Source organism: Arvicanthis niloticus, unplaced genomic scaffold (assembly GCF_011762505.2).
Source record: "Arvicanthis niloticus isolate mArvNil1 unplaced genomic scaffold, mArvNil1.pat.X pat_scaffold_429_arrow_ctg1, whole genome shotgun sequence".
Lineage (NCBI taxonomy): Eukaryota > Metazoa > Chordata > Mammalia > Rodentia > Muridae > Arvicanthis > Arvicanthis niloticus.
This window is the reverse complement of record NW_023046069.1, coordinates 760-72,848: the sequence shown is the minus strand read 5'-3', so window position 1 is coordinate 72,848 and position 72,089 is coordinate 760. Positions and strand designations below refer to the sequence as shown.

Below are 72,089 nucleotides of genomic sequence, written 5' to 3'. Positions count from 1 at the left end.
TAATTCATAACCTGTTGCAAGAAGTTGGCCTTTCATCTTTCCTGACCCAGAGGCTCCTGGGCACAATCTGTCTCCTAGGCACAGCTCTGCTTCTGCATACCTACTATGCACCAGGCACTGTGCATCAGCATCAGTGTCAGCTCAACCTCTCCAAGGCTTCTAAAACAGGAACTCCTCCAGAAGCCCTGACAGGTGGGTGGCTAACCAATAACTGAATGACTTCAATGACAGGGAGATCACTACCTGAATAGCAGTCCATTTTGTGTGTTGGACAGCTCCATTGTTCCAAAGGTTCTTCCTGTTTAGGAATGTGCCTCTTCCATGGTTGCCATGGGTACTAGCCCTCCTCCTCTTCTAGGAACCTCCATGGCAGACACCTCAGCCTATAATCAAGGATGTCGGCTACCTTCTTAATTGTCGGGGGATGGTACTCAGCCATCCCCCTGAAGTAAAGGAGACCTCAACTGACCCTGTCTCTAAGGGGATAACCCAGCTGTCAATACTCTGTGTGTGCAAATGTTCCATCCCCTGTACATGTGTGCTCCCGCCTGTCAGTCTCTCACTCTCATTTGTCACCTCTCTGTCACTCACATCATAAAATGGAGCCCAGGTGCAAGAGAATCGGCTGCGCTCAGGAGACAGGAAAGCATGTTGAGTAAGACTGACAGAAAGACAGGAAGTTGGGCAGGCTTTGCAGAGATGCAGGCAGCAGGCAGCTAACAAGCCTTATAGTCTTTCCCCAGGACAGACGCACAGACAGTTGTGAGAGATAGACAGACCCAGACAGTGAACAAACAGGTGACAGACAATCCTGTCACCTCTGCTCAAGAAGATAGCCTGGTAAAGACCTAGGCAACCCTCCTGGCTGCTGAACCCTGCATAACCAAGGGATTTCCAAGGAACGGCTGAGTATCAGGGACTGAAGGCATCCAGTCACTCTCAGCATGCCTCACTCCCCTTAGATGCTCGATGTGATCACAAGGTAGCTCTCCAGCTGTAGCCCTGTGAACTACCCACTACAAGCCAAGAAAGGACCAGAAAGGGAGTTTACACAGGCTTTCACAGATCCTTCCTTCAAGGGCTCGGACATGAGGAGACATCATTCGCTATCATCAGCCTATTTGTGAGAAAGGAATGGCAGAAAAGGGAACTGACTTATCCAAGACTCTGGAGCTTTATAAGAGGCAGAGATGTGATCTGAATCCTGATCCAGAGTTGACGTTCTTCTCTCCATCCCCAGCACTGTTTCCAGAGGACACCCAGACCTCATTTGGCTTCGTGAACTCAAATTCCCTGTGTTTCCTCAGGAGAATGAGATAGTCATGAGAAGACTACATGATTTATGTCCTTAAGGAAGTTCCCACAGGAGGAGGCAGTGAATCGGTCCAGAAATAGCAGATGATGTCAGTCAGGGCATTCCGCCCTCCCCCGGGCCCTTGGCACCATCCTCACAGGACCATCATCAGAATTGAGGTACCAACAATCACAGAGATTAGACGTGCCCTTTCCTGGCTTGGCCTGCTCAGACGTCATCCCTGAGGTTCAGGGAACACCTGTCTGTTTGAACAGCTCCCTCATCGCCATGTGCAGAGCCTCCCTTGCCAAGCCTGGGAATAGAGCCTTAGGAGGCAATGCTGTATTCCAGACACGTCGGGACCCTGTCCATCATCATCCTGGGCCCTGTGCTTCCTTAAGTGATCTGCTCTTGGTCTCCTGGCACATCACATCGCTCTTCCAAAACTGCTTCTTGTCTTCCCAGTGCCTAGTCTCCTTTTTCGTTTGGTTAATTACAGCCCCGCTTCTGGCACGTACTGAGTGCTGCACACTGGCGCCCTCAGGCCCATTGCCTGACCTTGATCTGGATTCTCTCTCCACGTAGGCTGCTTTATGTCTAGAAGAAAGGCAGCAGTAAGTGGAAGCCAGCTCCTTCAGGCTCATATAAGAAGGGATTCTGAACACCTCTGTCTCCATGTTCAGGGGTTTTCACTGAGTAGGCTATATGGAAAATAACACACACAAAAAAATGAACAAACATTACAAAGCAGGGCCTTAGGCCTTGTGAAGAGTTGGTTATTAGACATTTATCAGCACAACTCTGGATAAAGGGTTTGTATAACTGAGTTGGGCCATAGGACTCAGCACTTCAGTGTGACGGCAGGCAGGCTTTCTATCTCCCAGCCTATGAGGGACATGCAGACACAATGGCCTGCCCCCATGCTGCAGAGACAGAAACTAACGAAGGTTAGTGGGTCAAAAACAGGCCAAGGATTGGGCTTTGAGGCCAGGGACACTCCATGTGCTGAAAAAGACTTTTCACCCTTGCCGAGCTGCCTCCAGAGCAAATGGTAAAAGACTCAGAAATGGGAAAAATCAAGCTGGGGTGATGGCTCTATCAGTAAACACTTGTCATGCAAGCAGGAGGAACTGAGTTCAGATCCCCAGAACCCACATAAAAGGCAGGCACACAGGGGAGGAGGAGAGATGGTTCTAGAAGCTTGATGGCAGGACAAGCTGGTCAAATTGTCAAGCTCAGGGAGACACCAGATGATATCCATCTCACGTGCATACACATGCGCAAACGTGTACACCACAGAGAGAGAGAGAGAGAGAGAGAGAGAGAGAGAGAGAGACAGACAGACAGACAGAGAGACAGACAGAAACACAGAGAGACAGAGACAGAGAGAGACACAGAGAGACAGACAGACAGACAGACAGAGTCAGACAGAAACACAGAGAGACACAGAGAGACAGACAGACAGAGACAGACAGAAACACAGAGAGACAGAGATAGAGAGACACAGAGAGACAGACAGACAGACAGACAGAGACAGAGAGAGACAGAGATTAGAGCACTTGCCTAGAACCAGCCAGGATGTGCTAGGAAGGAATCCTCTTCCTCCATCCTCCAACAGTAGCAGGGTTTCTATGCCTATCCTCAGGGTTGTCTTTTGTAGGGACACTAGGAAGGCTCTTCTCTGCCCCTCCCTGTCAAAGTTGTTAGTATGTCCTGAGAGACAAAGGCAAAAAAAGAAAAAAGGGGGAGGGGGGAGGCTGTGACCCAAGTGGCACTGGGATGCTCTGAAGAGCTGCACACAGTTCTGCCCACAGTGATGTCCCAAATGCAGGGCCCAGCCCCTCCTGGGGAGTGGCAGCAGATGACCCACGGAGTGGATTAAGGAAGATAGACACCCAGACCTCCAGTTATGGTAAGATATGTCTGCATGACTTGTCAATGCATCTTGAGAGCACAGGACTGTTTAGGAACAATTTCTTTCAAAGACAAGCAGGCCACATGCATCCACACACTGACACCTCTTTGGGCAGTTGTGACTACCCCTCACTCCAATATGACTATGGGATACATCAGGCACATTCACAGATAGGCCCACATGTGTGTCTGGGCCAAACAGAAGCACTTAGAAAAAATAAACAGTTATTCAGGAGCGTGATGTACCGTGCACACTCATGGAGAAGCTTATGCTCGGGCCTTAGCTCCACTTAGCGCTCAGACTGAGGTTGCCATTCCCTCGCTCGTGCACCTCTGCCTCCAGACTCACCTCTGGTGCCAATCTCTACATAACAGCCACACTGTTTCCCAGGATTTCATTCTGATCTTTTCCCCTACCTCTCCTGTGGGGAAAGATCTTCAATAGCATCTCCTGCCTCCTTCGTTAAGAGCCCAGCCTAGCATGCAAACTTTGAAATGTGGTCCTTCTGCCTCCGCATCCACACTGTGCTGCCTGCCTCCTGTATCTCCAACAGGCAGACCCTCTGTAATACTCTGAAGGCCACAGCTTCAGGGGAGTGCTCAGATGCCCCAAGTAGGGATAGTATATCCTTGCCGTGTCTGTCCCCTCTGGAAGCTGTTGGCCATGTGCCTTTTTTTCCGAGGAGGGTTGTGGTCATGCTTCACCTTGCCTGCTGCATGGTGAGCTTCCCACAGCTCACTTCCAATGTATCACAGGCTCAGGCTCACAGGAGGACCTTGGGAAGAGCATCCAGATAGACTAGACCATTGTGCCTTTTCATAACCGCCCCACCCCCAGCCCCAGCTGGCCTTTCCACTTCCTTCCTATATGGATCTCCTTGCTTGCTGGACAAGGGTCTCTAGACACAGCTCCTCCATCCTGCCCCACCTCCCACCCCACCCCCACTGGAGCCAGGAGGATTTGAGAAGGCCTTTCCCACCCCATGGCCCGAGCACAACCTTCAGGATATGATTCTCCTGGTGGAGCATCCAGCTCTCCTGCGTTCGAGTATGTACTGGTCATCTGATACTTTGGTAGGACACTCAGTCACACCTGCTTCTAAAGCCAGAACACACACAGCTATGTTCAACAACCTTTGGCTCCACCCAGCATCAGGCTCCTCTCTCACGCTGAGGCTGCTCTTGGAATACCTTCAGGAATGGGGAGACCATTCCTTGACAGACTGGGTATCCCGTGTCAGGAAGAGCTCCACACCCTCGTAAGTCATCAGTTGATTCAGCTCAGCCCCCTGAGGCTACATCAGTCTCCTCTAGAAGAGACCTCCACCTATTTGAAAAAAGGGATGAGCTCTGTTGATTCACGTAACAATTTTCCCTCGTAGAATGGATTCAGTTCACCTCCCCTTTAAGCATTTGTCCAGTTGCCACACAGCATTTAGAATCAGCCCTCCTGCTTTCTGGCCTTGTCTTCTGCACCTTCACAGAGCCCTTCTTAAGGTCCTCAGCCCTATCTGACCCCAGCCTCTGTCCTCGTCTTTTTCTTGTCCCTGCTATGTACTACCTAAGGGCTCCTACACCCACCAATACCAAGAGGTGTTTTTTATGGGGTGACAGATTTAGGAGCCTGGCTGCTCACTGTGTGCCACTCGCAAGCATTCTGAGAAGGGGGATATAACCTCTCTCTGGCCAAGGGAAGTGAGGATTAAATAAAGTGTCCAAGAGAAGGCCTGCCCCCGATGTTCACAGAACTCACCCCACCTGAGTCCCTCCCAGGAAGACTGGAGTTGTGCTGGAAACCCCAGGCATGCCAGCTCTCACCATATCCAAATAACACGAATTTATCCAGCATCTGCATAACCCTCTATCAAGGGCTCTGCTAAAAGCAAGATTCATAAAGTCTAATGTGTTCCCTTCATCTGCTAATTTAATAATTCCGCTAAAAAATGAGCTCGTTTGGCCCACAATTTGCTTCCCAGAGGCCTAACGTCTCCTATTGCTCACGACTTCATTAGCTCTCAGGCACACACACATTCGCTGCCCTCCCCTTGTTTTGGGGAAAGCAGAGCTGGGGGTGATTGAGTATATGCTCCCTGCTCTGATGCCCTTCCCCCCACTCCATGGCAACTCTCATTTGGAAGATCTGGGCAGGCGCACTCTCTCCTCCCTTTTCTGAGAAGATAGGAGTATGCCCATTGCAGTACGGCCTCAAGTTCCAGAAGGACCAGTATGTTCAAGCTCCAGGTTCAGATGGGTGTGAAGATAGCTCCCACATGAGCTGTGTTCTCCGGCAAGTGAACACGATGAGGCACAGAAGTGAGTTCTGGGGACTAGAGATGCAGTACGTATGCTCCAGCCTTAACCAGCTGCCTTCTCGGGGTACCCAGGGTTGTGGAATTTCCGAGAACACAAACAATGTTCTCTCAGTTCTGAATACTGGGAAGTCTGTCAAGGTGCTGGTGGATTCTAAGTCTGGTTCTCTCTACTCCAACACTAAACCTCCGAATGTATCTTACCTGTGCTTACACAGTGGAAGGAACAACTGGGGAAAAAGGCTTCTCTATTATCCCCCAGCTCTTTGATAAGGTTACTAATCCCATTCATAGTAGCCCCGTCCTCATGACCTAATTAGCTCCTAATAGTCCCAACTCTGATGCATAATCTGCACATGTATACGTAGCATGCAAGTGTGCATGCATTCACATTCACATGTGTGGAACCCATGTGCATTAGGACATGTGTGCATGTGAGTGCCTGTGTGTGTGCCTGTGCGTGTGTGTGTATGTGTGTGTGTGTGTGTGTGCACTTTTGCATGCACACATGGATGGCAGATGCTGACATGGATTGGCTTCCTCAGTAGTTCCCTGCTTTATCTTACTGAGGCAGGGTCTCTTCCTGAATCTGGAGCTGGTGTTGATTTGGTTAGTATGACTGGCCAGCTTGCCCTAGGAATTTCCTGTCTCCTCCACTGTACCGGTTAGCTTTTACTGTCAATTTAGTACAACCCAAAGTCTTCTGGGAATAAAGGAACTGCAACTGGACAATCACCTCCATCAAATTGGCCTGTGGGCGTGTGGGGGGGGGTTGTCTTGACTGTTAATCGATGTAGGAGGTATTGTGGGCAATACCATCCCTAGGCAAATGGGTCTGGGTTATACACGGAAGCTAGCTGAACAAGCCAAAGAGAGAAAGCCAGCAAGCAGCATTCCTTCAAGATTCCTTTTTTAAGTGTCTATCCTGACTTCCTTCATTGTAGAAGTGTAAGGCACAGAAACCCTGTCCTCCTCTAAGTTTTGCTAACATTGCTTATTATAACAAACAAGAGAGCAAACTAGGACCATTAAACAAGTGCTAGGACTACAGGCAGCCCACCGCTGCAGCACGGCTTTCATGTGTGTTAGCAGACCTCTAAACTCAGTCTTTCCATTGACATAGCAGACACTTCATCCACTGAGCCTTCTTCCCAGGCCCTGGAACTCTTAATGCTGCCACACTGGGCTTGAGTGCCAACAGATGAATTTGGGTGGAGCCTTTCTCCCGAGCTATAACATACAACATGGTCAGGAATTTAAGCATTGCATTCCTGCACGTTTTGGTGTTTAGGAGAGGTGACAATTAGTCCCGTCTCCTAAAGCAGCAGCCACCTCTGAGCCAGGCTCCAACACTATCTCTGGTCTTAGCCTCACTAGCCTTGGGTAACAGTGTCTGGTGTCCCCTGGGAGACCGATGAATGGGCTTCAAGAAGTCAATGATTGGCATGAATTTGAATGTGTGATGTCTTGTGTATGCACATATGTTGTTATCAAATCCTCAGAGGGGTCTCCAGACTAGAAAAGATTCAAAGCCAATGCTGTGGAGCGGTGGTTAAGTACACTTTGCTGTGAGGAGCCAGAAATGGCTGTGTGGGAGCATGGTTTCCAAATTACTCAACTCTATGGCCATTGTGTTTCAATAAAACTTTATTTAAATGAGGCAAACCTTGGCTAATCCAGTGAAGTGGCTGGGAATTCTTGTTTTCAATAGGGAAACACTAGAAGTCTTTCAGGTTCTTCCCAGCTTGCTCATTCACTCATTCACCTGATTATTACAGAAATGGATACCAAGACACTAAGTCCAACTGACAGAAAGAGAGCTAAGATGAACTGCAGCCTTCAAAAGATCCCGGGCCCCGTGGGAGAGACAAGAACAGGACACTGCCATTAGGTGTGATGAAGATTGTGAGAGAAGTTTCCACAGAGAGGCACAGGATAAAGGAGACCATGAAAGGACAGGAGAGGAGTCTGAAAGGATGGATAATCAATTGCAGAGTAGGAGATGCTACAGCCAAAGTCACAAGAAAGAGGGTGGGGCACCCAAGGGAGAGGAAACAAAGGATCCAGGCACATGCCTCATTTGGATAAACGTGGAGAAAGTGGTCAGAACCAGCCAATGGGGAGCAGCAGAAGAGCATAGAAAGGAAGATAGAGAGGAAACCAGAACGATCACAGGTCATTCTGAGGTCAATAGGTCCAGGAAAGGATTGGCCCTTCAACAAACAACTGCAGCCCTCTGTGAAGCTGTGTCCTGTGCAAATGTGCATGAGCCATCTCTCCCTGGTAGTGTTACTCTTGGTATTGACTCAGATTTTAATGCCTCAAGTCCCTTGATATTCCTGTCTTAAGGCCAATCTCACAAAGCCCAAATCATCTATCTGGTAATAAGGATTCCCACCCACTCCCAAAAAGTATACCCACATGAACATCCTCCCACCCACTGAATTAGGGATTGCAGAACAAGGTCAGTGTGATATCACTAGGCAGCTGCTAAAGTGCAATCAGAAAGTAGCACTTAAAATTTCAGGGGAGTTGTTGGTTCTCTTTGTGGATGAGTGCCATTTACAGAAGCTCCTAAACTTGGAGGAGCAAGAACACAGGTAGATGCAGGAGCCAGAAGCCACATGGATTGTCCTAGCCTGTGGCCACGTGTGCGCAGCCATTACTCTGAACCAGCAACCACCTAAGTGCAGCTTCAGATCACACTGCCTCCTCTCTCCTCCACCGGCCAATTTCCAGTGTGGGTCTAGGGTGCTAGAGCTTCATGCTGTTCCATGCTTTGGTGCCTCTCATCTATGTTCTGGCTCTACCAGAGAAGGGCTGGACCCCTTGTGCTCAGGAAAGCCTGGTATACAGTTGGCACCCTACTTATAGAGTGCCATGAGATCCGGCTGCTAGTTTTGAAAAGGAGCAGAAGCTTCAGGCTTGGTGCTCTGGAATACGAGTGAGTGAGGATCTGATGTGTCAGCCAGCCCCTACTGTCTCCGTTCCCTGAGGCTATGTCTTCATCTGCTCTCTCTTCAAGTATGTCCATCTCATTGTCTTTGAGTCACGTGGTACAATTGTACTTCCTGGTCCTCTTGCTTTTAGGGGTACTACATGACTAGCTCCAGCCAGTGACTTATGAGCCAAAGTAGACTTGTGGCTAATGGAGGCCAATGGGGTGTGAGCGAAATGTCACTTTATGGCTGGTAGTGAGAGAGCTGTGAAGTTCTCCCCTGCCTAACACATCATTGGGCAGTGCTGGAGACAGAGACTGCTTCATCCTTCCACATGCGTGAGTGACAACACTGCCCCAGCAATCTACCAAGAGATGGGCTGTGAAATGAGAAATAGCCCTGCTTGCTCCATCCAGTCTTTGAGACTGAGAGCCGGGGCTTATCTGTCACCACGGCATAACACTGCCTTATCCTAACTTGTCACTTTCCTCTGATGGCTTTTCTTCCTTTCATGGCTTCCAATACACTATTTTCTCTCTAAGCAACTTAATGCTCTCTTCTTCATGGCAGTCTCCATGTCTTGAACACACATTCTTTATGCATCAGCAGGAAACAGAAAACAACAACAAAGAGACATGCCCCCCATGAATACACAGTCTGGTATATGCTGTGCTGATCTGGTGGTCTCTGCACAGGACCCCCCCCCCAGCTCTATTTCAGTTCTCCTAATGCTCCCTCTACAGGCTTGTTCTTGAAGATGAAGATTTACAAGCTACAGCTCCTCTCCACAGGCCCCTAGCTATGTTCTAGTTTTGTTTCTGTTATGGTGACACAATATCCTGACAATGTTCAACACAGAAGAGAAAAAGGTTTATCTGTCTTACAATTATAAGTTAAAATGTATCATTCTGGGGGAAACCAAGGTGGAAACTCAAGCGGCTTATTGTATCACACCCACAGGTAAGAGCAGAGAGAAATGGAATACCTGTGCTACCTGCTTGCTGGCTTGCTTGCTTTTGGAAGCTAGCTTTCTCCTCTTATATGGTTTAGGAATCCCTGCCTAGGGAATGGTTCCACCCACATTGACCTGGGTCTTTCTATATCAATTAACAATGAGGATAATACCTCACAAATATGCCTATAGCAAACTCCCTCTAGTAATACTCTCTAGTAATACTCTCACTAATACTCTCTTCCTAGGTGATCTAGATCATCTAGGTTGTGGGAAATTACAGTTAAATTAACCACCACATACTACTACGCTTCCAGCAGCCCCTGGGCCTCCTTTAGAGAATGATATTTTACTATGAGTGGTCCAAGGCTGAGGTCCACACCCAAATGAGCCCTGGAACTCTACTGCAATGCCCATCAATAGATCACTGAGTACCTCAACAGCTCTGGAAGTTATTGGTAAAATAAACTAAAACAAAGAGAATCATGACAGCATGCCCAGAGACACACAAAACATCAGAGTTACAGGGTCAGAATAAGAACATGATTCTTGTCCCTTCTGAAGACAGATGAGATTTGGTGAATCTTCAGCACCTTAAGAGAGTTGTAAAGGATGCTGCAAGAAGCCACAGGACAAAAAAACCATAAAGACAAGAGCAGCAAGCAGAGAAGAATGTGGGAAAGAGGGACAATCATGCTCAAGGCATGGAACAGAGTTTCCATCCCTTATGAGAGTGAATGGAGGGAATGGTGCACCTGAGGCATTCACCGCTCTACCTAGGGAATCTCTGGTCCTCTGATCCACCCTTCTCCTCCTCCCCTGAAACAACCTTTCCAGGCCCCAAACAGTCTTAGAGCATCACCTGCAGGCCTCTGTGCCATGAGGTACATCCTCATCACCTCTCTTCAAAGATCTGTGGAAAAGAGACCTGTGGTAAGTTTCCCATTCCTGGAGAGTATACCTTAGACACTTAACTAATAGAAGGATTCTTCTTCCTCGTGGCTTTGAAGTTTGGGTTCATGATTAATTGGCCCATTGTGTTTCCACCTCTGAGAAGGGCAGCAAATCCTGGCAAGAGCACATGGCTTGCCTTATGGCCAGACAAACAAAAGAGAGGATGAGGCTAAAGTTCCATAATCCCACTTAAGGACACACTCACAATGACCTAAACATTTTCCACTAGGCTTCCCAGCTAGAGCCAATCCTTTAACACACTGGCTTTAGGAGACACTTATAATCCATAAAACAGTGCGTCCTGGATGCATTTAGATGCAGGGATAGAAGAGTGGAGGGGAGCCAAGAGGGCCATGTCTGGTACTCCAGCCTTTATAGCAAGTGTTACCCTTGTGATGGCCACACCCTGTCTTGGGTACCTCCTCCACCTGCTTCCTGGCTACATATTTCTCCCACTTGGTGCACCAAGTTAAAGTTATGTGACAAGGTGACCCTGACCCTCAGTTCAGAAGTAGGTGCAGAGACTGGAGACTAAGCAATTAACACACAGTCGGGAGTAAAGGTGCCCAGGGAAATTTTCTGCAGCCATGAGCCTGGCAGACAGGCAAGCACAGCAGGCAAAAGGTAGTGAGGGGGGTAGCATCCTGCATTCACTGCCGGCTTCCTCTTCTTTGGCAAAACGCCACTGAGGAGGGGGCAGCGAAGCAAAGGAAGGAGAGCTGCATGGGTCTGGGCGGGGAGGGGACCCGCTCAGGCATGGGGACAGACACACACTTAGGACAGGAACCAGCACTGACCACTCAGAGTGCACAGCAGCTGCCACATCACCATCCTTGGCTGTGTACTCCCCAGACAGGCAGTAAGACAAACTTAAGCATGGTCATGCATGCAGCAGCACACAACAGTGTATGCAACTATGTACATATGTGCATGCGCACATGTCCACTCCCATATCTTCCCAAGAGGAACTGCAGCCTGAAACCAAGCTTTCGGGGAAAGCTTCCATTTCTCTTCCTCCCCTCTGCAGAATATTGCTCTGAGCCTCACATAGAGATAGTGTGTGTGTGTGTGTGTGTGTGTGTGTGTGTGTGTGTACATTTGCATATGTACAGTGTGTGTGGAGGGCAGAGAACAACCTTGGTTGTTGTTCTTCAGGTGTTATCAACATTTCTTTTGAGGCAGGGTCTCTTTCTGACCCGGAACTTGTCAAGTGTGCCAGGCTGTGAACCCTAAGGATTCACCTGTCTTAGCCTCACCAGCACTGACTGGAATTGCAGATATGCACTATCACTTCTGTTAATTCTCTGCTTATTTGTTCATTCATTCATTCATTCATTCATATTTCTGTTGGGGTTTGGGTTTTTTATTTTAAAAAATATTCTTTGAGACTATCATAAATGCACTTAATGTATTTGGTCATATTTACTCTCCTCCACCTAACCCCCCTCCTGGCCCCACCCTTACCAGCCTCATGTGTTTGTTTTTTTTTTTTTTTTTTTAAATAACCCACTATGTCTAATATGTGCTGCCCATATACTCATGGGTGTGAGGCCATCAAATAAAGTAGGGTTGATTTACCAGAGGCCATATCCTTAAAGAAAACTGATTCGCCCTCCCCTAAAAGCCATCAGTTGCCTACAGATCCTCAGACAGGGGCAGGGCTCATTAACCACTCTGTGATCTGAACGGTGATTGGTTTCATCTTGTGCACGTCTTGTGCAGGCAACCATGGCCTTTGTGAACTCATGAGTACAGCAGTCCTCCCATGTCCATATTTCATGCCTGTGTCCCCTAACTTCTAGCTTTCAAAATCTTTCCACCCTTTCTTCTGCAATGGTCTCCGAGCCTTGGGAGAAGAGGAGTAATAGAGATGCCCCATTTGTAACTAAACACTCCACAAGCAATTTGGCCAGTTTAGTGTCTGCATTAACTATGGCCCACTGCATGAAGAAACTGCTCAGGTGAGGTTTGAGAACCATGCTTATCTGTGGGTACAGAGATATAAATTTAGAGGTGCTTGACTTATTACATGAGTTCTGGGATTACTCAGGCTCACATGTCTGAACAGCAATCACATTACTAACTGAGTCATCTTCTAGCCCACTCTGAAGTCACTGACTGGTCATGAGGTTAAGTGTCCAGAGACACTCTGCAGCTCTTGGATTGAGAGACTTTGGGCAGCCATAATGACTCTGAGCCATTTGTCTCATCTGCCTAAGGTGGCATCCGTAAGAGAGTAAGAAGAGGCCATTGGCAGGACTTCAACGATGAAAACACTTTGTAGATTACAGGCTATACATACTTTAACAGAAACTACAGGCCTAGATCTGCTGGACCCCACTACAGGATAACAGACACCATACATGGTAGAAAACTGCCCAGCATCTGATGTTTGCTCTCAGCCAGCATGTGAGCACGTGGTCCAGCCCACTCACACACACAACCATACTAACAACACCAATACCAACACACACACACAAACATACACATATACTAATGCCTACATACATGTATACAGACCCATACAAACACACATACGAACACACATACTAACACATACTAACACACACACATACACACATGCACACAGATCCATACCAGCACACACACACTAAAACACACATCTACATATTAATACACGTATTATGTACATACCATGCTAAGACACACACATAATACTAACATGCACACACGTATGCACATGTACATACATGTATACTAACACACACTTACATACATGTACACAGACCCACATCAACACACACATACCCATAGTAACACACATCTGTACACACACACACACACACACACACACACACACACACACAAATTGACAACCTGGGCAAGCTCTGAAAATCCCCAGACCTAGGCCCAACTCCTGAGATTCACAGTCAGTGGATCTGGAGTGGAGCTCAGAAGTCTGTGGCTTTCAAAAACCCCTCAGGCAATTCTAATGTGCTGCCAGAGCTGAGACCCACCCATCCAGTGGAGAAATTAGATATATACACCAAAAGACTAAATGGGGCACTTCACAATGGGTACACACGCAATGATAACAGCTAACACTGAATTACTCGATCTGTGTGTATGTGTCCACGTGCATGTGTGAGTGTGTGTGCCCACATGCATGCGCTCACACTCACGTGTACGTGCACACCCAGTGCTTTGCTAACCCCCACATTAGCATATCTGTTGTTCCCCAAAGCCCAGTAAGTCAGGGTCTATGATGCCTGTTTTTCAGATGAACAAACAATATTCCAGAGACCAAGTAACTTGCTCAAGGAAAGACTAAGGTGGCATTTTTGCTGAATTTGAGAAGAAAATTGAATTTTTCTCTGGAGAGGAAAGAATGGGAGGATGAAATGTTGGTTAGAATCTATGACCTAGGAATCTTTTAAAATCATGGAGGAGTAGGTGAGGGGAGCAGACAGCAGCTCTGCTGCCTGGGACACTGGCATCCCCAAGGGGGCTGGTAGGAGCTGAGGTCAGAGGCCTGCAGCATCTGAATGATGGAAAGAGAACATTTTGGGACAAAGAAAAGGTAGAAGTACTTTACACAGCAGGTAGCAATTATGTGCCCCTTGTTATTATCCCCAGAGGTGGCCAGATGGAAATAGAATGTCAAGATGGAGTCTGAGGACGCTGACCCAGGAGTCTGGAGGGAGGAAGTGGAGACCTCATCCCTAACTTTTTTTGAGACCTGTGGAGTAAAGATCAGTCATCACCTGACATACTCAGACTCTACAAAGTGTGGCAGGAAAGGCTTTTAATGGGGCTCAGAGGCCGAATTCCCAGCATGGTTCTCAGTCAGCCTGGGCTCCATCACTGGAGAAGGAAGGACAGGGATAGCTGCATCCAAGCCGTGTTTCCAGCCAAGTGTACATCAGCCAGTATCTCAGAGGTTGTCCTGGAGGGGTAAGTATGGGAGTCCCCAGCTCCATGGCCTCCAACTCAGCAGCTCTGCTCTCCCTGCCTTACACACGGGCTGTCAGGGAAACTTCCTTTGACCCAGAGGCTCAGACAGCTCTGCTTCTAACTCCCACAACTGACCAAATGACAGGGAACCCCATAGGGCTCTACCCATAAGGACATCAGGCATAGGAGGTGAGGGCTGCACCGGGAGCTGAGACCAGGATATGGTCTGAGGAGGAGGCTGTGGAAGCCACAGACCTGCAGCTGTCAGAATTCTTCACTGCCAACTGCACCTCAGGCAGGGCATTACTGACGAGGGGAGCTTAAAATGCCAAGAGGCATTTCTTCCATTGAGGAAGCAAACTCCTCACCCAACACACAGCAGCAGAGGAGTGCGCTTCCCACAGCCCTCCTTCAGGGGAGAAGAGGAGCTTCCTGGGAGCTTCTCTACTCTACTCCCTAATCTGAAGAAACTGAGGATGAACGCCTGCGATGCTTCCAGGTATGCTCGCTCTTCAGTGACTTCTTTAATGTTCCCAATGACTGAAGGAAATAAATTACTATTTTGTCGCTATTTTTCAGACAACTCCTTGAAGGACAAAAAGGGAAACTCAAGTATAGTCACATTTGTTAGTCAGAAGCTATGCACCTAAGTGGTCTGCCTCCAACTCCATCTTCTAGACCCCCCCAAGCTATAGCAATACAGGCATACAGGCTTTCTCTCTCTCTCTCTCTCTCTCTCTCTCTCTCTCTCTCTCTCTCTCTCTCACACACACACACACACACACACACATACACACACACCAAGTTTTAAAGAATCTCTCACATCAAGTTTTAGAGGAGAACTTTAACAAATATACTAAAAGATAAAAAAGGTATTGCATTCATAAAATAGAAACAGGGTGTTACAAAAAGAGAAAGTTAGAGCACAATCAAGTCTCTAGAATTGGAAGCAAAATATGCACTAAAATCCATAACAAATATAAAATACTGTCAGAAGACATCTGAAAAGTAGATCAAGATGATGAATGCAGAAAAATAGGGAAACAAAACAAAAATGGCTTAAATGATTTGGTAGAAGCGGGGCCTGGTAGAATGGTGGTAGAAGCACACACCTGTCCTGTCAGCACTTGAGAGGCTGAAGCAGGATGGCTGTGAGTTCAAGGCTAACCTGTTCTGTATAGTGAGTTCTGGGCTACATGGCAAGAGCTTCTATAGAAAAGAAGTTGCAAGCAATTATCTCAGTTATTGACTCTGTATTTCACTATCCTAACATTTTGCCATGTGACCTTGCAGCTCCTCCCATTTTCTGCCTTCAGATGTGTTTTGGATCAAGAGAAGGCAGAGGGTATACTGTGACTGAGGAGTACAGCTCATGCATGACCAGGCTTCTTCATTTGCTGTCCTGCCATCTCTGCAGCCAAGCACTGATCCAAGAGATCATCAATCACATTTTAAGTTATCATGTTTTAGATTGGTTTGTTATGCAACATAATTGCAAGTGTGGTTAACCCTTGCAAGTCTGGGAACTGGTCCTCATTTACCAGGGAAAACAGAAGAAAGGGGATTAAAGAAGAGGAGGAGCAGGAGGAGAAGGAGGAACAGGGGAAGCAGGAGCAGAGGGAACAGGGAGAGCAGGGAGAGATGGAGGAGCAGAAAGAGCAGAGGGAGCAGGGGGATGAGGGGTAGCTGGAGGAACAGAAGTAGGAGGAGCAGGGGGAGCAGGGGGAGCAGGAGGAGAACAAAGAACAGGAGCAGGAGGAGCAGTGGGAGTAGGAGGAGCTGAAGGAGCTGGAGGAGCTGGAGGAGGAGCAGGAGAAGGAACAGGAGGAACAGGAGGGCAGGGAGAGAAATAAGAGGAGCAGGAGGAGCAGGGGGAGTGGGTGGAGATGCCACCATGTAAATTTCCGAGCACTAAAAGAAAAGAGCTTCAAGTTAAAGAGCCCATGAAAATCTCAGAATAAGAAATATACCCAATAGCTCCAGTCTCGGATGTACTGATAAACACGTGGGCAGATAGAAGATCCCGAAAACATCCAGAAAGTGGCAGGGGACAGGTTTCAGGAAAAAGAACGTGGATATAAGACTTTTAAGTGAAGTGGGGTCTCTTAACTTGGGAGGAGTTATTTTCATATAAAATTCCATACTCAGGCCCCCACACATGCACATACAAATTTGAAATAAATAAATAACTCTTTTTTTAAAAGTGTTGTTCTGAGAGCAGGGGTGGAAATAAGAAGAGTGGGGGAAGAGTATACTTTTTCTTTGTATCACAGTATGTATGTATGTATGTATGTATGTATGATGGGTAGATGGCTGGGTGATGGATGGATGGATGGATGGATGGGTGGATGGATGGGGATGGATGGATGAATGAGTGGATGGATGGGTGATAGATGGATGGATGAATGGATGGATGGATGGACTGACGGATGGATGGATGGATGGATGATGGATAGAGATGGATGGATGGATGGGAGATAGATGGATGTAGTTATTTCTCATTCATATTACATGATAAGATGGCTCTCCTGACTTTTATATTTACCCTATATGTAACCCATAGACTGTCTAGTCCCCTACAGGAGCAGAAAGGAGGATAGCAGGGAAAGTTGTTAGTAGCTTTAACCTAGAAAGACCAGTGAAATCACATTTCCCACCTGACATGAAAAGGAAGTCAAGAGCTGTAGGAGAAGAAGGGATAGTTAATGTGCACTGCATGTGTTTATCATTCTACAGAAAGGGATCTAGAAGAAAGAAAAATCCTAGTTAATTTCTGGCTTGTATGTGAGACAAGTTTCTACATTTATTGTGATGCTCTTTTGTCGGGAGCCATAATGGGACAAGCTAATAATGAGCAGATGATCATCCTGAAATGCTTGCCTCGGATTATTATATAATCTGCGATGAGTGTGCCCCATTAGCAAGGCTGTGGTGGACGTGATTTTAGGAAAGATTCCTGCTATTAATATGCTTTTCCCATTATTATTATTATTAAACATATGCAACTATCACTAAGCAATAGCACTCCCCTTTGTAGCAGATCTCTGCAGATCCACGAAGATGTACTGTCTTGTAGTGATACTATATAGACAAATAGATGACTTCTTAAGTCTTAATGATGATCCTATAAGAATTCCTAAAATTATATCAGTGAGTGTTAAGCTCTTCTATAACAGGACTGCTATTAAGTCCCTCAGGCATAGTCGAAACTGCAATGAGAACTCTGCCAGTCTCCTGAGTGTTAACAGTTAACTGCCCCAAGAGAGATAGTAACTAGACCTTCTCCTGCTTAGAGCACATTCCAAGAGGTCATATAACAATTAGCCTAGGTTACTAGAGGGAATCCACAATTTATTATAGGTACCAGGACAGAAGAGAAAATATTGTCTGGGTTTATCTATACAAAACTTCACTAATTTCTTAAGTTATAGTTTCAAACTTTCTGCGAACCTGTGAAGCTAGACAGGTGATGAATGTCTAATTAGATAATTACTAATTAGATGAATATCCTAATGGATATTCATGTAAACATTCTGTGCTGTAAACTTCTATTTCAATTTATGGCTTGAAATTTGGTGTGAACTTGTGATGAACCTTGTAACACATGACCATGTACTCTGAAAGATGTATAAGTTCTGAGGACAAAGAGATGAGAGTTAGTTAGAATAGGCAGTTAGAATGGTGAGTTAGAATAGTTAGAATGGTCAGTTAGAATAGCGAGTTAGTTAGAGTGAGTGAGTGAGTGTGTGAGTGAGTCAGTTAGTTAGCTAGGAGCCCTTTGTCTTTTCCTTTTCTTCTACCCCTGCCTAGAATTTTTCTCCCTTAGAATTTTACTTTGTTAGAATCTCTTCTTCTTCCCCACTCAGGACCTTTCCACATTTCCCCTCAGATAGCTTTCATAGGATACTTTTTACACTTAATAAACTCTATAGCAACTTTTCTAAGGTGTCTTTTCTTCTTGCAAGTTAGAGCCCAGCAGTTCCTGCTGAGATAGAGCAAAGGCCAAGTTGCCTAATCCTCTGCTGTTAGGCTACAGGTGTTAATCACCCTAGCCTGCAGTCCCATTATCCTCAGAAGAAGTTTTTAGGATAGCACAAGGCTATTTACTTAACACCTTACTGGTCTTAGGGCCAGGATGCTGACTGCAGGTCAGCAACAGTAGCATAGGGGCTGCCTCGAGAAGAACCAGATGGTGGGAGAAGGAGAAGCAAGAAGAACCAGCTGCGTTTTTCTCTCCCCCTCTAACCCCCAAGCCAGGGGTGAAGGGGTTGGCCCCTGGCACTCTTTATTTGACTAAAACCAACATAACATGTCTGTAAAATGACTATGGTCAGAAAGAGAGGGGGTAACATCAAAATCTTCACCTGCCACATCACAAAGTAGACAAATAACATCTAAAAATTGATAAATCAATAGCCAGTTCTGTATGCATATTAGTCAGAAATGGGAAAGCAAATGGGGAGAAAAACAGGCATCTGAAGTGTGCAGTCCTGGGCTGAGGAGATGGCCCTGTGGGTGAAGTGCTTGCCACACAGAGTGAGGACCTAAGTTTGGATTCCCAGAACTCACATCAAGTCAAACACAGCCAATGTTCCTATGACAAGGCAGGAAGCAGGGCAGGAGAACCCCTAGAAGTTTGCAGCTCAGCTAGCCCGGTGTTCACAGGCGCAAATGACAAGAAATTTGGCTCAAACAAAGTAGAAAGGCAAGGTGTCCTCTGACCGCCATACACACATGCACTCAAAAACATCACACAGACATATTCACACACAAAGACACAGACATACACACACATATCGCACACACAAACATGCACAGACACACACAGAAACATACACATATATACCACACACACACACACACACACACACACACACTTTCAAAGTGTTGTCCTGGGACTGGATAAATGTCAGTTTCCAACACCCGCATAGCAGTTCACAACTGTCTCCAGTTCCAAAGAAAGCAACGTATTCTGACCTCCACAGGCTCCTGCCTGCATGCATATATAAAGTGTATGCGTGTGTGTGTGTGTGTGTGTGTGTGTGTGTGTGTGTGTGTGTGTGCGCGCGCGCGCATACATATATAAAAATGTTTTAAACAGATTTTACAAAAAGCTTTTTAAAGTGTTGCCCTGAGAACAAAAGCAAAACTATGAAAGATAGAGAAATAGTGTGGGGTTTTTTTCTTCTTGTCATAAGATCTATGGAATTTAATCTTTTTCATTTTGCATATATCTTATTTGGACACTTTTTAAGACAAACAAATGTAATGATTTAAAAGGCGCCATCTACATCTGCTTATTGTTAAGAGATGTTCTGCTGTGATCTTCTAAAGGCTTTGAATTATTCCAAGATTCTAAGGAAAAAGGTGTGAGCCGTGACTGAGGTTTATCTGCATACAGACCCTGGGTGAGTGAAGTCTAAATAAGTTTTCCACATGGCTCTAAGCAAAGGGGTCCTTGTGAAATCTTATGCTCCAAGCAGCAGCCTGGGCATTCAGAATGGGCAAAGCCTCTCAGGTCCCCAGTGACTCTACCCCTGAGTCTCCGATTTCTCTAGGGGCTCTGAGAAAGAACATGGCCAGTTCTGCCCCCACAGTTCCCTGGCAGGTGCTGTGGGCATCATTCCTAATGAGAAGTGACAAGCACAATTGCTGGGGGGACATCCAGCTTAGAGCACAAGCTGCCCAGTGTGGCTGGAGGGTTTCTCAAGCTGTCAAGGGGGCCCCTGGACACTCACATGCCACAGGCAATCTGCTCTTCAACTTTAGCTTTGCATTAGCATGGATGAAGGCCAACCTGGGGCCTGCGCAAAGGGGGAGTCCAAGGGAAAGGAAAGAAGGAGCCAGCAGTCAGAGAGAGCCCTTCACTGAGCCTGGACACAGACGTCTGTCTGGCACCCTCCACTGGGCCCTCCCTCACATGCAAGAGAGGAAGTTAAAACACCTAGATGCAAAGGATCTCACCCATGTAAGAGAGTCCATATTGGTTTCAAAGGTTTTCAAGGCCAAAGACAAAATCAAGACAGCCCTCCAGCCCATGGCTCCATCCCAAAAGTCCTATAGCTTTAAATCTGGAACATTCTTTTGAGTCTCTATCTGTAATGTTCTTCCTCCATCTCTTCAGGTAAGTGTTCTTGCTTCCCTTTGCCTCTGATTCTAGTTCCGCTGCCTTTTCTCAGTTGCTGAAATTGGAACATTTCTGAACAACAGAGACACCGATGTTGCTGCCTGATGACGAGACAAGTGAACTGAAAGAGATCTTGCATATACCTAAGAGTCCCTCGGCCACATCACTGGCCCCCTTTTGGCTTATCGTCTGTATGCTGTCTGTGGCAGGACAACAAGGCATTCATTGATGGCTTGTCCCTTAGCTGCTGGACAACTTCCCATCATGTGCCAGTATCTGAGTTCAGGGGTGAGGATAAAGGATGGGTCAGCAGAGCCTGAATGTCTTCAGAGGCTATGACTCAGTAGAATGGGAGACCTGGGTCCAAATAGAATGATGTTATTAGATGCTGGTGAGGCCTACACCAGTTTCTCTCTGTGTCTTGAAGCTCAGGTTTCCCTGTATTCAAAAGAAGGCATTGAGCCAGCTGTAATACTCCTGTGATGTATGTGCACCTGCTCCAGCATGTGAGTGCATATGCATATATGATGTCGGCTATCTCCCTCAACCAACCGTTCTCCACCTTTACAGGTCTCTCACCGAACCTGGAGCTCTGGAATACCAAGCTTTTCCCCCAAACCCACTTCCACAGCTTCTGAGATGAGGATATACCAAAAGAACAGCAGCCATACCTGAACCCACACAAGACCCTGAGCAATTTTTAGGCACTGTTCAGTCCCATAGATGGGAGTCCTTCAAGGACACAAGTTCAACAGACCCTCTTCAGCCATGTGGCTCACTGAGATCCTCTGCCCTGGGGAAATCCTTCCAGAAGTATGCTTAGAAGACAGCAGGATATGCACTCCTTGTGGAGCACCCAGCACTGGATGGATGATATAATCATAAATACACAAACTGCAATGAGATAAAATTATCATTATATGAAGTTAAATTATTAATTAGCACCTCCAAAAAAAGACTAGCACCACCTGGTCCTGGATCTTGGAAGCTGTGTTTCTGACAGCAACAGAAAGATCCAAATAACTTATCAGTGCTGTAAAGCTAGGTGTGGTTCTCTGTGACCATGGATCCCAACAGCCTAAGCACAGGGCTCCAACCAGGCAGCCTGCTCTACCTACCTTTGAACAATAGTAGTCTTCTTAGTTGTTTAGAATTGTGTGATTTCTACTTGGAAGACATGAATAAATGTCTACTCGACCAAGATATAGGATAAACAGGAAAATAATGATTTCATCAAAGTCCACATTGGGCAGCCAATGAGTCTCTTGGGGTTATTTACAGGAGCATGGGCAAACCACAGATTAAGTACATTTGGGGGAAAGAAAATTTTTCTAAGATGTACATTTGAAACCCAGGGGGATCCCACCCTTTGGAATAGGTAAGTGGGAACTTTAGGCAGATATACTTATCCAGATGGCATCTATTTGGTCCGTGAAAGGTAGATCTGAGTGGGTTTCCTGTAGCTTATAAGTTTACAAAAAAGATAACAGCATGAGTTAATAACATAAGCAGTCTTTAAGATGAACCTTTGTTGGATTGTATAGTGGCATGTTTTATTAGAGGTAGGCGAGTTTATAGGAACTCAGATCTTAGGACAGTGGCATAGCAAGAAGAGGAAATAAGAAGCATTTAATTGATGGCAACTGAGTTTAGTTAATGAGGTAACAGATAATATCTGTGAAAGCTTAGCTGTCAATGTAGTCAGAAGTCTGAAAGAGCAAACAATAATCTACCAGTTATATATTATTTTTAAAAATGACAGAGTCCACTAGCCAACAGTTCCCATGGTCTCCATAGTCTCTTGGGCGAAGTCAGTTTGGCTTCCAAGCACAGAAGATGCAGGGCTTTTTCTCTGTGGAATGGATACGCGTGACATGAGAAATGACTTACCTTAGTTTAGCCAAGTCATTTGACTCACAGCATCCAGTTTAGCCCACTGCATTTGTTAGTGACCATATCATCGCATGTAATCCAGGCTGTATCTTCTAGGTGTCCAAGTCTTCTGAAACCATCTTGGGTCAACTGTGACAGGCTTTGGGAGTTCTGTCGGCCATAAACTTAAATATAGTATTATCAGACTTTTGACAAGATTGAGAGCCATAAGGTTTGGTTGTAACTGAATAGAATTTAATAGCAGTAGTAAAAATCTATTAAGACAGGATAGGAAAGAGTTTTAAGTAGCTTTGGCGGGTTCTGTAGGTAGAGAAAAGCACATTTTAGTATTAGCAGGAAAACATTTGGCTAGGAACAGAATAAGAAAGCTGGCAATAGTGGCATACGATCAAATGGCTGGCAGGTTGGGGCTATGGGCCCGCAGCTGAGGGCATAGTTGTTGCAGGTCGGTCCACTGTGGCGGTAGGGCGGGACTTCCTGTTAGCAGCCAGAAGTCACTGCCCAGTGCCTTTGGCGGCTAGGGTCTGCATGGGGGAAACAAGTCCCAGAGAGGGTCCCTGGCAGAATGTAAGAAGTAGACCCAGAGCAGAGCTAAGGACCAGAGGGGAAGGGAGCAAGCAGGGTCCCAGACGCGCTGCTTTTCAGGCAAACCGGCTGAGCCAAATGGTCACAGCCAGCCACAAATAAAGAAGGCAAAATGGGGAAGAGGCCTGGCTGACCCTTGGGGGAGACACACTAGGGACTAGAGCTTGGAGCCAGTGCTCCTGAGAGAGAGAACAGTCTGTCCAGGCCCGGCCTGGGGTACTCAGCTGCGAGAAAGAAACTGTCTCAAGAGGAGAGGGGATGTGTCTCACCCAAGAGGAGTTCTAGAAGGAGGGTCAGGGAAGAAAAGGGTTAGCTCTGAGCTCAGGAAATCTTTCATGGGACCATGTGGATGGTTACTCTGATCAGTGGCAGATGGCTAAAAAAAAACTGAGGTGGGGAACAGGCAGAACACATGGAGAGATTAGAGCGAAAGTAGATGAATGATTGGATATAGGGAACTTTTCCATTTACCAGACTGCTGTATGTATGAATGAAGACCCTTTTAAATGACTGGGCCTAGTATGCCATTAGGTGGCCATTTTAAACCATTATCTACCTGAATCCAAACTTTATTGCAGTGATGAATCGATTTGGAAGGCCTCAAAGCAGGCGTTAATTTTAGAGATCTGAGGTTTTTAAGGAGACAACCCAGTGAGGTGTCTGAGGGTGCGGCCGAAGACAATGTAACGCCTATTGGGTGACAGGGAGGGCTTACCGAGCTAACGTATCGGCGTCCCGATAGAAAGACGGCAAGAAATCAGGCAACCGCCTAGATAATCAGGTCGTCACGAGATTATCTAGGGGCCCCGGTGAATTCCTGGAATTCGCCGAAAGCAGTTTTACCTGGTACCAGGATTTTCGGCAGCTGCAAGAGCTCAGAGCGGGGAGGGAGACTGTAAACTGCTTTCGAGGGGGAGGGGGTCACCCATCGGCCAATGTCCTAAGTAGTAGTTCAGCTAGGAGGCTAGTCATAGGGACTAGGGCAGACAAATGCCAACACCTCTCAGCCCAGGGAAGGCTGGCCAGGCCTTATCTGGGCATCTAGGGTCCCTCCCGCCAATTGGAATCTTCTTACCAATTAATATGCCGGTGTGTGTTTGCAGGCTTATGCAGTCTGGGATCAGGAAAGTGGAACCGCAAGGTCTGTGTGGGCCTGTCTGGCTGCCTAACCCACATGGCAGAGCACCATGTGGTGGGCCACAGGCGTAGTTAGTCTGCAGCAGCGGTGGAAATTAACGCAGTCGGTGATGGCAGATAGCAGCGATGGAGTCCACGTGGCGTAGAGGCGGTGGCAGCGGCGCGTGGCAGGTCCAGCAGGCGCGAGGCGGTGGCGGTGGCCCAAGCCACGCAGCGTCGGTCCTGCCTGGCCACAGCAGCTAGCGGCTGCGGCAGCTGGCAGCACAACGGATCCCGAAGTATTCGAACTCGGCCCAACGCATCAATGCTAGTTGTTTTAAGAAAAAGTCCGACCGCAGCTCAGAACACACCACTCCGACCACGCAATTCCAAGGGGGAGGAGGTTTATTCAGGGGATAGGGCAAAGGTGGGGAGAGGAAGGTGGAAGAGATAAGAGAAGAGAAGTAGAGGCTGAAGAGAAGTAGAGGCCGGCCATGACCACGTGGAGAGAGAGGAAGGGAGGGGACAGAGAGGCAAGAGGGTAAGAGAGAAAGAGAGTAAGAGAATAAGAGGAAGAGGAGGGGGCAAGCAGCCCCTTTTATAGTGGATCGGCCTACCTGGCGGTTGCCAGGTAACTGTGGGGAGGAGCATACCTGGCTGTTGCCAGGTAACTGGGGAGGTGGAGTTTAGACAGAATACTAACAACCTGGACTTACATGAACATACCCACACACAGAGACACGCATAATTTAAAATAATAAAAAAATAAAAATACCATTTTAAAGCTCACTAGATAAGTCACACATTTTGACACATGCTTCTTTTCCCATCACTCAGAAGGTAGAGGCAGAAAGGTCAGGAGTTTAAGGCTACCCTTAGGTAAATAGTGAATTAAAGGCCAGCCTAGGTTATGTAAGATTCTGTCTCAAAAACAAACAAAACAAAATGCCAAAAAGAGGGGTGGGGGGCTTGCAAGATAGAGTTGGGGAAATGGCTTAGTCAGTACAAGGTATGTAAGCCCAAGGACTGAGTTCAAGCTCTAACACCATGTAAAAAGCCAGGCTCAGCAGTACACTCCTGTAATACCAGTATAAAGGTGGAAATAGGAAGGAGCCTCGGACTTGCTAGACAGCCAGTAAAGCTGAACTGGTGACCTCCGGGTTTAGTGAGAGACCGGGAAAGGTGGAGGATGATGGAGGAAGATAGTTACACAATGCATATATCATACATGTATATGCACACATATGCAGGAACAGGTACACACACACACATGCATATGCACACACATGCAAGAACAGGTACACACACCTCAAAGATAAAAAGCTCTCCAGAGCTAGATGTATATATTAGTGGCTTTTCTTTTGCTTTGACAAAACACCATGGACCAAGCCAATTTACAGAAGAAACCTTATTTGGGCTTGTGGTTTCAGACGACTAGTGTCTGAGACAGTGGGGCTGACGGCATGGTAGCTGGAGAACTATCTCTTGAATCAGGAGCAGGAAGCAGAAAGCTCACACTGGGAATGGCATGAGGCTTTGAAATCTCAAAGCCTGCCCCTAGTAATTTACTTCCTCCAGTAAGGCCACACCTCCTAAATTACCCAAGCAGAACCACCAAGTAGGTACCACGTATTCAAACAGCTTAACCTATAGGGGACATTCTCATTCAAACCACAACTTAGTTTTGTACACCTATAATCCCATCATTCAGGAGTCTGGGGCAGGCACATCATGAATTTGAAGCCAGTTCAGGTTACATAGAGGGATCCTAACTAAGCTGTCAGGGTGGTGCAGGGCAGAGAACTAACCACTAACCACCTTCTGGCAGCACAGAAGATTCAGTGATCCATCCAAGGTGACTGGGCTGGGCAGTAGCAGAGGCAGGATGCAGCCCTAATCTAAACTGTGCTGTCTGGTTCTAGAGACCTGTATGTGACCCCCAGAGAGACTGTGTAGACTCCATTTCTGGTAATACAGGCCAGGTAATAAACGCCCAGCCAGCACTTCCTTGTATATTATGTGCAGGAGTCCTTGAGGTAAGTTTGTGGAGTCCTAATGAGGCAGTCTGCTCTATGGGGTTTACAGAAGCAGGTGCTTATGTACCCAACAGAATGTGGGGTTCAACACAGATGGAGGTTCAGACTCAGTATTGTCCCACACTTGCTTCCTGTGAGTGTCCCCTATGACCCAGTCCCTACAGCCCAGACTCCCTACAGCCACACTATCTATGCTGGCTCTAGCCAGATGAGACCTGAATAATTCATAGCCAGCACATGGTCCAGCCCCAAGATAGCTTTCTGGTGGTCAAATCAGACGCATGGGCAAAGGCCAGGGCAGCTGGACCTAGGAGGGGCTGTAGTGGGTTTGAAAGCCAGGAGCAACCAGGAAGGAAAGAGTAAACAAGACCCCATGAATTATTCATCAGGGCAGCTGCTGATGCAGCCTAGGGGTAATGGGTGGTGTGACAGTGTGACAAGTCTGATGTCACCATTCAAGCCTGGTGTTTCCAGTGTGGCCTCGGAGAGAATGATGGTGGCCAAAAGGTGGAACTTCTGGAGTGCACACCCCAGATTGATGTTACACAGAGAAAGCTGAGCTGGGTTCACAAACATCAAAGTAGTGTGCTTCAAGAATTTCACATAGTCACATCGAGCCTCAGGGGCTCTCATTCAGAAAAAAAAAACAGCAATGGGTCCACTAAGCCTCTATGCTCCAAATGGCGAGATAACTGTGTCACTTCAACCTAAATACCCAAATCCCAGCATGTCTTGAGCACAGTCCTGGCCACAGGTTAATGGCAGAGTCGTCTTTGTCCCCTGGGTTATCTACCTCTCTTGGCTTCCACTGTTTCCTCTGTCTTTCTTTACAACTATACTGCACAGATCTCCCAAGAGTGGAAACACTATGAGCTCTTCTATGTCTATCAGGGCAAGCCAATCGGGCTGCAAGTCCTGCACTGTGCTGTGCCATGGCTGCAGGTCCTCCACTGTGCCATGGCCCCTACTATGTGCCCAGCGTCAAGCTATGTGCAGAAGCAGCCAGTAGAGACCTACACTCCTCCACTGATTACTGTGTGACATTGGCTCAGCCTCCTTTCTGTCTCTGAGACTTGGGAAGCTAGAGGAGAAGGTGCAGTGGATTCCTCTGAACCCTGTGACAAAAGAGAGAGGGGATGGATGAAGGTTCTTCCCTCTAGGCAGGACTCCTGTGTCTCAAGGTGTGAAGGTGGGAATTTTCTGGAATCCAGAGTAGGGGGCCAGGCCTTCATTCTTAAAGGTCCAGCTCTTGAGTTTCTTTCTAAGAGTGAACGTGCTCTAACAATGGTGGAGAACAGTAGCCATCAATGGTGGGCACTCCCCAGTGAGACACCTACTGGCGGCAATGCTGGGAGCCTTTTGCAAAGCAGGATGGTTATGAATTCCAGTGTGAGCAATGCAGCAGCCACAGAGACTCAGAGAAACTGCGTGCCTGGTCCAAGGCCACACAGCCAGCAACAAACAGAACCCAGTCTGGAATCCCAGACCAGACCTGCCTTCTCCATCCTCAGTCCTGTAGCAGGACCATCCACCTGTCACTGATCCATGCCAGGCCAGAGTCCTCCAGCCTGCTCAACACAGATCCCAGAGGCAGGAAGGTTACACAAGGTCTCTTATTCACATAACAATTTCTCAGCTCCACATATCTATGTGGCCACCATGGGCCTGATCTCTAAGAGCTGCCGCTCAGTACACCGAAGTTCAGAACAGATCAAAGTAGGAAGGAGAAGCCTGGGCAAGGAGAAGGTTCTAGAAATGGGGACTTGGGAGGGGGGAAAAGGAGTCCATTCTTAGCAGAAGCCTGGAGCAGCTGCATAAGTGGCTCTGTAATGAATAAGTGATGGCAGCCACCACCAATGTTTCCACAGGGCTGCCCAGCTAGGGCAGAAAGGGCACTAAGTGGGGCGGTTTATCAGAGATCCAGAACCTTCAGGGCTCACTCATATATAGCACTTATGCATTCTTAATGGGTCTTGGGGTGGCAGCTGACCTGAAGGGCACAGGGTGTGCCCAGAGCTGGAAGGCAGAGGTGCTGGGTTCCTAGCAGTGCTGATTCTGGGAGGAGGGGATCCTGAGCTTAGATGTCATGGCACCCCTACCCAGGCATGGCGAGACTGGGTCAGAAGCAGCCTGGGCCCTGAAATTCTCTTTTATCCTCTTAGCTTCGCTTTTAGTTCCCAAGACCTTGTTTTACCTCCTGGAATTAAGAAAGCCACGATCAGTTGGCTTCTTAGCCTCAGGAGCTGACAAGTGTGCCCCAGAAACAGAAGAAGAGACCAAAGCTACAAGCCCCTCGTGAACCAACTGCATCCTCCAGCGGGGAAGAGCACTGAGGAGACACCTGAGGTGGGTTTTGTTTTGTTTTGTTTTGTTTTGAAAGTACCTGTAACCTGCTCCCCCACCCACAGCAACCTATCAACGCGCAAAGTTCTGCAGACCAGAAAGGAAGCCTCTGCTTTCAGAAGCAGGAAAGGACTCCAGGCCCTGGGGACCTAGAGCACACTAGGCTTGTGTGTGGCTATCCAGTTTTGTGACTTTCAGGTGGCCCTGTACTCTAACATTCCTGAATTGACTACTTTTTCTGTTGCTGGTACAAAACACCTAACAAAAGCAGCTTCAGGAAGGAAGGTGGTGTCTGGGCCCACCTGTGGACTAGTCAGTCCTCCCTAGGTGGGGAGGCACTGAGGGGAAGAATGGCTGGGTTACATTGTATCTGCTCTAAGGATGCAGAGAGGTGAAGGCTAGCACTGAGCTTGCCCCTCCCTTTATTTGGTCCAAGCCCCCAGTTCCTGGAGTGGTGCCGCCCACATTTAGGGAGGGTCCTCCCGCCTCCGACTTTTTTTTTTTGAAACTCCCTGATAGACACACCCAGAGGTGTGCTTCAGTGCTTAGAGAGTCATTCCACATCAGTTGTCAGTAGAGAGAAACTAGTTTAGGGCCCAGCTACCATCAGGGATCAAACACGAGTTGTCTGCATGGCTGTCTTCAAGGTACAAAACCCCAAAACACCTGATCCCAGACTAGCTGAGAGTCACCAACTCCCATAAGAGACAGAAAGGGGACTTTGTTAGGCCCCCCATGCCCTACCTTAAACAGAGATTCATGGTGTCTGTGCTCCTGCAGTGTTTGAGTCCAGAGCTGGAAAAAAAAAATGGAGGGTCCTCAAGAAAACGAAAGACAGAATTTATCATGTGTTTCAGAGGATCCTGGGTACACACAAGAAGAAACTGAAAACAGGAACCCCAATCGTCATTTGTGCAGCCAGAGTGACACATTATGACTCCAGAAGTCAAGTATGGAAGCCATTCAGGGGTCCACTGATGGCTGAGGAATAACAAATTATAGAAGGGATTGATGTTCAGGGGTGTATTCTTGCCTTTAGAAGGGAAGGAAATTCTGATGCATCAAATGAGCAAGAAACTTTAAGACCTTATGCTAAGTAAAACAAAGCCAGCCCATAAGGCCAACGCTCCCTGATTACAGCCATGTAGGGTACTTAGAGTGACCAGGAACATAGTAACAGGAAGCAGACCCGAGGAGGTCGTAGTCTGTAGGGACAGGGATTTGAGGAGATATTATTGAATATAGAGTTCCCAATATTTATATTCTCCCTCTTCCCCTCCTCCCTCTCTCATTTTGTTGCTGTTCTGTCTTATTTTTATTTTGTTTTGAGATTGCATCTCCCTGTGTAGCCCAGGCTGGCCCCAAACTCATGATCCTCTTGCCTCAACCTCCTGAGTGTTGTGATTGTAGCACAATGATTGGCTTACACAACTTTAAGGTCGTAGTGTACAATAAAATTTCCTATTTTAACCATTTTAAATGTTAGCTTTAGTAGTGTTAAATATAGTCACGTAGCCACACAAACTATCTCAGAAACTTTTTAATTTTACAAAACTGCTACTCTCGCTTAAATGTGGTGGTGCATACCTGGGAGACTGAAGCAGAAAGATTGAGAGTTCAGGGCTGTGTATTGAGCCATTGTCAATAATAGTAGTAATAATAATAGTAATAGCAATAATGCCTATTGACAGGAGCTCAGAGGAGTCTGCCTAAACTTGCAAATCATATGCATTCTTTAAGATTAAGAGAAAGGCTAGAAAGATTGCTCAGCGGTTAAAAGAATTTGCTGCTGTTTCACAGGACCCAAATTTGGTTCCCAGTACCCACATCAGGCAGCTCATAGCTGCCTCTAGCTGACTCCCCTCTTCTAAGCTCATTAGATACATGCCCTCACAGGCACAGGCCCTCCACCCACTTGCACAATTAAAAATACAAATTAGCTAATTAAAATAACAAGAAGAAAATAAAAGACATGAAAGAGATCAGCTATTTATAGCGTACTGTTGTGCCTGCTAGTTTTATGTCAACTTGACACAAGCCAGAGTTCTCTGAAAGGAGGGAACCTCAATTAAGAAAATGTCTTTGTAAGATCTGGTTGTTGGACATTAGTGATTAATGGGGAAGGGCCCAGTCCATTGTGGGTGGTGCCATCCCCATGCTGGTAGTCCTGGGTTCTATAAGAAAGCAGGCTGAGCAAACCATGGAGCGCAAGCCAGTAAGCAGTACCCCTGTATGGCCTCAGCATCAGCTTCTGCCTCCTGGATCTAGCCCTGCTTGAGCTCCTGTCTTGACTTCCATCAGTAATGGACTACAACGTAGAAATATAAGCCACACAAACCCTTTCCTCCCCCAGCTTGCTTTTGGTCATGGTGTTTCTTCATAGCAATAGTTACTAAGTAGGACAGAAATTGGTACCAGAATTGTGGAAAATTTCTGTGACAGATCTCACCATGTTGTTTTGGGGACGATTGAGATGACTTTATAACCTTGGGCTAGAGAAGCCATTGAGTGTTCAAACCTTGGAAGATAAGAATGTTAGAGAAACGCAGACAATGGAGGCCTGGCTTGTGAAATTCCAGAACGAACTCAGAGTCACTTAAAGACTCTGTTGGGGCTGTTGTATGTTTGAGTTAAGGGCCTGTGGTTCTGGTTAGCTGGGGCTGAGGAATTGGTTGTGATTAACAAGAGACTTAGAACCACTAGAGTAAAAGCTTTGCTTTACTGGGACAATTGATGTTGGTTGGCTGGAGCTAAGATATTAGTAGTGATTAAGAAGAGACTAGCTTCAGTGGGGTGAAATCATCTGGGAAGTATTTCCTTAGCGTCCACATACAGAAGCTGTGTTCTAGAGGTGGGAAAGGTTGTATCTTGTTCTGGCAGCCAAAATTGGTAGTGTAAGAATCACCCAGGTTTTGAAGGCATGAAGGAGTCATGGATGGCTGCTGAGACTTAGCACTGCATGAGGCCAGGAGAGGCCATTGGAGAAGATTCAGCCTCAGTGGCAGAGGAAGGCAGTGAATTGGACAGTCATGGAGAGGGGTTGAGAATTGATATCATGAAGAGAGCACAAGAGAGGCTATTGGTGAAAATGCAGCCCAGTTGCAGCAGAGACCCAACACTTTGGAGATGCCAGTACCATTGGGCTGACCACCAAAAGCAGCAGCAGGAGAGGAGCTGGCCAAAGCCTGGAAGTCAAGCTGTGTGTGTTGCAGAGGGTGGAGCCAGACAAATGACCTAGGTCCTTTGGAGGAGCCCTGAAAATAGTGAGTGGATCCCCAACACTGGACATTGAGTTATTTACACAGCTGGAATTTGCTTTTGCTTTTATCTGTGACTGTGCCCTGGTTAGTCCCTTTTGAAATAAGAAATTACTTCCTTCCCTTCCCTTCCCTTCCCTTCCCTTCCCTTCCCTTCCCTTCCCTTCCCTTCCCTTCCCTTCCCTTCCCTTCCCTTCCCTTCCCTTTATTTGAGTCCATGGTTGGGCAACTTTGAATTTTTAAAGAGACTTTGAAATTTTACAAAGACTTTGGATTTAAAAAAAAAAACTGAGCTTTTAAAGACTGTGGGACTTTTAAAATTTGGAATGTTTATATTAAAATATTGATATTCATCTGTGATCTTGGGGATGAACAAGAAAGGAAAGGTTACAACTTAACATGGCATGTTTGTGTGTCAAGTTGATAAAGGCTGGACTGTGCTGGGTACTTTTATGTCAACTAGACACAAGCTAGGGTCATCTGAAGGAACCTCAATTGAGAAAATGTTTCATTAGGAAAAGTTCTAAGGAATTTTCTTAATTAGTGATTGGTGAGGGAGGGACCAGCCCATTGTGAGTGTTGATATCCCTGGACTGGTGGTGCCCGGTTCTATATGAAAACAGGCTGAGCAAGCCATGAGGAGCAAGCCAGTAAGCAGCACGCCTTGATAGCCTCTGCATCAGCTCCTGGTTGCAGGTTCTAGCCCTGCTTCAGTTCCTTCCCTGACTTTAAGCGATAAACTACAAAATAGAGTGTAAACCAAATAAACCCTTCCCTCCCCAACTTACTTTTGGTCACGGTGCTTCATCTTAGCACTAGCAACCCTAACTAGGACAACTATTGTGTCACTTTTTGTGGCCTGTAGCATAGAGGGAGGATAGCCAGGCTGCCCTCATCCAGCTGCTGAGTGTCAGCTGTAGACACCTGGATTTTTGCAAAACCAGAAGCAGTTCTCCTCTTGCCAATACATTGAGCCAGATCCCAGACTCTTGTTAAGGGGTAAGGGCCCAGTCATGAGTTCAAGACACTCTCTTCTGTACATTCCGATTTCTCCCCACTCATCACAGCAGAAGCAGCTTTTTGGTCTCTAGGTTCTATGGAGTCTTTTATAGCCCCGTACAATCTTCTCCCATCAGCCCATGAGCTCTTAGAGGGAGGATCTGTCTAGTTCAAGCTGCCTCATTCTTAGCCCTCAACCAACTTCAGCATCAACTTCAGTGTGGTGCACAGGTGTGGCTGCTTGTATTCTCATGCTAATTACACTCCCCCAAGTTGGTTCTGATTGGTAAATAAAGATATTAGACAACTGATGGTTGGGCAGGACAGACAGAGGCAAGACTTTTAGGATTCCCAGAGAGGAAGGAGGAGGAAGAAGGAGATCTACCATGCTGGGAGAAGAAGAGGACAAGAGGGGAAGGAGAGAGGACTGAAGAAGAGGAGGAGGAAGCCATGATGGAGCAGAACCATGTGTCCAGGAGAAACTGCAAGTAGCAAGGGGTCTTAGAGCTGGAGAGTAAGTTAGTATAGTGTTAGATCTGCCCCAATCTACGCTTATAGCTTATAATGATAATAACTGGATTGTGTGTTTTATATATATGAGATTATTGGGGTTGGTTATTCCAGCAATAGGAGGTACTAGCATATCTGTAAACACAAGGACGAAGGATGGTGTTCAGTTAGAACAATTCCTGCCTAGCATGCACTGGGCCTCAGGTTCAGTTCTCAGCATCCCATAAGCTGGGGTGTATATCTGAGGCAGGAGGACAAAGACTTCAAGATCATTCTCGGCTATATATGGATTGGAGACCAGTCTGGGCTACACACATACTACATGCCACATACCAGAGAGAGAGAGAGAGAGAGAGAGAGAGAGAGAGAGAGAGAGAGAGAGAGAGAATCATCAAACAGTCTGTCTCTATTACCTGTTCAGATGAGATAACCCCCAGAGGACTTACACTGTGACCCAAACATCAAACATTGGCCAGGCACTTTCTTGATTGATCTTTTAAATTCTTCCCAGAGCCCTGTAATATGGCCAATGTCCCCTTACCCATTTTATAGATGGGATAATTACAACTCAGAGAAATTAAAGAGCTTTTCAAGGTCTACAGCTCCTGAGCAGCTGTGAGTTAAAGGGAGGTGTGACTGTTAGCCCATGACTCCTGTGTGGTTCCTGGTGGTGCTCAAGGGTTGGGGCACCTCCCTGTTCCACCCCAGCTATCAGCAAGCCAGGCACAATGGGTCCACTTAGCATGATGTCCTGAGCTAGGCCCTATGATGTGGGAGCCATACTGCCTCTCTGGGTTAACATTAGTATGCTGATGTCTGACTGATTGGCGAAGCAGAGTGTGCAGCTGCTGCAGCTACTGCCTGGGCAGTTCTTTGCATTAGTGTGAGTTCCTTGACCTGCTGGAGAAGTAAATGTAACAGCAAACAAGGAGTGACACCCTTTCTCCATACCGCCATTCCTTCTGAAGTTCCCGTGTAGTGCCTGTGACTACACCAAAAGATCAAAGCCATCCCCCCAACTCAGGACAATCCAGGTTTCTGCAAAGTCACTTGGACAAAGATACTATCTGTGTCACTGGGAATCTTGGGAATCTTGACCTCTGACTGCTTTTGCATCAGATGGGTATTCTCACCACAGCAGACCTACTGGGTTAGAAGGCCCGAGGGCTGGTCACTCCAGCATCCCTAGAGATGCCAACAGGAACCCTTAAGCAAGACGATACAGTGAACCTGGAGATGGCTGCTCCCCTTTGTTCTGAGGGAAGGCACAACTGAGGCTCTCAGTGAAGCAAGGGCAATGCCACAGCTGTCCAAGCTTGGTTCCCTTATCCTGGGCAAAGTTCAGAGCCAAGTCCCTGCAGGAAAGCAGACATGGGCTTGTTCCCTACCACTAGAGATGGACGAGGCCTCTCAGGAATGGCTAGTATTCAGAATATTAGAGCAGGAGAGATCATGTGCTGGCCCTTGAACCATGGTCATACTTTCATGGAATCCTCAAATAATTCAAAGCTGAGTCATCCAGGACCCCCCTCACCTAGTCCATGTGAAGTGCCAAGCATCATGCTAAGAGTTCTGCGAATCTTTTAACCCCCACAATATAAAGTTTTACTGTCAACATCTCTCTAGAACTCAGGCACAGCAAGGTTGAGCAATTTCCCCAAGTTTGTGCAGTTGTGAGTGGCCTGATGGAGCTTTGAACCCAAGCAGTGTGAGCAGGATTCACCCTGCCCTGCTGTCCCTCAGTGACTGTGATGCTAAACAGTCACAGAATGTATTGGATGTCTCTCTATATTAAGGGCATTTATTGTAGTGACTTACAGTCAACTAACCCAACAGTGAGCAGCTGAGAATGGGAAGTCCAAGAGTCTAGTAGTTGCTCAGTCCCACCAGGCTAGGTGTTTCACCTGGTCTTCTGTAGAAGTAGGTTACAACAGATGTGCTGGCAAGTAAGTAAAGCAGGCAAAGAAGAGTGTGTCTTCCTTCTTCCATTGTCCTTATGCAGGCCTCCAGCAGAAGGTGTGGCCCAGATTAAAGGTGTATGTCACCACGCCTGAATCTGGAACTTGCTCTGTCCCAGGCTGGCTTTGAACTCAGAGATCTGCTTACCCCAGTCTCCTGGGATTAAAGGTGTGTACTATCTTGCCTGGGCCTAAGCTTTTCATGGCTACTATGCCTCAAGATCTCCATGTCAAGATCTGAGTCAGAAGCCTCAAGATGTGGATCACAGGTGTGCCCTCCAATTCTGGATTGTAGTTCATTCCAGATGTAGTCAACTTGACAACCAGGAAGAGCCATTACAATGAGGATGCATAAGCCTCCAACACCCAGATCTAGGACTTGAACCCATGACTCACTGACCCTAGGGATGCTTGCTATTAAAACATGGCAATGCTGTGCCTGTGTTTCATACAAGGAAACTGAAGCTCTGAGTGACTGTTATCTGTCCTCAGCCATGTTCTGCAGCTGAGTGGCAGAGCTAGGACTGGATCCCAAAGCTTTGACTTTCATATCTAAGAAAGACACAAGTTTAGGGAAAGGACTGGGCCGTCCTGTTGACAAATCAGAACTGGCTTTCTGGAAAGGAACACAGAAAAGTTGGAGTGCTGAGCTGAAACTTGGGTGCCAGAAATGGGGTCATTTCGAAAACAAGAGCAGGTGAAGGGCCCAGAAAAAGAGAGGAGCTGGATTTGCAGCTTTTGGCCAGTTCCATATCAGGCAAGTCATTGCATCATCCCTCAGTTTCCTTTGAGAAGAATGGGAGATCTACAACTCACAGGGTCCGGTGGGGGGGGGGGTGTAACATAATTTATGCAGAACGTGTTTGTACATCTACTATCTTCTGGCTCTAGCTGGAGGCCTACTGGAATGTCATTTATGGCACACAGATTTACAAAAGCCAGAGTTACAGGCTGCATTTTACCTGTGGCAGGGGTCTAATTAGAACTTCATCCTCAGTCTGGGGAAGCCTGATAGATAGATACATCAGGGCATGTGCATCTTGTTGGCCAGGCCTTCAGGCACTGACATGTATTTAGGCTTGGGAAAGGTGTGTGATGGGGTGAGGGGGTGCCTGCCAATGCCCATTGTGTTCAGCTCCAACTTCATTTAGAGGTTTCCAAGCACCTGCTCCTCCACCCTCCTCTTTTACCTGACACTCCTCATTTGCATACAGATGCCCCTCTGCCAGTCCTGCTCTGACTTAATAGAAACCAAAATGCCCGTTTAATGAAGACCATGAGTAGCAGGTACACCGCCCACCGGTGGAGAGAGGATGGATGTAATCAGATCACAGTGGAGGCAGATGTTCAGACCTGGACACAGATGGCCCCCACCTGCTTTCAAATCTGCATCCTGGCTGAAGTCCCTCACTGTCTGCCTGGAAGGCAGGTGAGTGGTGAGGGGTGCAGCCAGCAAGGAGAGCCTGATCTGGTGAGGAAACTTCATGTTGGGGCAGGTAGTGCCTCTGTGACAGCACTTCACCTAATCTCTCAGCCCCAGATCCTGAGGTGACCTCCCTAACCCCTGAAGAGTTTGCTCTGATACATGGTGAATGCCAGTCAGTGATGGAGCCTGCATGAGATGCTGAGTTCTAGGGCTGGAAAAGAGGACATGGAGAGAATCAGGGAACCTCAGCCATGGGACCCAGGGATGATGTGTGGAAGGAGACCTTCCACCCTCATGTCCAACTATAGGAACAGGGAAACCGAGGCTACCCTGTTTTGTGGCCTAATCCAGAGATGCGACCTCTCCTGAGAAGGACCAGGCTGGAGATCAGCACCCTGCTCCATCAGGTCAGCTTCTACTCAGCAGCCAGCTCTACTCCATTGCTTGCAGCTCGAAGGCAGGTGGCCCCAAGTTTCCTGCTCCCAGAGATAGACCGGCTAACATTGCAGGGCGGCAAAGTTGAAAGTGGGTGAAAGAGCACAACATCTGGACTGAGCACAAGACAGCAGAACTGGGAGGAGTCTGTGGCTCCTTCAGGAACAGGGAGAATGGAGGTTCACTCATCAGCCTTCTCTGGATGGTTCTCCTGTTCTCCTCTCAGATGGAGGTGGTTAAGATAATGATGGTAATGTGATGGTGATGATGGTGATGATGGTGGTGATGGTGGTGATGGTGGTGATGGTGATGTTGGTGGTGATGGTGGTGATGGTGGTGATGGTGATGTTGGTGGTGATGGTGGTGATGGTGATGTTGGTGGTGATGGGGGTGATGGTGGTGATGGGGGTGATGGGGGTGATGATGATGGTGGTGGTGATGGTGATGTTGGTGGTGATGGGGGTGATGGTGATGGTGGTGGTGATGGTGGTGATGGTGATAAGGAGGAGGAAGAAATGGTAACAGAAGAGGGAAGGGTGGAGGAGGAGGATGCACATCAACAGAGCTTCTCTGGGGTACCTGCCCGGCACTCCCTGCTGGACTGAACATTTGACTGGCTTGGACACATTATCTCACTTAATCCTTCCAATGTCCCACAAGGCGAGTATTACCTCACGGATGAGGAAATTCCAGAGAGTCACAGAGGTTAATAACTTGCCCGCTGTCACAGCGCTAGCAAATGGTAGAGGCAGAAGTCACAAACGCCACATGATTAACTTGCCTCAGAGTCAGAAAATACAGAGCAGAGCAGCCAGGCCAGGAAGGAGTGGGGAAGTCCAGGAGCCTGACTGGTCCCTTTTCATAATTGGAATTGAAGTTGGGGGGGGGGGGGGAGGGATGGCTTGCTGAGGTTACACAATTTGACCAGACCACAGCTGTCACCTGGAACTTAAACCAGGGCCCATGGCCTCCAGATGACACCAAAATGACAGTGCCTCAGAGAACCACAGCACAAGGCCCAGAGGGAGCCTTCAAGACTGACGTGTCTGGGCCCAGTGGCTGGTTGCCACATCTCAGGGAACAGGAGAATCCCATCAGAGAAATCCATAGCAGAAGGTGAAATGAGGGGACAGAAGACAGAGTAGGGAGCACAAGCTCCATTCATGTTCCAGGAGAATGGAGAAATAAAAGGAGCAGACCCTCTCTGGGCCCAGGGTCTTCTTGGCCATCCTGTGTTGCATCTCCAGATCCTGCTGTAAAACACAACGTTGAGGCTGGGGGTGGTACTCCATTGTTAGAGCGCTCACAGACATCACATACCTGTATTCCCAGTGCTTAGGAGATGGCAGGAGGAAGATCGAATGCATAAGCTCATTCTTGGCTGCATAGTGAATTTAAGGCCAGATCGGGATACGCAAGCCTGTCCTAACAAATAGGATATAGAGAACAGAACAGACCCTCCCCAACTCACATGCTGAGTTAACGGATGTGCTGTCACAGTGCCTGACAGACAGCAGATGCTTAGAAGATGTGCCTCTGTTTCCTCATTGTGCTGGTGTGTTTCCAGGATTAACAAGTCCTCTGGAGGAAGGGTTGGCTTTGACCTAGAGTTTATTAAGCTAAACTAAAGGACAAATACTGTACCATGAAACCCTTTCTCAAAGCCATCCTGAGCTCTCTCTGAGCCTTTGATTATCTGTAGGACTCCACACACTTACTCTGCTCCTGTGACCTGTTCCTTCCATGGTCTCCAGTGAACTTTGAGACCCTCACAGTCCACCTCCAAGAGTGTTTTCAGCCTCATCCATTTCATCCGTTAAACATGGGGTGTCTTCCCAGGGTCTCCCAGCCTATGAGGTGAATTAGCAAAGCACTCTTGCTCACCCCCCCCATGCACAGACTCACATGCACACACACACTGTATAAGTGGGAGATCCCAGTGAGTCATAATATGGGGGAGATGTACCCCCAAAGACCCTCCATTTAACACAAGAGCTTCTCTCCAACAACACTCGAGTGGCTTCTCCTGCTCAAGACATAGCCCCACTGGAAGAATGATGACCTGTCAATAGACTGTCTCCCTGCCTGCTTTTCTCACCTGCCCCATGCAGAATTAAGTGTGAGATATTGTCCCATGGGTGTGGCACCATGTCTGTCTACTCTTGGATTCTTCTTCTTAGCACCAACAAAGAACGTAAGACGGTTTTCCTTCAGCCCCCAGCCCTTCCCCTTTGCCAGCTGTGTGACCGGGAGCCAGTCCCTTAACCTCTCTGAGTTCCAGTTTCCAGAAAGTAAGCCAACAGCAATTGCTACACGCCTCCTGGGGTTAGTGAAAGGATTAAATGAGATAATGCCACAGGAAGGACTGGAGTACTGCCTGGCTCTCAGGAGGAGCTCGATAAATGGAAGCTGTGATTATTACACTCAAGTCCCCACCTCCAGATCAATTGCTCTGTCTCTCTGCACTCCCTGCGTGATATCAGCTTTGGGCCCTGTGGGAAACAGAGCTGAGTAAAGTCCTCTCCCTGGCTAGGCTCCACCTCTGGTCATCTTGGAGTGTCAGGCCAGCCACACATGGCTGGGGACAGCTGCTGGTTCTATTAACAGCCAGAGAAAGGAGCAAAGCCATACATTCCTCTAAGGGCTGAGCTGTTCTCCACTTGGTCCTCAGATAATGGAAGCAGAGTGAACACTGTGCAGGGGAAGGTCAGGGCGGAGGAGGCAATGCTAAGGCGACCAGGATGGCCTCTTACTCCCAGGTACCTTTGTCCACAGTCTATAAACAACAGCTCAGAGACTCCCAGCCTCACTTGGATTCCTTACACACTTGGTCCATTTTCCTCTTCCTGCTCCCAGGGAGAGATGACGTCATGGGTGGTATGTGACCACTCACCAGCCTTGCTGCAGCTCTGCCTCCGCTCACAGAGCAGGAAAAAAAGGGATTCCTTGAGCATCTAAACCCAGATTCCTTTCTTCTAGGCTGTTCTCCCTGGAGCTGAGGGCTTCGCTTCGAGGGAGCATGACCACTCCTTAGGCTCAGAGAAGGTAGATTGCCACAGAGCAGAGCAGAGGGATGGCAGGGTCTAAACAGGTAGATGCAGGGGTGTGGGGTGGCAGCACAGAGTTTGGAAACATGGCACAAAGGCCAGATCTACTTCCTGAAAGAACCTTTATCACAGAGGAAGTAGCTTCCAAGCAGAGGTACTGACAGGCCTTTCATTTCAGAAGTGCAGACTATCAGGCAGAGTCCTATCAGGCAGTCAGCTGAGTTCTCTCCCATGCCCCTCCGCAGAGACAGGGAGACTCAGTCTTATTCTCAGAGTGACTGAAGCTGCAGAACAATGCATAGACTGCAGGAGAGCCAGGGACAAGACAGACATCAAGCCAAAGCACCCTGTTGCTATCATTGCCCTCGAGGAAGCCCCATCTGCTTACTGTGAGCCTCATGTAGAAGGCACCTCCGCCCCAGAGGAAGAGTTTTGTCTCCACTCGAAAAGCTGGTCCAGGTAAGAAGTGCTGACCACAGAGTTCTGGAAGGGTAGCTAAAGAGCTGGAGAAGCAGGAATATCATCTAGAGGCCTGACAGGTTGCTCACAAAGAGCCAGAGCCTGGGGTGGGGGACAGCAATGGGCAACCTGGGGTAGCAGACCATCAGCTCCTTCCAGCAAGGACTTGGTGGTCCCCACTCCTATGCTTGCTCATAAAACAGTCACTGAATAAATAATTGAGAGAGTGAGTAAATGAACAAATGAGCAAGCCAATCTAAATGACCAGAAGCTACAAATGGGGATTGGAGGAGGGGGGAGCAGGGAGACTTCTTTTTCAGAATCCTAAGAGTACTTTTCATGGAATCTCCATGCCCAAGTATTCGGGCTCCACCTTTGTACCAGGACAATGGTTCTCTCCAGGTCTTCACTGTCTGGACACAACATGCTGCTCTCATTGAAAGAGCACTTTTCTAGGAGTCACCAGACCTTTATCTCCTAACTCAGTTGCCAGATTCCACAAGGCCATGGACAAGTCTTCCCTGGGTTTGGGGACACTTTATTTGTAGGTGGTGGAGTTAGAAAAGGTCCTTGAAGCCCCCCATACACTGTGACTATTCTGTGTTTCGAGAAGATGCAAGCAGGCGCTGAGCTGTTCTCTGTCATATCCGTGTTCCCTCCTTCTCTATACAGTCCTGGGATGAGGCAGAAGCCGTACTTTAAATGCTCCTATGCCTCACTAGAGTCCCTCACCTGAACCCCAGAATAGCATATAAGCTCATAGGCTCCAACCCTGGAATGGCTAGCAGGTGATTGGTCTAGTCCAAAGCCGTCATTAGAAAATTCAGCTAACAACCATAAGTATTTATTAATCAAGTATCTATTGTGTGCAGACCACTATGCCTGACACACTGAGGGCCAGGAAGGGATCTGCCAGGAAAGCATCCAAACCTTTCTCTTCTGCTGCTCTGCTAGGAGCTCCCCTCCCGCGACTAGAATACACTCCACCTCCAACCCTGAACCTGAGAATGCCCACTGCCCCAGAAGCTGGGAACTCTCCAAAACAGAGTGGGCTGGGCACACTGTCCGGGCACCAGCTGGGCTGCGCTTTGCCAGGCAGATAGGCTGGAAGGGAAGACCACAGGTTTTCAACAAGTACAGGGATGAGCTATTAGAGGCCCCTTACTGGGCTCCTTTTTGCTGGGCATTGCCTGGGCGCCCCACAGCCGCCAGCCTCCCCTCTCTTCTAATTATGCCTCTCACTGCATCCACTCTTCTTAGTCTGATGCTGGCTTGCCACCGAGACTGCAGACTGCACTGGCCTCTTTAGTTAGGTGGGACCAATGACAACAGAGCTGGGGGTGGCAAAAAAAAATGTCCATTTCCAAATGGAGGAGTGCTCCCCCTCTCCCATGATGCACTCTCACCAATGCCAAATGCACTTTGCAAGCAACAGGAAGAGGGAGTGGGGCTGGCTCCTGCTTGGAGATGAAACCCTCCTTCCTCTGTCTCGGAACTCCATTAAGCATTCTGGAAGAGACGGGAGTGATTATGGAGAGAGAGAGGGAGGGAGAAAGGAAGAGAGGGAGAGAAGAGATTGTGGAAGCAGAGCTAGGAGAGCAAGGGAAAGAAGAGGGAGGGGAGGAGGAAAGAAAGTGAGCCATTCCCAGTGTGGAGACACACACACACACACACACACACACACATGCTTGTGCCACAGATCCCTTATCTGATTAGAGATCCAAGGAAAGTCAAAAGCTTCAGGAAAATTAAAATGACCTACCAGGTTACCCAGCTAAGATGGGCAGGCAGATTACAAAGCTCAAGTCCAGTGGGGATTTCCTCTACTCTGGTGAGTTCCATGGCTCTGACCTTAAACCCAAGGGCAGAGAATCATCCAGGCTAGGGGAGCTGGGGGGAGTGGGGGTGGGGGGCTCAGCATGGCCTAGATTATTTTTTAATTTTTTACTTACTACTGCTCACTGCCCCCCTCCTAGTCATCCCCTCCCACAATCCTCCCCCCCACCCCCAGAGCTTATTGAAAGAGCCCTGTTGTACGTAGCTGGTACCTATGCCTATTTCTCTGCAAAACCCAGAGGAGAGAACAGAGACAGACAGGCACTTTTGATTACCTAGAAGCCTGAAAAAGTGAGAGTTTCTCATCTGTAGTTCTCTGATTTCTGGTTCTTGGCTCTTCCCAAAATGTGGAAGTAGCATCCTCCCTGCACACCGACCCCCTGAACAGCACACTCAGGGTAGCCCATCATGACCTCCCACCAATATCTTAGCCCATCACCCTCCCTCCCTCCCTCTCTCTCTCTCTCTTTCCTCCCTCCCTCTCTCCTCTCTCCCTCTCTCCTCCCCCCCTCTCTCTCTTCGCCCCCTTCCCCCGCCTCAGCATGCCCCACTATAAGATGGGTGACAGGGTGGAATGATCTAGACAGACTCAGGTATACTAAGGTTTTAAGACAGTCTGAGAACAGGATTGCATGAGGACCTAGTCACATGGCGCAGTGGCAAAGGTGGCTCCATCCAAACACTTTCTCCCGTGTCAGCTGTAGGATGTTCTTCTGTGCTTCTCAGCTTCCTACTGCTGGGCTGTGAAAGGAAGGTGCTGCTGGTGGGTTGGAAAGGCTTGAAATTAATCACTATAGGAGCCAGCCCAGGACTGGACTGACTGGGAAAATAAAGTTTAAAAGTTTACATACCACTTCAGATGAGAGTTTCCATCCAGCATGCTTGCAGAAACCTTTGCCAAGCATGGGGTCGTGTTTGCAAATATCCTAGAAGATACATGTTAGGAAGCTAACAAGTTGCCTGGCATTGAAAAGATATTACACACAGTATCAGGTAGCTTTATATGCACCTACAACACTTGTTTATTTGTTTGTTTTCCTGATTGGTATACTTTGCTTTTGTTTCTTTTGTTTTGAGATGTGTTCATCTTATATAATGTCACAACCAGGCAATGGTATTAGCAACTCAGCCAAACCTAGAACAGTACTGCAGATTGTCCCACTTTGGGTTTGTGGGAGCTGGTTAATCCTGGGCGAGACCACTCTGGACCCTCAGGAGTAGACCATTCCTGTATTCTGCAGGAGCTCCTGGGCTTTAAGGGTGCTAGGCACACATTACACCATCTACTCGAGAAAATGTTTGGCGTGTGGCAAGTTTGTCCCTGAAATTGTTGTAGACTAATGCTGGAGGCTTGACTGTCAGATTGTTCCAGTGCAACAAAACAGGATGGCTGTGCTTCGGGCTGTCCCCCATGCCAGCTGTAGGATGTCCTTCTGTGCTTCTCAGCTTCCTACTGCTGGGCTGTGAAAGGAAAGCACTGCTGATGACATAGTAAAGGTTATGACAGGCATCCCATAGGGACAGGGAGAGGCATACACACTTCCTCGTGCACTGGGTATGCATCCAACACAGATGGGTTTCTAGGACCTGTCAAGAATGGTGCCGGGTGCTGGGATTGGGTTTTCTCTAGCATCTTGATCTTGAGCATCATGGCAAAGGAAAAAAAAAAACAACAAGAACAAAAGGTTTCAGGGGCCTTTGTTCAGATGGCTTCTTTGCATCGATTTCCATCTGTTTTTTTTTTTTTCCCATCTATAAGCTTTCCATCTATAAGCTCTCCTTGGAGGACCGGCTCTTTCAACAGGCTTCTGTCAGACATTCAGGTGGAAGTCTTTGCCCCGCTGGCACAGGTTCTTCACATTCCGTTCCTGTCTACATCTGTTTCTGGAGCCTATTTGTGCCAGGCATCCTGCTGTGACACATTTTAGTAACTTCAGCCCTCAACATCCCCAGGGGTAGACAATTCTCTCTCCATTTTGCAACTGACATTCGAGGTTTAGCTGGAGAGATAAGTAATTGGCCTAAGATATTAGAGCTCACTCGGGGTGCATAACTGGGTCTTCAGGGGGGTGGCACCTCCTTGCCAAGTGATGGCTTTCTCTGACACTGCCAGTTCTGCAGCCACAGCTTTTGTTCTAGAATCTCCTCCAGGGGTTCCTTGTCTTGTGCACCCTTGTCCACAATATACAGAATCCCTCCTTGTCCATAGTTTTGCCTTCAGAAGTTTCATTACCCTCGATTAGCTAGAGCCTGAAGATATTGAGTGGGGAATTCCAGTAAACTGCTGGATAAACCCATCTGGCATGCAGCAGCCATGAGTGTGCCAGGCACTGATAGGTCAGGGACAGATGGGTTCTGGTGCACAGCAGCACTTACATTCGTGCAGACAGGACTTCAGAACCGTGGACAGAGCCAACAGCTCACACCTTAACAGCAGAAGGGAAGACAGAACAATCATTTCAGCAGATTAAGCCAGATGAGAGAGGCAGACAGGAAGGTGAGCAAGCGCCACAAGAAAGGGAAGGTAGCTCAAAGGGCAAGCACTGCAGAGGAGGCCTGGCAACCTGTCCCTCGTCCCCCATCAGTTAATCTCTGCTGGCAACAAAACATTATTCTCAAATCTAAACCAATCAATCATTTCTTTACCACAGTTCTTTGCTTCAAAACAGCCAGACTTCCTTATTCCAGCCTCTGGGTAGCATGGCCAGGCCCTTGTTAACTCTGGTCTCATCTACTCCTGACTTCCTTCCTTCCTGGAAACACAGGTTTTCCTAATACTCCTTAAGATGCCCAGTGCACGGTTACCTCAGGACCTTAACAGCTGCCACTCTCATGCCTAAAACCCCCATCTCAACATGTATGCATGTCCTCCCTGCTTTTACCTTTCACCTCAGCTCTAAACTTAAATCTTACTTTCTCACAGATGATCCAGTGCCTCTCCCACAAGAACACACCCATCTACCTCCTCCGCTTTACACTATGTGCTTGCCAATTATCTACCATTCACATGGATGCACATCCCATGGAAAAAGAGTGTCTCCGTTAGGGCTTCAATTGCTGTGGTGAAACAGCGTGACCAAAAACAAATTCAGAAGGAGAGGGTTTATTTGACTTATCTTCCACATTATCAAAGGAAGTCACAACAGGAATCTGGAGTCAGGAGCTGATGCAGAGGCCATGAAAGGATGCTGCTCACTGGTTTTCTCATCATGGCTTGCTCAGCCTGCTTTCTTCTAGAACCCAGGACCACCAGCCCAGGGATGGCCCCACCCACCATGAGCTGGGCCCTCTCCCATCAATCACTCACTAAGAAAATATCTTAGAGATGGATCTTGTGGAGACATTTTCTCAGCTGAAACTCCCTCCTTTCAAGTGGCTCGAGCTTGTGTCAAGTTGACATAAAACTGGCCAGCACGAAGGGTGTTTTAATATTTTGTTTAATGGTTCTTCTCTAGTACCTAATGTGTTCCATCATGCCCAACACACATCAGGAACTCAGCTACATTTGCCAGATGAATGGGTGAAGCTGAAGGGGAGAACTATCTCATTCCTATAGAAACTAGTAACCAGGAGGTCCCTGACAGCCTTTTCTGGACCCTGGCTTGACAGGATAGAAGCCTAGCTACAGCAGCAAGCAGCATGTGAGCAAGAAATTGAAACAGGGAAACAACAGTATGTGATACCCGTAAAAGGAAACAAGGTTTTGTGATGCTTGTGTTAAGGATCCAGGAGACTTAAATATACTCTTGCCAAGAAAGAGCGAGCTGGGGCTGCAGAGATGGTGCAGTGGTTCAGAGCACTAACTGCTCTCCCAGTGTGACACAGTTTGGTTCCCAGAATCCACACGATGGCTAACAACCATCTGTTGTCACTTTAGTTCCAGGGGATCCAACACTTTTCCAGCCTCCACGGGCATTGTACACACGTGGTGCACAGATATACCTGCAAGTAAAACGTGCACACACATGAAATAAAAGTAAATAGTCAAATAACTTAAAAAGCAGTGAGCTGTGGAAGAGAATGGGGCAGAAGACACAGGTTGAGGGAGTACACTTGCTAACACAAAAGAGCTGTGTGTGGCTGATCAAATAAAGCAGATTAGCCTTACCCTGCGCAGCTCACCCTCGTAGTACAGGAAGATTGCATGTTCACAGGAAGCACAACCCAGAGGACCTCTTGTGAGTTTCTCCCCTTTCTCTGTCTAGGTTACCACACGGGAAATCTAGGATAGAAAATCCCTGCTGTCTGGACTGCAGGGAGAGGAAAGGAAAGACCTTCTTTGCAAAGTGCCTGGCACTTGGGGATCACTCAACAAAACCAGCCCTCTGGGGCTACAAGAGATGACTCAGCAGTTACGAACATTTACTGCTCTTTCAGAAGACCCGAGAGTTCAGTTTCCGATACTGAACTGTGAGGTGGCTCACAGTTACTTTTAACTCCAGATCCAGGGGATGTGATTCCAGTCTCTGTAGGCACCTGAGCACATGTACATTCTCTCTCTCTCTCTCTCTCTCTCTCTCTCTCTCTCTCTCTCTCTCTCGCTCTCTCTCTCTCTCTCTCTCTCGCTCTCTCTCTCTCGCTCGCTCTCTTGCTCTTGCTTTCTCTGTGTGTGTGCGTGTGCGTGTGCGTGCGTGTGTGTGTGTGTGTGTGTTATGTTTGTCTCGTGGTCTCTCTGTCTCTGCCACCAACCACCCTCACACACACACACACACACACACACACACACACACACACACACATACACTCATAAATAAAAACTTATTTTTAAATTCTGAGTCCTCCCCGCTAAGGTCTTATTTGTTCAGACAAGAAGAAAATGTGACAATGACTCCCTTAATGATATCAACCAACACCAGGCCGTGTGTTTCTTGATTGCAGCCAGCAAGTGGGACCTGCAGACAGGCTGTGATACACAAGCAGGACAAAAGATACTGACAGTCCCCAGCACCACACCTCAAGCTCACCTGCATGAGGAGTACCAGGTACCCACAACAACCCAACCAGGGTTGTCCTGAGTGGCTGGAGAATGTTTGGAGACCTTTATATATCATGATTGTCTGTTTTTATAACCCCCTGAATGCTCAGGACATCAGCATGGGGCCCAGATTCTAGCAGATAGAAAGAGGGTAGGCTTTGGGTTTGATTGTTGGGATTTTACCTCCCAGCTCTGCCTCTAAATCAGCTGGTCACCTCTGTGAAGTTACCTCTTTACCCTGAGCAAAGCTTATCTCATGCCCTCACTATACCCATGGAGAAACTGAGATTCTGTGAGATAAAATGATGGGCTCAGGCCAGGTGGCCCAGGCTATCAGTCAGTCTCAGCAGGAAGTAAAATCCATCTGAGCACATTGAGTAAAACATTTACTTGCAAAGGCATGAACAGGGCCAGGGATGCCACAGGAATGTGGAAGTACCTGAGAGCAGGTACTCAAAGGCACCCTTTTCCTGGAAGGAGTTTTCCAGCTCCCCCAAGTATGGGAAAAGACACGTGGAAATGGCCACCAACCCACAGCCACGGTTTTGGTTGATGGATCCCCTGGGGAGAAATGAGAAACTGAATACCTGGCCTTACCCACCTCCTTCTAGCACATCTCCATGGAATGAACCCAGCCAGAAGCCACGGGGTCCAGGAAGTTCATTAATACAAATAAATGTCACTACATACAGCTAACTCTTAAATGGCAAAATATGGGCTTTTACACACAAATTCCTTACTGGGTCTTAGAAAAAAAAGTATTATGGAATGCATGAGTGGATGGATGGGAGGAAGGATGCATGAACAAATAAATAAATGGTGGATGGCTGGATGGATAAGTGGATGGGTGTTTCATAAATGCTGGATGGTTAAATGGTAGGATGGATGGATAAATGATTGCTGGCTGGCTGAGTGGATGATGAATGGCTAGATGGTGGGATAGATGGATGGATGGTTGAGTTGATATATGGAAGGATGGATGGGTGGACAGATAGTAGGATAGATGGATGGATAGATGATAGATGGATGGTTGGATGGGTGGCTAGATGGTTAGGTGAGTGGATGGGTGGGTGGATGGATGGTTGAGTAGATGGATGGATGGATAGATGGATAGATGGTTGGTTGGATGGATAAATGGATGATGGACAGATGAACGGATGGATGGATGGATGCTGGATGTACATATGGATGAATAACTCTTGCAGACTTCATTTATGTGACTTTGATTAATCGCATCACCTGATTAGAAATATTAAGCTTCTTAGGTTTGTTTCTAAGCCATAAATGAATTCTAAGACTAAAAGCTTCCTTCCTAGGGTCTAAGTCCCCATAGGAGTTACCTGTCGCTCTCTGGCCTCTGGCTCATTTTTTCTGCTGCTGTTAGAGTTGTTCCTCCCCTCAAAATGCCAGCCCCAAGCCAGGCCAGCATGTATGCTGCTACAAACAAAAGTGAAGAAAGGGTTGAGGTCAGAGGAGCCAGTCCTGCTCCCTCCCCAGGGGCTGGAGTGCAAGTCGAGGCAATGTGCTTCTCTGCCAGCCCAGGGAGCTATGGAGGCTGACAGGGAGGGAAAGTGGAAAGGCAGGATGTTCGCTATAATTATTTTCATTGATTTGTCTACTCAGATCCCAAGTGCTGCGGAGCCGTTGTGACATTTAATAAAAATAATTCAAGGTAAAAATACCTCTTCCTCTCTGCTCCCTCCTCCCCCTTCATTAACACCACCTCGGCTTTCTGCCTCCTTGTCTGTTGGGTGCCCAGGGCCAACTACAGAAAGAGGTAAGGAAAGGTGGAGTCGGACCACGGAAGAGAACGCCTGAGAACTGAGGTGTGGAGACCCATCATCGCCAGGACTGTTCTCGTCTTCAGCTCTCTGAGTGTCGGCTGCCCACCCCCAAAACTCTGAGATAGACTAAGCTAAACGTATGAAAGGTTGTATCTGAAGCTAAGACTCCCGGAGGCAAAGGAGCATGCTTTCCCAGCAGTCTCTGGCATCCTGCTTCTGCCTAATGACCTCACTGCTGATCTCCCCCCACTTTGACAGCGGAGAGCCCTCCCATATACCAATTCTTGATCATTTCCAACCCTGTGTAGGCTCTTCCTTCCCCTTCTGTGTCTGCTTTACAACACGAAACAAGCAATATTCAAGTCATGATAGAGACAGGATAAACTGAGATACTAAAGTGGCAGCCTTTGTCACCTTGTCTAGCCCACCGAGATTCATTACCTTGAGTTCTAACAGCACTCTGTCGTTTACTGAAGAAACTGATGGATAAAGAGATCAACCCTGGACACACAGTCAGGAAATGGCAGAGATGGACTCTGCCACGCTCTATAGGGAGTCAAAAGTCCCAATTCTCCCCTAAGAGTCCTGTTACCTCTCCATAATGTGTCTACAGTGTATCCTATGCCCCTGTCGCCTGCCTTCCAGGTAGAAGATCTCCTGGTAGGGATCCAGTCTGACTCAGCAGAGTTCAGGAAGCAGGAGAGGAAACCGGATCCTGAGCCCCCTTGGCTTAGAGAGTCCTAAGAGCATAAGGAGCCATTCCAGTCTGTCAGGACAGATGTAATCAGGGTGACCTCGCCTTTTTCACAGATTCATTAAAGTCTGTGTTCTGGGGTAAATGATTGCTTTCCTCTCGTCCTGCTGAAGAAAAAAAAAAATCAATTGCCTCCTTGTAGATTTAGAATGGGACAGTTGGCAATTAGAAAACACTTCCCTCAGGCAGGCAGGGGCGGGGCGGGGGAGAGGCTGGGGATGGCTCAGGATGTTTCCCACGTGTTCTTTCAGTGGTGTCCTGTCACTGACATCCTGGCGAGGTCTCCTGGCTCATCAAAGACTGGAACAGTCCTGGTTGGGTCCGGAGACACAGCTGGGGACCTCCCTGTGTCCCTGGGGTTCTAAGTTCCACCTCTGCTTGCTGTTGGGACCTCCTTGAAGCTTCCACTTCTTCCCTTCCCCCATGCATCCCTGCCTGACGACTAATGGATTTTTCTCTGTGCGGAGAGATTTACTAAACAACTGAACTAGGACGCATTAAGTCTGTGGGTTTGGAGGTTTGTTTTAGAGCAATTCTCGCCCAGAGAACTGGCCACTGAAATTAAGATGCATTCTTCTCAGCAAATATTGATTTCAACTCGAAGCAAATCCGAGAAGCTGCTCGCTGGATTTAAATTCTGGCAGCTGCAGTGTGGACTGAAGGAGGGGGTCACCAAGGTGCTCCCCACTAGAGAGGCCCAGAAAACAAGGCAATGGAGAAAACACAGTCAAAGCAGCGCTAGAAAGTATCATAAGGGCAACCAAACAGAAACTCATTTGGAGACTCACGGGGCTATTACCAAATAGGAAAACTGACCATTGCCCTATATACTATTTCCACACCAGGTACACGTGCTCCTGATGAGATTACATTTTCACAGTCATAACCTTGATCTTGGGTTTCTCTCCAAACTCGACCCTGAGATGCCCTCCCTCCTAGAAGTTTGGCTTAACCAAAGCTGTCTTCTCTCTGTTTCCTCCAGGGTGGCAAGCCACTAGGACAGCCACATGTATCTTCCCTCTCTCAAATGTTCCTGCCTTGCTTTTCTCTCTCAAACCCTCTCAGGGACCAGGACCACATGTTGCACAGTGCCTGAGGCCTACAGTAACAAGCTCTTGGGATGTTGAAAGATCAAGTTAGTTGGTAGAAGTTCTTGGTCTAATTCACCAGCCCTCTAGTTGTGAGATGTGAGCAAAGCACAACCTCTCTGCACTCCCGTTGGCTCCTTTTTAAGAAGCAGAAAATGGGATTGGAGTAGACAGCCTGGAAGAATTTTCTCAGTTACTAAATTTGGAATACAGCTGCTGCGGTTCTTAGTTCTAGATAACAGGCGTCCACCCCCAGCTTTCCAGCACATAGTCAAGATTCTCAAAAGAGCAATGTTAAATCAGCACTCAGGCCTTGGATCCCCAGAGAAGGCAGCAGAATGCCTGGGACACACAACAGTCTGACACAAATAGAAGAGGCAACATCTTTGATATAAAGGCATTTGGACACATCATCAACACAGACACAGGGGTGATCAGTAAGCACAAAGGTGTTCCCCATTCTTCATCAGCTGCTATGACATGCCTAGCATAGCGTAAAAGATTTTTCTGAATAGTGTATGAAGTGCTGGTGAGGACTAGTGGCAAGAATGTGGTCTCCACAAAGCCAATTTGATAGTCTCTTACAAGGTTACAATGTTTATCATGTGATCCAAAAGGCTCTATATCATAGGCTTCCATTTCTGAGACATTCTGGATGAAGGAATACCAGATGGATGGAAAGGCTACTGGGAATTGCCAGTGGGAGGAAGTTGGAAAGGATATACTTCATTATAATAGCTCAAAGGATACTCTGGGGAGTGGTAGTCATACTGTGTACCATGATTCACAGAACTACACATAAAAAGTCAATGCTCTTTCTGAGGATAAGCCTAGAAATAGGATTTTTAAAATGAAAGCAAAAAAAAGTGGGGTAAGAGAGGAGACATCAGTGGCCATTTTGATGTTAAAATGACATTATCAAATCAAAATTGCAGCCTGGTGAGGTCGTTCCTCTCAGGCCTTCTCTTCCCTCTGACCTCACACCTTCAAAGTCTTTGGGATAGGGATGTGAAGGGTCTCAGGGATGACTTTTCAATGCTTTCAGCTTCCACCTAGCGCTCTGTTTAGCAGACGTCTCTGTGGCAATGGAGCACAGGAGCACCGCCATGCTGGGACATCCTGAAGAGTCACTGCCCACAGGGCCCTGTGCATATAGAATGGACCACTAATTGTGGAGGTCACAGGGCCTCTGGCTGTCTTCTGCTTTGTGATGCTAGAATTCCATAGCAGAGAAACAAATAGCAATTTGGCAGATCTCAGGCAGTTCCAGATCCTGCAGAGAAAGATGACATCTTTTTGAAAATGCTATGGCAGAGAGGGGACGAGCATGGGATAGCCTGTGGCTCACAGCTTTGGTGGCCAATGGTAGCTTGATGGGTCCACCCATCTTCCCATTTACTTGCTGTGAGATCCTGGACAGTGTCAGCTATGGAAGGCAGCAGCCCTGCCCTGACGTCTTTGTCTGTACAGCTGGAGAAAGTGGCATCATTGAGGCTGTGGCGTTAAGAGCCACCATTCACTCAGCTCATATGTACTGATCACTGTGTGCCTGTCACTGTCTTGAGAGCTTGGGATACAGATAAAGGTGGCATTGTCATGCGTTCACGTCGCAGAAAGTGGAGGCAGATGATAATGAAGAGACTGCATAGTAGCAGTTGGTGGAAATGCTGAGGAGGAAGGGGCTACACTGAGGGGATGGAGGGAAGGGCTCCATAGAGAGTGACGACAGACAGACAGCTCATCAGGGAAGTGGCGTCTGAATAGACATGGAAAGAAGCAGACTGAAAGGGAGCCATCCAGGCAGAGATTCTGAAAGAATGCCTGACAGAGTGAAGGACTAGCTCCCCCAAAACATGGCTAATGTAGAGGTGCCATCTAGTAAGGGGCTTGTGGACCACTGAGTTTTATCTGTCAGTCACAGTATGGCAGAAGGCCATTGAAGGTCTCTGAGAGTGACACAATCCAACTCAGATTTCCAAAGGATTCCTCTCAAGGTGTGTAAGAGCCAACCACAACAGGAGGCAAATTCCATGCTGGGAAGCCCTGTCAGCAAGTCACTGTGTAGAAGAGAGCTGACTGGGTCTTAAGTGAACAGAGCTATGCATGCCTGCTTGGAACAGCCTGGCACACAGAAAAAGCTCAGTTACCCATCCCTGTCGTAGCCAGCACCATCAGCCAAGGTATGAGGTCAGGGGAGCCTGCATTAGTCTTGACACAGCAGGAACAAATATCAGGCCCATTAAGAAACCTGGAAGCTATGAACACACACACACACACACACACACACACACACACACACACACACACACAGAGAGAGAGAGAGAGAGGAGAGAGAGAGAGGAGAGACTTGAGAAACTGACAGCTTTCTTTCCCCATTTTCTTCATGTGTATATACATATTTACATGTGTGTGGACCTGTATTGGGTGTGGGTACAGATGCATATTCACATGGGTATGCATGTATGCGGAGGTGCAAGGTTAATATCACAAAGCATTCATGATTCCTTCTGCCTACTTATTGAGGTAGGCTCTCTCATTCAACCCCAGAGCTCACCTATAACTCCAGTCTTGCTAGTCAGTTGGCTTTGGAGATCCCCTGTCTCTGCTTTTTGAGGCTGGAATTGCAGGTGGGCTGCCTTGCCCATCCAGCATTTCCCTGTTTTCCAGGGATTCCAGTTACTGTCCTCATGCTTCATAGAACTTTATCTTTTGAGCCATCCCCCCAATCCAACAGAGCTTTTTGGCCCATGTATTCATTTGGATAAAGAATTAAATGGGAGAGTTCTGGGTACAGTAGTGCCCCTGGCAAAGAAAAGGTGAAGCCAGCTGTTGCTCTGTGTAACATCTTATTTTGAGCTCAAAATGTGTTGGAAAAAAGTTCTGTTAGCGTCACTCCTCACACATCTTGGACAAGACTGCGACACACGGGTGGTCCCTCGGCCCCCTGTTGAGCCTTCCCAAGTGACAGATTAGTTCCCAGACTCGGCGGGAACTTCGACCCCACATTCTGAGAACCTGTACATCTTTGGATCTCCCAGATGCAGACTCAACCAGCTCAGAAATCACAGTGTCTTCGGCCCCTTTATTAACAAAAATGAGATTCCATCTCAATTGTCACCCACAAGAAAACAGTGATTCATGATGAGGTGTCACCTCTCGAGTCCACTGCTTTTTGCAGATGCGGTAATGGTGTGCTCTTATGTGGTCAATTTTTCCAAATTTATCTCAGGGAAAAACACAAATCTATGCCAAGCAATTTGACCTTCTGGAAATGTTCAGGCCTTTCTGTCCTAATAGAAAGTCCATCAGAGCTGTCTCTATCGCAGCCTCTGAAACACCTTGTGTGACAGGGAGAAAATAAGGCAAGAATCCTTGGAGAAAAGGCACTTGCCTTCACTTTCTTGTTCCTCCTGTGTGTGTGTGTGTGTGTGTGTGTGTGTGTGTGTGTACTAGAGATTAAACCTCGAGCCCTGTACAGGTTAGGCAGGTACTCCAGCTAAACCACAACTTCAAGCTTCTTCTTACCCTTTGATAAAGTATCTCAAGTAAACTGACCACTGGCCTTGAATTGACTATAGCCCAGGCAGACCTTTAACTTGTGATCCTCCTGCCTCAGCCTCAAAAGCAGCTGGGATTATAGGCCTGAACCACCAGACTTAGTCGGGGGTGGGGGGGAACTCATTTTAAAATCAAAGATAATAAACTATTTCTGAGTTGGTTTCAAATGACAAGACAGATGATTGAACTGGTTCCCACTGGTCGGGGACAGTATTGTTTCAGCATCAATAAAGATGCCAAAATTGTACCGAGCTCACACCAAATTGTTTAAATCCACAAATTCACTAGAACACACAAAGACTAAAATAAACCTTAGTGGTGGTCTCTGGGGGAGCTTAAAACCAACACATTATTTTGAGAAATGGCAAAAAAAAAAATAGAGTGAACCAAACATTTATCTTGCTGTCCTTGTGTAACCAAATGCTTGCATTTGGGGAAAGGGTGCTGAGATCAGATTGAACCTACTACCTCATGTATGCTAGGTAACTGCCCTAACAGAGGTCTATCCCAGACCTCTGCTGCTTTTTTATTTTTATAACAGGATCTTGCTAAGTTGCTGAGGCTAGCCTTAAACTCCTGCCTATCTCCCAAGTATCTGGGGTTGTAGGCCTATTCCACAAGACCCAGAGGTGATACTTCAAGAGAAGAAATGTGTGCAGATGTATTACATCACTAATGAATGGGAAAAATGATGATGGTGGTGATGGAGATGATGATGTTGGTGATGATGGTGACAGTGATGTTGGTCATCATCAGCATCTTTAATATGTTTTTAATATTTAATATTTAATACTATTTATTATATTTAATACTATTTATAGAATAGTCAATGGTAAACTAGACGGTGGATCTTTGCTGTATCATTTTATGACAGCTAATGAATTAGAAGCTCAAGAAAAGACAAACATTCATCAATAACCCTTAAGGGAGAACATAGGCCACCATGTAGTGGCCTTGGGGAGAGTAAATCAAGCCCTAATCTGATCACACTTTCATATTGATTTTTCTTCTTCTTTACAGAAAATTTAGAGACATAAAAACACACGATAAAGGACCACAGCATTCAGCAAGATAAGACTGTAGGGAATATCTACAAGCCTGAGAAACTATAAAGAAGACATAAGGGATACACTGGTCAGCCAGGCTGGAAAGACCATGTGGTTTCTGACTGTAACAAGCAAAAGAAAGAAGGAAAAGTCTATGAGACCTTCAACGGCATTTCAGTATGAGTTAGCTCTTTGATGAAACCAAGGAATTACTCTCTGTGTTTTGGTATATGTAACCTGCTGCTGCATTAAAAGCCACCCCCCAAAATTGATAGTTTAAATGAACAACTGTTTTTACTGTTTTGTTCTTTGGTGATCCTGTGAGTCACATATTTAAGCAGACCTCAGCTGAGCTGACTCATGTCTATCCTACAGTCTGATCTCGCACAGAGATATGGAGCCTCAACGCTGGTGGCTCTGTCATCTAAAGATTTATTTTTACTATTTTTGATATGTGTGCATGCGTGTGTGTGCTCTTGCGTGTGCATCTGCGTGTGCGTGCATGTGCGCATGCGTGAGCATGTGCGAGCATGCCCACATGCAGAGGCTGGAAGAGGCTGTTGGATCCCCTGCAGCTGAAGTTACAGGTGATTATGAATCACCTGACCTGCTGCTGGGAACTGAACTACAGTCCTCTGTAATAGCTGCCAATGCTCCTAACTACGGAAGCATTTATCATCTATCATTTATCTAACACCATCACCTATATTTTGCCTATCGTCTAAGGTCTCTATCATCTATCTACCTATCGTTTGTTGTCAATTATTTATCTCATTGTCATCTGTCATTTACCAGTTTGTCACCTATCTACCTGATCACCTTTCCATGTCTGTCATCTATCCCTCTGTATACTCATCTACCCACTTATGCTTTCCTACCTCTGGACTCTTCCTCCCAGGGAGGCTAGGCTGTCCTCCTTTGCAACCATCACAATGGACAGTTCAACATCCCCAACGAGCAGCAAAACCAAGAAGGCAGTGAAAACCAAGAACCTCAGTGAGGACAGAGTGCCTCTGCCTTGAACTGTATTCTTATTGTCTCATTGGTCAAAGGAATTCACCTTGTCAATCAAGCTCAAACGAGTGCCAGAGGGAACTTCTCAAGGTGTGAGACCAAGAGTCTGGCTCCTCGGAAGTCATTACCGGAACGACCTGCTCCAGTGAGATGCCAGCAGCAGACGAGATATATCTTTAAAGGAGTCTTATCATCTAGAAATGCATATTAACATATTTCCATATAAAATGATACGCTTGAAAGCAATCAGGGGAGGGAAGGCAGGCAGGAAGGAGTGGGTGGATAGAGAGATGGAACAGGGGTGGCCAGGAATTTATTGGGGCTGATTTATGAGCATGTGATGGAGTGTTTGAATCCCTTTTGCTACCTTCATTTATATTTGAAATCTCTGATGATAAAGAATTGTTCCTTTGGACCACTGATCCATGTCCCACCAACACCAGGAGAACCCAAAGGAGACAGCCTCAACATCCCTGTTGTCTACAGCATGGGCTCCTGCTTCCTAAGGTTATGAGAATGACTTGAGAAATGGGGAACTTTCCTAGGCACCCCACGTCCTTTCCCTCTCTGGGACGCAATACCTAACTGAAGATTTTGTATAAACAGTGCAGCAGGGTGGATAACTGAAGCCCTTGGAGCCCCAGGGGTGGTGTTCAGCCATTAGCATGCATTCTTGCCCAAGTTATTTTGAGGTTTATAACATGGGCCGGTTTGAGAAGGTAAATTTCAGAACACTGTGATGATGAACTGAAAGTGAGGCACATCTGGATCCAGATGTTTGAAGGCTGTTCTCAGGAAGTTGCCATCAGGATCTCTATCCATCTCTTAACTGACTTTCCTACCAATGACTATCATTCCCAGGTACTTCCCTACTGGCAACAACAGGACCATATCGTACCACTTTGGCAGGGAGCATCTCAGGTTTGGGCACCCAGAACCAGAACCAGCCTGGCACCATGTGCATTCTGAGAGAGAGAGAGAGAGAGAGAGAGAGAGAGAGAGAGAGAGAGAGAGAGAGAGAGAGAGATTGCTCTAATAGGCTGGTGTGATCCGTGGCCTGGCCCTGTGCCTAGAAAGAGTACAGACCTAACCAGGCACACAGATGGAACAACAGGGAAGGTGGTCCCTCAAAGGAGGGAGGGAGATGGCATGTGTACAGACTTAGCAATGCAATAGATACTCTCTAGGCATCAACTATCACTCATTCACTCAATGAACATTTGTGTATGTGGTCCAGTCCAGGCACTGGGAATGCAGTATGGAACAAAGCAAAAAGCCCTAGAGCTTGTATTTCAGAGGCGATGACAAAAACACAGATGTTGACAAGTTTATGTTGAAATTACAGATGGTGTTTTTCCACAAACCAGATCACCAGGGTACTGCGAGAGAGGATGCAGGGAGAAGTGTCCTGAAATGGAAGAGTTCCAGGAGGAGTTGGAAGACTGTACAAAGGGAACTAGGTCTTTGGGAATGACATATAGGTTGGAATTCAAGTGAGAGACATGGCCACACAGCCAGGAGAAGGGAAAGATTCCAGTCCATCTTGGGGAGAGTGTGGCTCAGTCTGATGTAACATGGGACAGTGGCAGCCAGTAAATTGGGCTCATCTGTTGGAGGCAGTGGATAAGGTCTTAACAACCACATGGCCTGCTCTAGGAAAACTGATCTGGGGGGAGGCTTGTGACAAAATGAGCAAGAAGGACCAACACTGTGGAGACAACCTGCCAGTAGGGACCAGGGAACTGTGCTTTGAATAGATTCTTCACCTCTTCTCTGCACCCCAGCAGCACACCCATCTTTATGAAACAAGACAGAGGGCCAAGGAGAAGACACAGAAAAGTGAGGCGTGATCTTTGACCTCTCTCTGTTTGCTCTTTGCGACTTCAACAAAAGAACCTCTCACTTCCACTCTGCATTAGAAAGATCTTCAGATATAATCTTGCAGGGCACTAAGGTTCAGACAGGGCAAGTGACTTATACCAAGTCACATAGAAGAATTGAGGCTAGGAGGCTAGAGCTCTCTCTCTCTCTCTCTCTCTCTCTCTCTCTCTCTCCTCTCTCTCTCTCTCTCTCTGTCTATCTCTGTACAGATGTTCCCAGCTTCTTCCACTGACCGGCTTTGTGTCTGCCCCTGGACCTCTAGAGTGAGTCTAGCCCCTTCTGAATATGTGGAGACAATGAAGAGACTCCTCAGCTCTTCCCACCTCAGGTCTAGGTCCTTCGACTCTGCCACCTCCAGTGTTTCCAAGTCCATCAGCAGAGCTTGTTGGAACAGGTCAGCAGTACCCCAAGTCATTAAAGGGGGATCCCACCTGCAAACTCCAGGCCTGTGTGCTCTTGGCTTGAAACCCATCAGTTGACAGTGTGATTTCTGACGAGGGTACTCCTTAGCTGCAGTATCTGCAGCAAGGGGCACTCCTCCTCAGCTGTGATGCTGGCAGCAAGCAGGGGAGTCTGGAGCATGGGCAGAAGGAAGTGACTGCCTGGGCAGAAGGAGAGCCTGGGTGTGTCTAAAGTGCCTTTCTCCTGACCCCTGACTACTATAACTATCCTCACTCTCTTCTCTCCTGAAAATCTGATGGCTATGACAGGTGTTTAGAGAAGTGGTGAGTGGACAAAGGACTTTCAAGACATCGGGAAGCCCTAGGAGAGGATCACAGGACTGGTGACAATTCTGCCTCCCACCTCCTGCAATGAGGTACCAACAGGGTCACAGATATCTTTCTTAGTGGTGGTAACAATTATTGATTGCTGAACGTCCCCAGAGCTTCACCAAAACTGTCAGTCACCACAAGCTGTTCCTTACAGGGATGTGGGGCTACTGTTCTATGAGGTTGTTTTGTTATTGTTTTGAGACAGAGTCTAGCTATATAGCCAAGGCCAGCCTTGAACTAATTGTACAGGCTGGCCCTGACCCTATGATCCTGCTTCTAGCTTTCCAACTGCTGGAATTACAGGCATGTATTACCAAACATGGCTCTTTGCCCTTGTTCACCAATGGTTAGGACAGAATTTGTAGCTGTGTCTTTGAGTTAGGGAATAATTCTAAGGGATCCCCCCCCCCATCCCTCTTGGACCCTACTCCAGAGAAGGAAGAAGCAGTCAAGGCCTGGATGTCAAATAACATGCAAAACACTGAATGTGAGACAAACAGAAAGATTCAGTTTAGGTATATTCAAATCTTGTGTGGAATGTACCTGTGCTAAACTATCCTGGCTTCCCTTTGTTTATACCTGACTAATCTAAGCCAGAGCCAGGTGGAATGGGGAGAAGTGTTGAGGCCCTGCCCCCCAGGGTCATTATATGCTTCCTGCCATGAGGCTAGAGAAAAGCTATGAGAGCGTTTCCTCAGAGCAAAGTCAGGGTGGGCAGGTGGGGGGTAAGGGAGAGACAGAACAAAACGGAATTAGATAGAGGGACCTGATCTTTCTAAGAGGTCACTTGTCCCCGAAGCACAGGGATGGTGGGGTGGATGGTGGCGCCAGATCACTAAGTTAAGGCCAGGGGCACCTGTGTTCTGGCTCACAGACAGCAATGTGGAGCCATAAAGCCTCTTAGAGGTAAATTATCTCCCTTCCAGTCAGCAGCACCCCAGCAGAGAGAGCCAGCGGGAGCCGATTACCCTGACACTCAGGGACTGTTTTTAAGCTTCTCTCTTGCAGGCTGTCTTAAAAACTCATCCCTGCCCCCCAATTCTGTGGTCTCCAAGCATCTGCTCAGGACTCCCAAGCACCCGTGCTAATCCTGCTAATCGCCTGATGTTTAGACCATCTGGGGATCTGAGAGCAACAGCTCCAGCTTTGTCTTCTTGTTTCTCCTAAGATCTGCCATCTTCAGAATCTTCACATCCTACCCTGAACCCAAATGCCATCATTCACCCAGACCTCTGTGACCTGGGTCTCATCACCACACAGACTGCCCTACATACACCGGAGAGAGACTGAGGTCAGCACCGTCGAACATGTCTTCAAAAGCAAATGCCTCTGGAGCCTTAGCCTGCAACTCTCTACCCTCATTACTTCAGAGCTTGAGAGACCTCTGGGTAAGGGACCAGCTTGTCTTCTAGGTAAGGGACCCCCTGGAGAATGGTCAGCTCTCTCAGTACATAGGAAGAGTAATAAGAGCCGATAATTCCTGTATCCTGGAGCGGTCTGGGGACAGGAGAGTGGGGAAAGGGAAAGCTGAGAGGACTAAAGCCACTGTGTGCCTTTGGAGGACAGCACACAAGACTACTTCATAGCAGAAATGAACCTATTCTCCCCTTTGCGGCAAAAGCAGGAGCTGATGTCTTCCAGCCACCAGCCCTGTGTCTGCCCCTTCAGGAGCATGCCCTGGTCCATTGCAGAATTGCCAGCTGCTCCTGAGTCCAGCTCCCTCAGCTCTGCCCAATGGCTCTGGGTCAGACTCTGTACCCATCACCTCCATATCTGAGTCCATTAGCAGAGCAGGACAGGGTTAGACTCAAGGTCCATGGAGCAGCCTCTGACCCCATTTCCCTGAGCCACCCAGTTTACCTCATCTGACAGAACCCTCTGGATCATGAGCCCAAATAGATCATCCCTGTACAAGTGCTTGTCTTGAATAATTTATCACCGCAATAGGAAGTCTAGCTGTCACACTTGCGGGGCACCTCGCACAGGGGTCGGGATGTACTCCTCCTGAGCAAAGCTTTGCTTCCGTTCTCATTGTGGTTCCTAATAGTTACGTGGCCACCCGGCCTGAGTTTACTGATTTGTTTGTTTTGTTGCTTTGTTTTGTTTTGTTATGTTTTTCAAGACAGAGTTTCTCTGTGTAGCCCTGGCTATCCTAATACTCACTCTATAGACCATAAAGTACTCTGACCTTGAACTCAGAAAGCTGTCTGCCTCTGTCTCCCAGTGCTGGTATTAAAGATGTGTGTCACCGCCACCCAATTTTATGAATTTCTAGCTTATCACACTGAATCCCTACCAACAAACCAGTCCCAAAAGAGAGAATTCCCCAGAAGTCAGCTGCTGGTAGGCTCTGCAGCAGGAGGAGACCACAGAGCTCTCAAGGTGCCATGGCAAGCATTCTTATCCCTTTCCCTTCTGCTCTTGGCCCTGCATCCCCCTCTAACCCCACTCAGTGTCACCCCTCAGCTGCTAGCACTATCACATAGCTGTGTGCCTGTGTGATTTAATCTTCCTCTTAACTCCATACATGATCTCCACCAAGGAATAGAGCACAGCAGAGTCCTCAGCTGCCCTGAGCTCCAGTCTTAGAGTGTGAGCAAGAAGAACATGAGATAACAGATGGGGAAACTGAGGCCCAGAGAATAGTAAGAGCCACTGTTTGTTAGCCATTCCCCAGAATTCCTCGAATCCTAGGAAGTAGATGTTATGTTTGCCTTGCTTTAAAGAAGAGAGAGAGGCTCAGAGACTTGGTTGACTGGTTCCAGGCCATGCAGCTAATGGAAATCACAATGAAAATGGAAACTAAGTTTGCTCAAAAATACACCTCCACCCTTGTGTAGTGCCCAGCGAGTGGGACAATAGTACTTTATGTCACAATGATAGACATCTGAGAGAATGGCCACTTCAGAGGGAAATTGTCTATCTGAGCTCATGGTTTTAGAGGGTTCTATACACAATAGTGGCACAAGAACATGGTACAGCAAGATCATGAGGGGCTGGAAAAGGAGGAGCAAAAAAAGAGGAGTCAAAGTCTGTCAACTCTACACAGTCGTCATATTAGCCTTTGAGCAAGCTTCTGGGCACCCATGAGAGGTGAGGAGCAGAAGGGCAGGAAGGTAGCTTCCCTCAGGGACTCTCAGTTTGGGAAACAAGGGAATGGAACAAGGCATGTGGAAGTACTAAGAACTCACCCCAGTGTCCAGCACCAAGCACAGACCAGACACCAGTTTTATTTCCTGAGCCCAGGACCTCATGAACTATTAAAAAACAAAACAAGACAAAATAAAAACAAAACCCTCAGATTCTAAAGTGAGAGCTATAGGCTCAAAGTCAAGAGCCTGGGACTTTACTGTTTGTAATTTGGGGCAAGCTATCTGTGATGGTTTGTATATGCTTGGCCCAAGGAGTGACACTATTAGAAGGTGTGGCCCTGTTGAGTAGGTGTGTCACTGTGGGTGTCACTCATACTAGCAGCCTGGAAGCCAGTATTCTGCTAGCAGCCTTCAGATGAAGATGTAGAACTCTCAGCTTTTCCTGAACCATGCCTGCATGAGTGCTGCCATGATCCTGCCTTGGTGATGATGAACTGAACCTCTGATCCTGTAAGCCAGCCTCAATTAAGGCTTGTTGTCCTTTCATAAGAGTTGCCTTGATCATGGTGTCTGTTCACAGCAGTAAAACCCTAACTAAAACATCACTTGACCTTTCTTGGCTGACATCAGCTGGGAAGACGGTTGTAAGGACACGGTGAAGATGAGATCAAGGGAGGGGAAGGACTGAACTTGGAATAGGGATGGCAGGGGTGGAGAGCCTTGCTGCTTCTTCCTCTGCGATTGATGCCAACACTTGCCAGCACCAACCCACTGTCAAATGACCCAGTTGGGGCAGATTACCAAGTCTCAAGTGTCCAGATACAGAGAGGAAGCAAAAGGTCTGTTTTCCAATTCCTCACCAGGCAGAGTCTGGAGTGTGGGGTTTATTTCTAGCCCCACAGTTTTGAGAAGAGTGGTTACCCATCCAAGTACATCTACAAAGGTGGCTCAATGTAGCCCAGAGACTGGAATTAATCCCCTAAGACCAAGATGAAGATGCTGCAGGTGCTTCTGCTGCAGAAGAGATGTCTTAAAGTTTATGAACTCCCTCCTTGCTCAGGCTCAGGCTCCCCCTATTGTCCCTGCCTGTCTTTGTGTGTTCTGAGTCCTGCCTCTTGGGCCCATCTGCCTCTCATCCAAGCTTCTTGCACTAGACAACACTGCTTTGAGATTATCATGAAGATACACCAAGGGTGCACCTAATATTCAAGGACCTGAACACCTTTAGCTGGTCATGGGGCTTTCCTGCAGTGCAGACTCTATAAGGGGGAATGAGCCCCTACAAGCAGACTTTAGAGCACACTCTGCTGCTGGCCAGACAAGAGGCAGGATGGCTTTCCAAAGCTCTACCCTGCTTCTGAGGCTTTCACTGCCAAGCCCCCTCCTGTCTCCATCTCCACACACAAATGGACTCTTCCAGTGGCCCTTGTTCCCTACATACCCCATGTTGTTCCAGTGGAATATCCCCATCCTCACAGTCATGTGGCTACCAGCAGCTCTCCCCAGGCGTGGCCATTTCTGAATCTGAATCTGTTGCCTGAACACCCCTGCATAGGGTCACACTGTTTAGCAGGGCTGGGTGTGCCCAAACTCTGCATCTCTGACAGGCTTCCAGGGATGAAGGAGCTGTTGTGCACTTACAAGGCCAAGTTTGCAAGTCTTTACTTGGTATTTAGCAAACCGCCTTAGCTCCAGGTGGGGCATGGGATGCAGCCACAAGGACTCAGGGGATTCCTGTTGCTTGATGCTTTTCTTTCCCAGCAGGCTTCCCAAAGGTACTCTCCTGTATTATTAGGAGAAAAATCCCACAACCCTTTCCTATAAAGATTTGCTCACAAAGATCCCTGAAGAAGGTCTGGCAGACACCTCTTACCAATAGCTTTAAGAATAAAAGACACAAGACAGTGTAACCAAAAGGATAGTCCATTAGGGTGGAGAGGTAGAAAGGCAAGACTGCCCCCATTTATTGTATCAAGTGCAAGTTGAGGGCAAAGTCAACCTCTAGGGTCTGCACTGCCCACCCACCCCCACCCCCGCTCACTCTTGAGTTCTGGTGTTCCCATTCTCGGTTCCTCGGTTCCTAAATGTTCCCCGCCTCTGGGAAACTTATAAAAAAGGTCCTGAACGGAGTCCTGCCTCTGGATACAGCCACCACTGTGACCCCTCTGGGAGTCCAGGACATTCCTGGTGACCAGATGGTATCTGGGAATTTTCTCTGAAGTATAGCAATCAGTTAGTGGGAGCCAGGGACAGAGGGCCTGGGGGCATGGAAGGGGGAGGACCTGGGGTTGAAGAACTGAAGTGCCCACAGAGAAGCACTCCACTTGCCAGCTAAATAGAGTCACTTTATCAGGTAACAAGGTGCAGAGTGCCATAAAATTAAAGTAATTTACTATAGCTGCCATTCTGCTCTGTTTGGATTATGCTTAAGCCACAGCCTGGAGGGAGAGAAGTCATGAGCACTAGTGAGCATACAGGGGCAGAGGGGGCGTGTGGTTGGTATGTGTCCACCCCTGAACAACCATCCTGCTTCCATGAAAATGAAACGGGCCCTGGTGGGCTACCCCAGTGACCAGAGAGCCAGGGCAGTGGCTTTCTCTGTTGGGTAAAGCTGGACACAGTTTAGCCTGAAAAGGAGGATCTACCCAGGCCAGGGCAGAAGGCTCTGTCTCAGCTCACCACCACCAACCCCCCCCACACACACACACACTCTTTCCATAGAGACAGATCTCGAAGTCAAAGCTTGACCCAAAAACCACAATCAAAGTAAGAAGAGCCGATGAGATGAGGGTTCAAATCCTTCCTAGTCTTACCAGAGAACGAGGGGCAAGTTGCATTAACCTTCTAAAGCTTGTTCTTTTGGGTTCATCTGTTTAATGGGGAATAATTCCTCTTAATGAATGGCATTGTTTGCATTACGGGATATTATGTCTGGTATCTGCCCTCCTAGAAGCCCAGCAGTAGCACCAAGTCCAAGTTACAGTGATAAGCTTTGATTGCCAACTTGCCACAACCTAGAATCACCTAGAAAGAGACTCAGTGAGGAAACTATCCCTGGGTTGGTCTTGTGAGCATGCCTGTGGAAGACTGTCTTAATTACATTAATTGATATGGAAAGATACAGTCCACTGTGGGAGACACCATTTCCTAGGAAAGGGGTTCTGAGCTGTGTAAGAGCAGAGAAACAGAGCTAAGCAGAGGCAGACATGTATGTGTTCATTTCCCTCTGCTCTTGACTGTGGATACGATGTGACTATCTGTTCTAAGTTCCTGCTTCCCCTTGGCTTCCCCACAATGATGGAATATCACATGGAACTGTAAGCTGAATTTCTCCTCAAGTTGCTCTTTGTTGAAGTATTTATTTATTTATTTAATGATTTCTTTATTTTATATATGTAAATACACTGTTGCTATATTCAGACACACCAGAAGAGGGCATCGGATCCCATCACAGATGGCTGTGAGCCACTATGTGGTTGCTGGGAATTGAACTCAGGGTCTCTGGAAGAGCAGTCAGTGCTCTTGACCATCTCTCCAGCACCCTGCCCCCTTTTATCACAGAAATAGAAATGAGAGTAGGATGAGACTCTAATGCAGAACCAGATGCCCTCATACCAGCAGTCACAATAATAATAACTACAGTGGACAGTCCCAACCGCTCATAGGCACACTGTCTCACATAGGCTTTGTAACAGCACCAAACCATGTGCAGCCAAAAAATAAAGCCCAGAGGCTGAGACACAGACAGAATGCCAGGGCTTGTTCAGCTCCACAGTCTATATTCTTAGCTGTTCCCCTGGCTTCATGAAATGAACTCTCCCGGTGTGGTAGTTTGACTGAGAAATGTCCCCCATAAGCTCATGTATGTAATCACTGGATGCCCAGCTTGTGGCAGTTTGGGGGGAAGAACCTTTAAGACTTGAAGCTTTGCAGGAGGAAGCATCACTGGAGAAAGCTGAGACCTTGAGCCTCGCTCTCTCCATTTGAAGTTTGCTCTTGGTTTCCTATGTGTGGTTGAGCCCAGCCTCTCAGCTTCTACTCCTGTTGTTTGCAGCCCTATCTCCCTGCCCCGATGGATTCTTAGCCCTCTGAAACCATAAGCCCAAATAAAGTCTCTCTCTCTCTCTCTCTCTCTCTCTCTCTCTCTCTCTCTCTCTTTTATAAGTTGTTTTGACAGAGCGATAGAAAAGTAATTGAGATAGCCTAGAAGAAAGCATTGAAAACCTAGCTCTCTGTCACTCTCTCTGTCTCTGTCACTGATATGCAAAACAAATTACGCTGTGCCTAGGCTTCAGTTTCCCTACTTTCAACAAGGGGATGGGCAAGTAACCCAAAAGGATGAATCACTAATGTTCAGTCATTCTCTGTGTTGATGGGGGGACAGGAAGTCAAGGTGACAAGGAGGAAGAGGAGATTCAGGTCTCCCCAAAACAGAGTGACAAACACATGCTTGTGCATCAGAACCCTGGCAATCTAGATGCCCCTCCCCCACCCCAAGTCTCCCAAGTCTGCAGCAGCCCAAGGAAAGGAGAACAGCTTAAGAGGCAGCATCCGGGAGAAAACCACAAGGAAGCTGGTGCCAAAAAGGATGCCTCATTTCTGCTGGGAAGGACAGGGGAACCTAAGGACAAAGATGCCAGCAGGAGGTGACAGTGGCACGGGGGGGGGGGGGGGAGGGATATGGGCTCCTGAACTTGAAAAGGAGGAACACTGTTCATCCCTGGTCCTGCAACTAGTATGATCTAAAACTCAGGTGCAGTGAGGTCCTGGAGAAACCATAGCGTACAGCAAGAGGAAGGTCCTTGGCTCCCCCTCCACCTCGCCAAACCTCCCGCATCACTTGTCCACTTCTTAGAGCCTAGAGATGGTGGCATTTAAGTCTCAAGGAGAGAACAGAGCAGTGTCTAGCTCATGGGGGTCAGGAAGGGTTCAGCAGTCATCCTCAGCCTCTGTCCCCTCAAGTTTCTAATCTACGAATGACAGTGACCATGTCCACCTCTCAAACTTGACATAAGACGTGTCTATCACACAAAACATGATGTCTGATCAGCAGACCTCCATGCCTTTTTCTGGGCTCTTAGTCTTGCTTCTGTATAAGAGTTAGTAGCTCTCACTTCTCTTGGGTGCTGAGGGGATTGAGGGAAAAATGATTAAGGGCATGGCCTGCATGCCTATCTCAGAACAGGCAAGCCCTGTGCTCCCTGCCTTCCTGCTCAACCTATGGTCCTGTGGGTTTCTTGTAGGATGTGTGTTTCATATGTTCCCATTATATAGATGGTAACAGCTGGGCATAAACTCCAGTATTCCTAGTCTAGTCCACTTCAGAACTTGCAGGACTGAGAACACTGCCTAGTCAGCTGACAGCTGATAACATCCAACCCAGGGTCACCTTGACAGGCAGCCAGACATTTCCCAGGAGGCAAGTAGAAGCAAGGTCCCTCTTAGCAACCAAATGTTATCTTTGCACAGGAACTAGAGTCTTCCTTCCTCTCCTAGCTAAGTGATTATGACCAGCTCAGCAGGAGAGTGGAAGTGGGGGTGGGGGGTTGTAGATCTCTGCCTCCCAAGTGGCATTGCTACAGTGGCTGCTGAAAAACCATTGGAGGCTCCACTCCCTGCAGATCAGCAAGCCATAGATCTCTGTCAGTGACTCCTGCTCAAGGGCAGTACCATAAATCCAGCGTGGGAGAATGCGACTGAGCCAGCGCCAGGCACTCCCCAGCAAGCAGCTTTCCTGGAGCTGGCCACTCTGCACAGGTTCACATTAGTTGTTGTTGTGGAGATCTGTTCCCTATTCATCAATAACCCCAGAGGACTGCCTCCTCCTGCTCTGCCCAGGCCAAGTCAATCACTTGCTTCTCACCTGAAGCCAGGAGTTTAATTCTCCTTCTAAACCAAGAAGCGCTTGCTTCTTGGATGGCCTTCCGTGGCTGCCCAGCTGAGTGTATCAGCCCAGCCAGCTTTCCTGGCCCTGCTGCAAAAAAGAGAAAGCAGTTGTAGGGTGGGGCGGGGGTGGGGGAGCCCCAGCCAGGAAGAAAGGGCTAGAGGCTGGGCCACAGACTCCTCATCCAGCAGTCTGCCTGAGCTAGAACATCCTGGCTAGGCCATGCGCTCCGCACATTTAGCCAGGCATCAAACGCACCAGCATCGGCTCTCAGCCTGCTTCGTATGCCTAATGAACAGACAAGATCCTACCCTGAACACTCGTCCATTCCTCTGAAGGAGATCGACCACGTCAAGGTCAAGGCAGTGAGAAGCTAGAGTACTGCAGACAAGTGTGGCTGCAGGGGACATTAAAAGCCTGCTGGAGGAGACAGTAGCCAGGGTCAGGGCACTGTGAATACTGAGGGTTAAGGAGGTGCCGTTGAGATGAGTTCTCAGTGCTACAGGGGAGTGGCCAGCCATGGGGGTGAAGACACAGAGATGCTGACTGTGAGGACAGCAGTGCAAAGAGCTGAGCAGAAAGGAGCTTCTTGTGGAGGACAGAAAGGAAGCTGAGGTTACTGCAGTTGGGGTTGGGCGGTTAAGACGAGGGGCTGGAGAAGGAGACAGAGTACTGTACATACAGTGTCATAAACTACAGACTGTGGTAAGGCATGTAGATGCTACTGGAACGAGAGGCTCCTGGAAGTTCTGGTTGCGGGATACAATCTGTTTTAAACTAGATACAGATCCCCCCAACATTTAAAAATATTTTTAATTCTTAAAATGTATGTATATGCATGTGGCATGAATGGCATGCTATGTTTGTGTGTGTATATGTGTGTGACCATGGAAGCTAGAAGTATCAGATACCCTGGAACTGGAAGTCCATACAAAACTGTGCATTGTGGATCTCAGGTTCGATGAGAGATCCTGTCTCATAAAACTAAGGTCGGTGATCAGGGAAGACACTAAAGTTAGCCACCCGGTTGTGATTAATGGGATCTAGAACCATGGACAAATCTCTGGGGGATGTTTATGAGGAATTTTCTAGATTGGGTCATTGGAATGGGGAGACCACCCTAAATATGGTGGCACTCTTCCAGAGGCTGGGGTTCCAGATGATAAAAGGGAGAAACAGAGCTGAATGTGAGCCAGCCATCATCGCTCTCTGCTCCCTGACTGCAGATGTGAGTGCTGCCCAGATGTGACCAGTGACCTCATGCCCCGCCCTACACACCACCATCATGGACTGTGTCTCCTTAACCTGTGAGCCCAAAGGCATCCTTCCTCAAGTTGTCTCTGTCAGGCATTTTGTCACAATAGCGAGAAAAATGACTGATACAGGCAACCAACCCAGTCCAAAGCCAGTTGGTCCACAGCGTTGGACTCCTGAGAACAGAAGGCACCTGACATATGGCTCCTTTTCTTTCAGAAAGAAAGCACATGTGGCTTACAGGTTCTTGTCTATCACTGCTCCATGCTGGACCATTATCCCCACAACTCTGGGAGTGGATAACATCCCTTACAGTTCTGCAATGTACAGAGAGTACACCTGTCCCCGGCATCCCTGAGGCCACAGCTGAGTTCTGTATGTGCAGCATCCCCTCCAGCCTTCTTGCCCAGCACAGAACATTAGGTGAGTCTTACCTTTACCTTCCACTCAGCACCCACCTCACTGTTCAGTTCTCACAGTTTATTGGCCCCTTTTGCACACCTTTGACTCTGTTTCTGGTGGGTTCTTCTGGGACAGACGGCTCCAGTCTTGCCTTCTCCATCTGCTCCACAGTTTAGGAAGTGTCCTGATCTTTATAAGTCGGGGCAATGCCACTTGTTGGGTGGCACGTGGGATCCAGGAGGAAGCCATGTTGCTCACCTACTCTGTGCCAGCACTCCACCTTCCTCTTACCTCCCTCCATGTAGCTGCTTCTGACAAGCTCCTTACGTGTTCACAGGATCTACTGGATCACCCCAGGTGCTTGTTACACAGTAAGCAATGCTTGTGTCCACATCTACCATTGGCAGGTAGATGTCAGTTTGACCCTCCTTGAGTTTCTGTGGTGGTTTGAATATGTCTGGCCCAGGGTGTGGCACTATTAGAAGAGTGTGCCCTTATTAGAGTAGGTGTAGCCTTGTTGGAGGAAGTATGTCACTATGGGGGTGGGCTTTGAGACCCTTCTCCTAGCTGCCTCGAAGCCAGTCTTTTCCTGACTGCCTTCGGGTCAAGATATAGAACTCTCAGCTCCTCCAGCGCCATGTCTGCCTGGATGCTGCCATGCTTCCTGCCATGATGATAATGGACTAAACCTCTGAAAGTGTAAGCCAGCCCCAGTTAAATGTTTTCCTTTATAAGAGTGGCCTTTGGTCATGATGTCTCTTGAAAGCAATGGAAACCCTAACCTAGACACTTTCCATGTCACTTTTCTGTGCACTTAAGTGTTGAGGAGACAGAGGAAAAGGAGGTGAATTGGTATGCTCCACTCTGCAGGTCCATGACTATCCTCTAGCCAATGGATTGGGGATAGATTTATGCCAGCCACCCTGGGAGGCAATATATGGGATACAGGCTCTGGAGAGTCTCTGGTAATATCCCTGTGCTAATATGATTCCCTGATGAGCTCCCAGCTGCCTGGGAGATCTGCAGTAACTGATGTTTAACAAGGCTGTTGAATAAAGAGGGTGGAAGTGTCCTGTGAAGTTGTGCTGTATGCTTAACTGTGAAAACTTCCCTTTAAAGTTTTGCCTCCGTTGGGAGCTGGAGACATGGCTCAGCTGTTAAAAGCACATAGTTCTCAATAGAGGAGCAGAGTTAAGGTTGCGGGGACCATATCTAGGGGCTCGAAATGGCCTATAACCTCAGTTCCAGGTGATCTAGCATCTTTGAACATCTACTTCATATAAACATACGACATACCTACACACATATTTATGCACACATACATATATGCAAGCACACACACTGATAATATAATTATTTTCATATTATACTTAAATAAATCCTTAGAAAATAAACATTTAAAAACTACCACACAATCTGAACACGTAGTCCAATAATGGCCCAGCTTATGATGTAAGATTCAGAAGGAGACACTCACATGGCCTTCTGAGGCTCTATCCTAGCTCACCCCATTCCCACTCAAATCCTCAAGAGATGTGGCTAATGCTACTACAGGCCCAAATTGTTCTAAAGCAAACAGGCAGATCATTTTTCCTGTGTGCGTTAATAATTCAGGCTTCACACCAAGTTTTCAAACTGGATTGAAGCTGGATTGGCTTGCGGGGACCAAAGTGGAAAAGCCTCAGACCTATACTTTAAAGGAAACTTCTTTTAATTAGTTTTCTTTGAACATAGCACAAAGGTCTTGCTTGACAGAAAGGCCATTTCTTACCATCTTGAAATTGCTTCCATGTTTAACTGGTGACATTGGCTTCACTTTGGAAATAAGACGTTGGGCTGCACAGACCCGCAGGTGTCACACGCTTGTTGTTTCTTCCCTCTAGGCCTGTGTCAAAGCTCTGGGCATCAGTCTGGTGAAGCCTGACCTGAGGATCAAGGTTATGGGACAAAGGGAAAACAGAGTCATTGTCAGAACTGTCTTCTTTCTAGTGTGGCCCTGGCAAAGTGCCAGTCTCAGTTTTCTGGTCCCTGAGACGGGAATGCTGAGAGACCTCGGTGAGGATTTAATAGGGTGGTGGGCTGTCACCTGGCCAGTGCATAGCACATATGCTTGACTCTAGCAAAGGTGGTGATGAGAACCACACTGGGTCCTGTTTGGGTTGGAATGTGAAGTGTTTCCTGCAGGCTCGTGTGTTTGAACATGTGGTCCCCAACTGGTAGCATTGGTTTTGGAGGGTGAGACACCTTAGGACAGGAGCCCAGCTGTACATATAAGCCAAA

The 72,089-nt window shown here is 47.6% G+C and overlaps 1 long non-coding RNA gene across 2 annotated transcripts; it reads left to right on the top strand.

Annotated features, from left to right (window-relative positions):
- Positions 1–28,257: 28,257 nt before the first annotated feature.
- Positions 28,258–50,318, top strand: LOC117702085 (uncharacterized). Of its 2 annotated transcripts, XR_004605970.2 has the most exons (4): positions 28,258–28,380; positions 39,942–40,468; positions 47,183–47,286; positions 48,903–50,318. It is a non-coding gene; the product is annotated as an uncharacterized LOC117702085 (long non-coding RNA). The 2 variants fall into 2 exon arrangements; XR_013070307.1 differs by lacking the exon at positions 39,942–40,468.
- The last annotated feature ends 21,771 nt before the right edge of the window (positions 50,319–72,089 follow it).